Raw genomic sequence first — 72,089 nt, forward strand, 5'->3', positions numbered from 1 at the left:
ACCTAGATACCTAAACCAGACAGAGATACTACGAGAAAAGAAAATTACAGACCAATATCGCTGATGAATGCAGATGCAAAGATCCTCAACAAAATCCTTGCAAATACGATTCAATGCCTCATTAAGAAGATCATCCACTACATTAAAGTAGGTTTCATCCCAGGAATGCAAGGATGGTTTAACATCCATAAATATATCAACATATGACACAACATCAACAACAAGAAAAATAAAAACCACACGATCATATCAATAGATGCAGAGAAAGCATTTGATAAGGTCCAACACCCATTCTTGATCAAAACTCTCAGCAAGATGGGAATGGAAGGAACCTTCCTCAATATAGTTAAGGCCATCTACCACAAGCCAGTGACAAATAATATCCTCAATGGAGAAAAACTAAAAGCCTACCCTCTAAATTCTGGCACAAGACAAGGCTGTCCTCTCTCACCACTCCTATTCAACATAGCACTGGAAGTACTTGCTATAGCGATTAGACAAGAAAAGGATATCAAAGGAATCCAGATAGGAAAGGAAGAAGTCAAGCTCTCACTGTTTGCAGATGACATGAAACTCTACCTAGAAAACCCTAAAGACTCTGCCAAAAAGCTTCTAGAAACAATAGACTCATATAGCAAGGTGGCAGGCTACAAAATTAATACACAAAAATCAATGGCCTTTCTATACACCAATAGTAATAAGAAAGATATGGACATTAAGAAAACAACCCCATTCACAATAGTGCCACACAAACTCAAATATCTTGGACTCAACTTGACTAAAAATGTGAAGGACCTATACAAAGAAAACTATAAAACTCTGCTCCAAGAAATAAGAGAGGACACGCGGAAATGGAAATGCATACCCTGCTCATGGATTGGCAGGATTAACATCATCAAAATGGCAATATTGCCCAAGGCATTATACAGATTTATTGTGAATCCCTCTAAAGATACCCATGGCATTCTTCAAAGAAGTGGATTTGAAGTTTGGTTCTTTTGAACTTTGGAAATTTGTTTGGAACAATAAACACCCTAGAATAGCTAAAGCAATCATTGGGGAAAATAGTATGGGAGGAATAACTTTCCCCAACTTTAATCTTTACTACAAAGCAATAGTTATCAATACAGCATGGTATTGGAATACGGACAGGCCCTCAGATCAGTGAATTAGGCTTAAATACTCAGAAAATGTTCCCCAGACATATAATCACCTAATTTTTGATAAAGGAGCAGGAAATCCTAAATGGAGCAGGGAAAGCCTCTTCAACAAGTGGTGTTGGCACAACTGGATAGCCACTTGCAAAAAATTGAACTTAGACCCCCAGCTAACAACATGTATGAAGGTAAAATCCAAATGGATTAAAGACCTCAATATCAGACCCAAAACCATATGATATATAGAACTACACATAGGCAAAACACTCCAGGACATTTAGACTACAGGCATATTCAAGGAGAAAACTGCATTCTCCAAGCAAGTGAAAGCAAAGATTAACAGATGGGAATATATTAAGCTGAGAAGCTTCTGCACCTCAAAGGAAATAGTGCCCAGGATTCAAGAGCCACCTACTGAGTGGGAGAAACTATTCATCCAATAACCATTAGCTAAGGGGTTAATCTCCAAAATATACAAGGCACTGACAGAACTTTACAAGAAAAAAACATCTAATCCCATCAAAAAATGGGGAGAAGAAATGAACAGGCACTTTGACAAAGAAGATATACATATGGCCAAAAGACACATGAAAAAATGCTCCACATCACTAATCATCAGGGAGATGCAAATCAAAACATCTATGAGGTACCACCTCACACCACAGAGAATGGCACACATCACAAAGAATAAGAATAAGCAGTGTTGGGCCCGGAGAGATAGCACAGCGGTGTTTGCCTTGCAAGCAGCCAATCCAGGACCTGAGGTGCTTGGTTCAAATCCCGGTGTCCCATATGGTCCCCCGTGCCTGCCAGGAGCTACTTCTGAGCAGACAGCCAGGATTAACCCCTGAGCACCGTCGGGTGTGGCCCAAAAACCAAAAAAAAAAAAAAAAAAAAAAAAGAATAAGCAGTGTTGGCAGGGATGTGGAGAGAAAGGAACTCTTATCCACTGCTGTTGGGAATGCCATCTAGTTCAACCTTTATGGAAAGCAATATGGAGATTCCTCCAAAAACTGGAAATCGAGCTCCCATACGATCCAGCTATACCACTCCTAGGAATATACCCTAGGAACACAAAAATACAATACAAAAACCCCTTCCTTACACCTATATTCATTGCAGCACTATTTACCATAGCAAGACTATGGAAACAACCAAGATGCCCTTCAACAGACGAATGGCTAAAGAAACTGTGGTACATATACACAATGGAATATTATGCAGCTGTCAGGAGAGATGAAGTCATGAAATTTTCCTATACATGGATGTACACAGAATCTATTATGCTGAGTGAAATAAGTCAGAGAGAGAGAAAGAAAAAAATGCAGAATGGTCTCACTCATCTATGGGTTTTAAGAAAAATGAAAGACACTCTTGCAATAATCATTTTCAGACACAAAAGAGAAAAGAGCTGGAAATTACAGCTCACCTAAGGAAGCTCACCACAAAGAGTGAAGAGTTTAGTTAGAGAAATAACTACATTTTGAACTGTCCTAATAATGAGAATGTATGAGGTAAATGGCAAGCCTGTCTAGAGTACAGGCGGGGGTTGGGTGGGGAGGAGGGAGATTTGGGACATTGGTGATGGGAATGTTGCACTGGTGATGATTGGTGTTCTTTACATGACTGAAACCCAAACACAATCATGTATGTAATCAAGGTGTTTAAATAAATTTAAAAAAAAGAAAGCAGAAAAAATATTTTAAAAATTATTAAATGAATAAGTTAGGTTTTGAGGGCTAAATTCTCTTCCAGGAGCTTATAAATTATGAAGAGTTGAGTTTAACTAGTATCTGGCAAGTTATAAGAGGTTCAATTCTTAAACCTTACATTGGTAATACACTAGGTTGGGATACCATTGGAAGGAGAAACTGGTTAATGCAATGTGTCTGATAAATAAAAGTCAGTTTCTGATGGAATTTGGTAACTGATTCATATAAAGAAGTGAGTATGGACTAGGGATAATTAAGACCCAATTCAAGGCAAATATTAAAGCATCTGAGGTACTGTAGGATCAAGCTAATGTATTCACAAATTTAGAATATTCAGAGCAGCATGGTTTCAGGACTACTTTGAAGCAAGGGGCAGGAAACTAGATGTGGAATTGTATTAAGGAAAGTTTATTAACTTTGGAGCATTCTTTGAGTTAGATGTCTGGCAAGGCATCTAGGAAATGGTGTTTATATGCTACTGAGATGGCTATTGGAAACATAAACAAAGAAAATGCCCAAGCTTAAATGAAGCAGAAATGCAAGAACCAATATAATAACAAGCTAAGTAATAAACCAAAAAAGTTGAGTATGTTGGATATGATAAAGTACCACAGGAAGTCTGCTAATTGCTGCAAGAAGGTCCAGAAAAACTCTGCTGACACAATAAGAATGCCTCTGGTGAGAAGAGCACCTGCATCACCGGGACACTTGGTAGTGGCCATCCTCCACAACATGAATTGCAGGATCCATTCAAAATGAAAATATGAAGCTCCAAACTTAAAACAGAAGTTCAAGGAAATGTGGAGATAACTCAGAGTTTCAATATGCATTATTTCCAAGAAGGAGACACTAGATTCAACCCTCAGCACTTTATGGTTCCCAAGAACTACTGTAAACAGCCCCTATCTATAATGCAGTCGAGGATGTGAGGAAAAAGAGGGGGCTTTGGTAGAGGGAAACTGACACGGGTGGTGCTCCCACCAGGTACTGGAAACTTGTATACCTGAAACTCAACTATTGATAACTTTGTAAATCTCTGTACCTAAATAAAAAATAATTTATAATTAATAATAATAAGATAATGAATTCTAAAGCTTCAACAGTAGATCATCAAGCAAAATACAAGACCCTTCTAAATGCAATCAATCTCCATGGAACTGCACCGGATATTATGAAGCAATCATGAGACGAACAGATGGCAAAACTTCTGGTTGCAGAACAAGCTTCCCTCATTACAATGGGAATGATGGAAGCTTAACATGTCAAGATGATCAGGAAATTGAGAAAACTCCCTTTTACAAAAAACCCTCTACTCTTTGCCCAAATTTTAAATACGATCCTATTCTCAGAGTCAAAAGGCATAGACATAAATTTCCTTTAAATAAAAATTCTTAAACATGCCATTATTTATATTTGACAGCAAATTCACACAGTAGTCTTCAAAGAGGTCTAATGCCCATTTGTTTAAGTAATAAGGGACTGACCAGACATTTAAAAAATTGTCATGTTTTCTTTGACCCAAGACACCAAAAGTTTCATGAGATTTCCATTTGGAAAATGCAAAGATTAATAATAAATAGATTAATGGAGTTCTAACCTGAGTTCATCTTACAGCTCATTCACTGAGTTCATGAATCCACCACAGGACATTTCTAAAAAAATTCCAAACATCTGACTGAAATTAACACACTTGGTGATTGACAAAATCATGTTTTTTGATTTGCAGTGTAAGAGTTAGTCATAAAGAAAGCAGCTAAAAGTCAGCTTTCAGACTGATTCCTTTTTGATAAAGATTTTAGTTTGGGCCAAAGCAAATATATATCTGGGAAAGAATACATCTGTGCCATTTCCACTAATATAGGGAATTTGGCCTCCTTGTTTGCCCACCTTAATATTCTAACAGGTTCCTCAAAAAATGCAAGTGGATTTTTGCTCCAATCCAGTGGGCCAGTTAGGGTCACTTTCATCCTCCTAGTGCATTGAAGACTTAGTATATTTCCCCCAGCTGGTGATTGGGAAAGAATGGGTCCCAGGCTAATTACCAACCGTAGGCACTTTATTTCATTTTAACAATATTTATATGACAAGAGGAATACGTGCAGGGTGGCTAGGCCATGGGCATAGCAAATGTATACCCAGTGAAAAGTGAGCTACTAGAAAGAAGATAAGCATAAATATAGGGGCTTAGAAATGTTTTGGGAACAACACAGTGGGCAATAAAAGTGATTGATAGGTATCTCTTCTTTAACCAGTACTCTCTGCAAGGAAGATGGGATGGCCCAGAATCAAGCCTGAGAATAACTCCTAATAATGGGGCAATGGTACCCCTAATTGTGCTGTCCTTCCCCATCTTTAGAGAAGTAACTCTGAAGCTATTGCCTCAAAGAGAATCCCTGAAAGAGTTATAGAGTCTCTATGGAGTGCCATCTGCCAGGTGGTGCAGGAACAGTGACACTAGGGGGATCTAACAGATTTTGAGAGAAAATAAATCACCTCAACTGAACAAAATATTAGTGCAATTACAACTACTGTGCTCGGGGCCGGAGAGATAGCATGGAGGTAAGGCATTTGCCTTTCATGCAGAAGGTCGATGGTTCAAATCCCGGCATCCCATATGGTCCCCTGTGCCTGCCAGGAGTGATTTCTGAGCATAGAGCCAGGAATAACCCCTGAGCACTGCTGGGTGTAACCCAAAAACAAAAAACAAAAACAAAAAACAACTACTGTGCTAAACATGATACCTTTAATTCTAAGCTAGCATAATTTCTTGCACAGCATATATGGCCATTGCATGCAGCCAATTCTAGCATTGTCCCCAGAATCTTATGGCTTTGTAAGCACAATGGGGAGCAATTCAAGCTAAGAGCTGAGCCCAAACACTGCTGGCTGTGGCCAAAAACATAATTCACCATTAACCTGGAAACTCTGCATTGCCTTCCCTTCCTATCACAAAGAGAATGAGAGCATTTTGCATTCACACAGAACAAAACATGTCTACATTTATGGTCTGGCCTCAGGGCGGCATTAACTTTCACTGTTGCATTATATGATGGGACATACAGAACATCACTTTGGTCCACACATTGAAAGTAATATATTTATGAAATGCTATGAACAGGATCTAGCAAATGACATAGAGGATTCTGTAACCTTGTCTAAGAGTATAGGCACTAAATGCACTGTCTTGGAAGCAATAATGACAGCTGAGGTCCACAGTTGATGTTTCCAGGAATTTAGGATACACCAGACCATCTCTATCTAAAAAATAACTTATTACACATGGATCCTTCTAAATCAAAGAAATACTGCATTAAGAGCATTTTTAATCTTTACATGTAGGACATTTCCCCATCTGGAAATATTATTTTCATATATAGAGGTGTCAAGGAAGAATAGTGATTATGTGAGAAATCAAGAACAGCTCCAGTTTGTGGAACTGTGTTTATATATATATATTTATATATTTATATATATATATTTATATATTTATATATATACACATACATACATATATAATCACAGAAATATGATTATAGACAGTTATCACATGGCCAATTCATTTCAAAAAAGTACATGTTTGGAGGTCACTGATGCTTACAGCATTTGCCATTTTTACATACTGGTATGAAGCATTATAATGTTCATGTCTGAGGTGGAAGCAGAGTACAGTGAGTAGGGCACTTTCTTTGCATGCAGCTGACTTGGATTTAGTCTGCAGTATCCTAACTGGTCACCCAAGCACCACTAGGAGTAATTCCTGAGTACCACTGGATGCGAGAAAAAAAACAAAAACAAAAACAAAAAATATCAGTGTCTTCTGTCCCTTTTTCATGGATTATGAACAAGAACACTTCTCAGCCTATATGCATCACAGTAGTTTCAAATTAAATCATTTCTTGATTCCCAATTTCTCCTGTATAATCTCTGAAATAAAGTTGTTTGATACAGTACCTATAGGCTGCTAGATTTCATCTTATAACCATAGCTCTCCCATTTGACCAGAGAACGGTGTGTCTTTCACTTTACCTGAGCACTACAGTGCCTTGCCACATAGTGTATCAGCATCTCAGGTACTGAGCATGTGGAAACACATGGCTCTGGAGGGCCATTCTTTTAAGTACAAATTAAGAAGCTCTGAAGTAACACTCATGATAAGGATCCCTGCTGCAGCTAACTAGCTAACTAGTTTTCTGAGTATATAATTAGGTAATCGTCCTAGAATAAGCATTCTAAATTGAGATGGCTTGCACAGGGATGCAAGTTAACAAATTTATTTGAATAAAAAAATTAAATCATAATCTTTTCTGATGAAAAATAAATCTAATTTGGCTTAATGATTTGATCAGATGAACTGGCTTTGTACTCAATATGTTTCATAAGCATAATTAGCTCAACTCACAGTTTCTAATTTTGATAAAAAATATACTTAAAAGCCTTATGCAATATGTTGGAAATACAATGTGTTGCAAACTATACCCTTTGTAACTAATTATGACTCTGACATGTGCACTTCAAAATGTGGAGGCACAAACCTTTTAAATATGCTTTTAGGGAGTACATGAGCAGCAACAGTTGGAAGATGCTATTTCAGATCATATAGTAGAGCACATTTTATTTAGACGTGGAAAGCATATAGTTATTTGGCACAATTTTCTTTATAGAAAAAAATTAGATTTTAAATGACCTGCAACCAATGTATAATGAAGCTAGGTTCAGATCAGAGCCCATGCCTCCTGGTCCCTGAGGAATGATTCTAATGAATACACCTAGATTTCTACCCTTACTCCCACCCCTGCTGGGCCCTCAAGGAGCCCCTTAATGCAAAAAGCAGACATTAGTTTTTTAAGTGAACACTTTTTGTCAAAATAGAAATACCAAAAATGGCAGAATCTGTTCCATTGCTTACCCATAATAGACTTTAGACATAGCACCAATGGAAGAAATGGGAGGACATTTTTAGTTAATAATGGTTTAACACGACTCATAAAAATACTTGATTGGGCATAAGTTATTTCACAACCCAGGCCAGGCAGTGAACTGGAAGGTCCATTTGACTGACCCCCACACACACACCACACACACACACACACACACACACACACACACACACACACACACACACACACACACATAGTGGAGATATCTTCTGAAATATGCTTTCTGAACTTCCCCAACTCCTCTTCCTCTGCTGTCAGGCTTGAGTTTGAATCTGACACTGACAGTTGCCCAAGATATTGCCCTTTCAGATTTAATTTGTGTAATACTTTAGGGGAAACCCCTCACAGAGGTACCAGAATTAAGTTTCCTGAATACATCTGATGGTGATTTGATTGCACAGTTGGTGAAATTATACCCCTCAGGGATAGTCTTAACTTTCCTATAACATAGTTCATGCTCTGCCTAATTTTCAAATGTTTTGCTTTGTTGACATTTTTTATGCCTAATCATTTTTTTCTGCATCACATAACTGAAGATGTTTACTGCTTTGGGCTAGAAGAATGGAGGTATAAAATATATCCCTGGGTGCAATTGAAGGAAAGCATTCGAGTTCATACCATCCTACTGATTTTCATTTGCAATAATTTATAGAGCTAACTAGATTAAAATCGAAAGCTATATGTTAATACTGAAGGCATTGTCCATGTTAATTTGGCATACAATTAGAATGGAACTTTAATAAGCAAAGTTCAAGAACCAAGAAGGTTCACAATAAAAATCATTGAAGGAAGTTCAGTCACTGCTGATTTTGGATGGATGGCATTAATTTATGAGCAATCAATACTCTTTTAATTGGAATTTTGCTGTCTCTGTGTATAGACAACACAGGCTATTAGGGCAAATGATCGGTTCCTTTTTTCTTTTAGAGTTTACAGCAGAGAATTGGAGATCAGATCTTGGATCAGAGTCTTAATTCCATTCAAAAGTGTCAATGAGCTATGAAACAAAACCCAAGAAACTGTTCTATTTACACCTAAAACTCCAAATCTAAGGAGACATTCCCTTCCTCCATGTATAAAAATACTCCCCCATCCTCACTAACTACTACTATTAGCACCCTTATTTTAGAAAAAGCAAAGCCATACACTTTAAGGATATAATTGATTTTCTGCTTGGGAAATTAGATCCTAGAAAAATCTATAACCCTAAATGAGAGTCCCAGTTTCCATCCAGATTAAATCACTTCTCACCATTGTGACTTTGCTGAACTTCAAATGTATCACCTACAGTTTGAGGATAACTATCTTTCCTTCCTCCAGATGATGTGGCAGAGAGCCTTTACAGCCTAAGTCAGTCTCATGGCTCTCGCTCATGACTTATCACTGCTGGATGAAAATTTCTTTGTTATTTAAAACAAAACAAAAAGTCCCTAATATTTGAAGAGAGCCGCAGTCTCGTGGGCAGTTGTGGGTGTACCTATTTGAGACCCTAGACCCACCCATTTCTGGGAGGGGTCTTGGGAACCGGATAGTAGGTGTAACTTTACCTGCAAGCCCCTCCCATTCCTGGGAGGGGTCTGGAAAAAGGTAGATAAGGCTTGGACCAAGGGAATTCGGCCCTTTTGGCTTTTTGGGCCTTTTGGCTCTTTGCCCTGTTTGCGCTGCTGTGCGCTTTGGCTTCTGGGTTTCTGTGTTCTGGTCTTTGACCAGCATGGAGCCCAAAGGGAAGATGGCTAACAGGAAATAAGATGCAGGGCTAGCAAAATATTGCTGTGCTTGAAAGGTTATGAATAGGCCACACACACGTGGTGGCTAGGGCTTGAATAAAGATGATTCTTCCTGACGCCTGACTGTGAGTGAGTGATTTCACCTGGGCCTGGGACTCGCCGGCTGCATGGAGGTTGCAGAGCCACGTGAACTGGAATGGCACGGAGAGAAATCCACCACCATCCAGCCCCATCGTTAATTATTTAATACTACAGGCAGTGCTTCCTAATCTCATTCAGACCATCTTTATTTTTTTTCTCTCTCTCTCTCTCTAAAACTTGAACCCATTGATCCCATCATTTCCAGGAAAAAGCCATTGGTCTTTCAGGTGGTTTTGTGGAACAAGACCAAATTTCACACAAAAATAATCACAGGTGGGAGGATGCCTGCAAAATTAAAGAGGTGGAAGTAGATGTTTGAGTGAAATTGTCCCCCTAACAAAAGCTCCCCAATTATGGGATAATCCTTCTAAAATAGTTTAGGTTTTAGAATGCAAAGGTTTTGCAGAGGTACAGCCAGGAAAAAATAATATGGCAGAAAATGATATAAAATTAAAATATCTCTCTGGCTGCAAAAAAATGTGCCAAACAAGCAGAGAATAAGATGGTTAAGGGTCTTTTGATGTAGAGACAGCATGGGCAAAAATAGAATAGGAAACTGTCTGGACTTTATAGTTTAAGGGCCTTTTGATACCTATATAAAAAGCACCAGCCTCTGAACTTTATGTACAAACTGGATCTTGAAATAATTAATGATTGTCCTCCAAGTCTCTGTCATCAATGACTTAACTGTTGGGAGCCAGAGGGGTGGGAGGATGCTATATTAAAGAAATGTCCCAATGGTCTGCCTAGAAGACTGAAAGCTTGGAAGGTTCCATGTGTCTGTCTTTCTCCTTATGAGTTTGTTTGTCTCACTCTCTGCAACCATTCCCTGCTGGGCAGGGATCAAAGGTGTCAATAGAATAGGCTTTAAACAGCTGTTGCTCTCTGGAGTGGCTGACAAAGCCATCAGACCTGAGCCACCTTTTTATTCTTAATATTTATCTTTATTTAATCTTCATGATTACAAACATGATTGTAGTTGGGTTTCAGTCATAAAAGGAGCACCCCCCTTCCCAGTGTAACATTCCCACCACCAATGCCCTCCATCTCCTTCCTCCCCCACCCCCTGCCTATATTCAAGACAGGCATTCTACTTCTCTTACACATTAACATTGTCATGGTAGCTGTTAGTGTAGTTATTTCTTTAACTACACTCACCACTTTTTGTGGTGATTTTTATATAGTAAGCCGGTCCTTCCAACCCTCATCTCTATTGTCTCTGGCTGTTATTGCAAAAATGTTTTTTATTTTTCTTAAAATCCATAGATGAGTGAGACTATTCTGTGTTTCTTTCTCCCTCTGACTTACTGCACTCAGCATGATAGTTTCCATGTCCATCCATGTATAGGAAAATTTCATGACTTTATCTCTCCTGATGGCTGCATAATATTCCATTGTGTATATGTTTCTTTTGCCATGCATCTGTTGAAGGGCACCTGGGTTGTTTCCAGAGTCTGGCTATTGTAAATAGTGCTGCAATTAATATAGGTATGAGGAAGGCATTTTTGTATTGTGTTTTTGCACTCCTAAGATATATTCCTAAGAGTGGTATAGCATATGGCAGCTCAATTTCCAGATTTTTGAGGAATTTCCATATTTTTTTTCATGAAGGCTAGACTAGAGGGCATTCCCACAAACAATGAAGGAGAGTTCCTTTCTCCCCACATTTCCGCCAGCACTGATTGTTCTTGTTCTTTGGGATGTGTGCCAGCCTTTGTAGCATGAGATGCTACATCATTGTTGTTTTGATTTGCAACTCCCTGATGATTAGTCTGCGGAGCATTTTTTCATATGCCTTTTGGCCATTTTTATTTCTTCTTTGAGAAATTGTTCATTTCTTCTTTCCATTTTTTTTTCATGGGGTTTGGATGTTTTATTCTTGTTAAGTTCTGTCACTCCCTTGTATATCTTCGATATTAGCCACTTATCTGATGGGTATTGGGTGAATAGTTTCTCTCATTCTGTGGATGGCTTTTGTATCATAGGTACTATTTCCTTTGAGGGGCAGAAGCTACTCAGTTTAATATAGTTCCATCTGTTTCTGCTTCCACTTGTTTGGAGAGTGCTGTTTCCTCCTTGAAGGTGCCTTTAGTCTCAATGTCATGGAGTATCTTACCTACGTGTTGTTCTATATACCTTATAGTTTCGGGTCTGATATCAAGACTTTTTTATTTTTAAGTATAATCTCTCATTTCTCACACTAAGGTCTAAGGAGAGATGTGGGTGAGGGAACATCTCTTAAAAAGATAAGTAAGCAAAATTCAGAGAACCTTGAAAATGAGGGAGCAAACTAACTGTCAGAAAAAGAAACTGGGAGCATGTTATGCCCAAATGCATCATCTATTCTGACAGGCAAATTTTACAATGAGTCAAACCTTGACAATTCTCCTCCTAGCGTTTTACTTCTTTTTTTTTTTAAAGTGCTTCCCTAGCAACCCCTTACTATGGTGCAGAAACCACACACAGTTGCAGGTGTATATTGTGTTATTTCCTTCTCTGGAAGAATGATTATTCAGATGAATGGTGCAGGTAGAGAGTGGGGAAGCATGGAAAAGAAGTGTCTCCCCCTCCCTCTGCCCACCCAGATGAGTTCCCAAGCATTGAGGTAAACAAGCACATTTTCTCAGGCTCAGCTTCCATCATGTACCTTTTTCTAACTCTGAAATTGAGAAGATAAAATGTTAGGTTATGGGGCCAGAGAAATTGCACAGCAGGGAAAGCATTTGACTTGTATGCAGCCACATGGATTCAATCCCCAGCATCCCATATGGTCCTCAGAGCCTGCCAGGAGTAAACCCTGAGCACCACCAGGCATGCTCCCAAACAAAACAAAACAAAAAGTTAGGATATTTTCTAGTGGGGGCATTTGTTTGATATCTTTGATTGTAAGTAAGTCAGCAAACCAATGTCAATTCACTACAAGATGTTGATATATTTCATTCACATCAGAAAAAACCAGTTAAGATCCTGACTGGGGCTGGAGAGGTGGCTCTAGAAGTAAGGTGTCAAATGATCTTGCAAGCGTTAGCCAAGGAAGGACCACGGTTCCATCCACCAGGGTCCCATATGATCCCCCCAAGCCAGGGGCAATTTCTGAGTGCTTAGCCAGGAGTAACCCCTGAGCATCAAATGGGTGTGGCTCAAAAAACAAACAAACAAACAAAAAAAGATCCTGGCCATGTTCTACACAGTAATATTTGTTGTACTTTAATTGTGGGAGTGGGAGAGAATAAAGAAAAAGGTTAAAAAGAAATAAAAATTTCATTACAAATGTTGGCAAAGCCAACTATATGAGACCTGAATTGTGTAAACACACACAGACAGAAGTGTAGCAAAGATTAGACTACCATAAAACAAGGAAACCAATCCTTAAAATCTATCCTTTTTAGCAGATAAAGAAACAGAGCTCTGGAATCTTTTGATAAATATTTACTTACTCGGACTCTCTGTAGTGTGATCTAGAGGTTAAAACAACAGAAAGTTTGCCGTAGGTATGGCTGAAATACTACAGGCAGACACTAATTTCATTCCCAGTATTCTAGCAGTAATAAAAGATATATTCCTCCACTGACCTAAGAGTTTCTATTTAAAGCTCCAAACCACCTCCACTGTCTTGACCCAGAGGTGGTTTGAAAGTTGAACCAGAATTTCCCCACAGAAAAATATCAGTCTTTGAACTTCTTAAACAAGCTCACACTTTAGCTCTCACGGCATGTCCTTTCTTAAAAGGACAAGTGTTCCTCTGGTGTCTTTTCTCCATCAATTCCAATCAGGTATAGCTTTGCTCCAAATTCCAAGTCTTAGCAGCAAGGATGAAATGTTGATTGTAATGACCAATGAATATTGCAGATCAAGATGATGACTTTAGCATCTCCTGAATTCCCCTCCTCCCATGCACACTCCAATGTAGAGACTGTATCTGACAGAAATTTAGAAACTAACTTAGTGACTTCTAGACCTCAGAACGTTGAGAAAATGAAATCTGGCAGGAAAGTCGAAGACTTATTCTCACCATCAGCCCCACTCCAACATAACTTCTTACATTTAGGTGAAAAGTCCCCAGCTTCCACTTTCTTTGTTCTGGGGTACGTGCAAACACCACAGTAGTTTCCCCAAGAGGGAGCAGAAAAGAGTAAACCTTCCAGATTTTTCCTAGAAGGGATTGGATGGCAGCTTGACAAACTCCTTCCTCTGAAAGTCCATCTTCTAATTAGCACACAGGCCTCTGGGCTGCCTATGATTCTCCAATACTCAGAATGAGCTGGTTTGCTCTTCCTCTGCCTTCCCGCTCTGGCTCACTGCCACACTAACTCCAAATCTCCAGTGACTCCCTAGACCGAGCTTGTCCACATAGCTAGTGCTTCAACTTTTTCTGGAGGAATAGTCTTAGGATGAGGGGCGGCTAGAAGTTTTGTACCGTCAGTGGGTCAGTGCTTTCATTGATCCAGGTTTGATTCCTCCTCTGTATGATTCTCCGTCCCTCACCAAACACACATACAGACACAAGCGCGTGAGTACACACTTATGCACACACACCTCAGAATGATTTACTCTGTGACGGTAACAGAGCTCGTGAGAAAGTGTTTTTAAACGGGTGTGAAAGCTTCCCGCCTTCCATAGCTCAATGAAAGGAGGAGGAACAACACATATAACAAAGTTAGTGAATGTTAGACCATCAGGAAGAAGGGAGTCTATTCTTTAGCAAAGGAAGAGATAGAACTCTGGCATATTTTAATAAGTTTTTACTTCACAGTGAACATAATAAACATTTATTTCTTAAATATTTATGTATAGCTATTTATGTGCAACTCTATCCCTGAAAGGTTGCACAATATCCCAACAGTGCCTAAGAGCCTTGCTCTCAATCAGTTTTCTCTGTAAAGACAAGGCAACTGGAATCTCTGTCCAGCTATCACTTCACACTTATTATGATTTATACTATCAGAGAAAAATACTTAATAAGAAATAAAAAAATACTTGATAAGAAGACAGAGGAGCCGGAGAGATAGCACACAGGCGTTTGCCTTGCAAGCAGCCGACCCAGGACCTAAGGTGGTTGGTTAGAATCCCAACGTCCCATATGGTCCCCAGTGCCTGCCAGGAGCTATTTCTCAGCAGATAGCAAGTTACTATCCCTGAGCACTGCCGGGTGTGGCCCAAAAACAAAAAAACAAAAACAAAAACAAAAGAAAAGAAGATAGAATATAAAGGGAAATGTATGCACTACTGGTGGGGATACAAATTGGTGCAACCCCTGTAGAAAACAATACAAAGTTTATTCAGGAAATTACATAAAGATCACTCCATGATCCAGCATCCTTACTTTTGGGGTTACATCCAAAGGAAATAAAATTATTATCTCAAAGAGAGAGCTCTATTCACTATAACTAGCCAAAATATAAAAGCAGCCTCTGATGAAAGAATAAAGAGTATGTGATCGCATATATTTAATGCACATATATAAACACAGTGAAAAATTATTTAACCTTTAAAAAATAGAAGGCACATTCTCTACCTTGGGAGTCATCAGATCTCAACCTGAAATGTATAATTCCTTTTTTTTTTTTTTTGAGAAGATTCATTTTCCATCTTGGAGATTCATCTGCATCACAACCTGAAATTCTCTCTTCCTCTCTGTGTATCTCTCTTTCTTCTCTCCCTATCTCCTATGTCTCCCAACAAAAATATTTTTTAAAAGAGGAAATACTTTATTGTAACAACATAAACTACAGAGCATTTGCTAAGTGAAATAAACCAGTCAAAGAAATACACAACTGATTATATCATTTGAATTGTAAACTAAAAGGACATTTCATTTATAAAATTGTCCTAGGTGTTGAAAGTAGAAAGAAGTAGAGTGAAGCTTGTAAAAATAGATAAATTTGGGCAATAAATAGCATAGCTGGTAGGATTCTTGTCTTGCCTGCAACCTGATCAGCATTTAATCTCTGGTATCTCTTATGGTTCCCTGAACATCACAGGAGTCATTTCTGACAAAGCCAAGAGTGACCCCTGAGCATTGCCAAGTGTGACCCAAAAAGTGCATAAATTTTAAGATGTATGCAAAAGTCTGAATATCCAATGCGTAGCATGGTGATTATAATAGCTGTTAATATTGCATTATAGCATGCTGAATAGTTCTAAAACTAGAACGTGATTTCCTTCAAAGAATATGTAAAAATATAAGCAGATGGATGCATCCATTAAGTCTGTGGTAGAAAACCTTCTCTAATGTAGATGTACATAAACGCTTCATAGTATATATCGTTTTTTATTTAAAATATTATTTTTAAATTTATTTCTCTTTATTTAAACATCTTGATTACAAATATGAATGTGATTATGTTTCAGTCATGTAAAGAACCCCCTCCCTTCACCAGTGCAACATTCTCACCACCAATGTCCCAAATCTCCCTACATCCCAACCCACACCCACCTGTACTGCAGACAGACTTTCCAGTTACCTCATTCATTCACATGATTATGGTAGTTCTCTGTGTAGTTATTTCTATAATTGCACTCACCACTCTTCGTGGTGAGCTTCATGAACTGAACTGGAAGTTCCAGCCCTCCTCTCATAGTCTCTGAGGATTGTTACAAAAATGACGTTTATTTTTCTTAAAAACCATAGATGAGTGAGACTATTCTGCATCTCTCTCTCTCTCTCACTCTGCATCTGACTTATTTCACTCAGCATGATAGATTTCATGTACATTCATGTATAGGAAAATTTCATGACTTAACGTCTCCTGATGGCTGCATAATATTCCATTGTGTTTATGTACCACAGTTTCTTTAGCCATTCATCTGGTGAAGGGCATTTTGGTTGTTTCCAGAGTCTGGCTATTGTGAATAGTACTGCAATAAACATAGGTGTGAGGAAGGGGTTTTTGTGTTGTATTCTTGTGTTTTTAGGGTATATCCCTAGGAGTGGAATAGCTGGGTCAAATGGGAGCTCAATTTCCAGATTTTGGAGGAATCTCCATATCGCTTTCCATAGAGGTTGGACTAGAAGGCATTCCCACCAGCAGTGGATAAGAGTTCCTTTCTCTCAACATCCCCGCCAGCACTGATTGTTCTCATTCTTTGTGATGTGTGCCAATCTCTGTGGTGTGAGATGGTATCTCATCGTTGTTTTGTTTTTCATCTTCCTGATGAGGAGCAATTTTTCATGTGCCTTTTGGCCATTTATATTTCTTTTTTATCAAAGTGTCTATTCATCTTTTCTCCCCATTTTTTGATGGGATTAGATGTTTTTTTCTTGTAAAGTTGTCAGTGCCCTGTATATTTTGGAGATTAGCCCCTTATCTGATGGGTGTTGGGTGATTAGTTTCTCCCACATGGTGGGTGGCTCTTGTATGCTGGGCACTATTTCTTTTGAGGTGCAGAAGCTTCTCAGCTTAATGTATTCCCATCTGTTGATCTCTGCTTCCACTTGTTTGGAAAGTGCAGTTTCCTTCTTGAAGACGCCTTTACTCTCAATGCCATGGAGTGTTTTACCGACGTGTTGTTCTATATGGTATCAGGTCTGATATCAAGGTCTTTAACCATTTGGATTTTACCTTCATACATGATGTTAACTGGTGGTCTATGTTCGCTTTTTTGAAAGTGGCTAACCAGTTCTGACAGCACCACTTGCTGAAGAGGTTTTGCCTGCTCCACTTAGGATTTCTTACTTCTTTGTCAAAAATTAGGGGAACATTGTCTGAGAACTCAAGCCTATTCCACTGACCTGAGGGTCTGTCTTTATTCCAATACCATACTGTTTTGATAACTATTGCTTTGTAGTACAGTTTAAAGTTGGGGAAAGACACTCTTTTTCACTGCTGGTGGGAATGCTGTCTAGTACAACCTTTATGAAAAGCGATATGGAGATTTCTTCACAAACTGGAAATTGAGCTTCCATATGATCCAGCTATACCACTCCTAGGAATATACCCAAGGAACACAAAAATACAATACAAAAATCTCTTCCTTACTCCTATATTCATTGCAATGCTATTTACAATAGCCAGACTCTGGAAACAACCAAGATGCCCTTCAACAGATGAGTGGCTAAAGAAACTGTGGTACATATACACAATGGAATACTATGCAGCTGTCAGGAGAGATGAAGTCATGAAATTTTCCTATACATGGATGTACATGGAATTTATTATGCTGAGTGAAGTAAGTCAGAGGGAGAGAGAAAGACGCAGAATGGTATCATTCATCTATGGGCTTTAAGAAAAATGAAAGACATTTTTAACAGTATCCCAGAGACAAGAGATATGAGGGCTGGTAGGTGCAGCTCAGGACATGAAGCTCATCACATAGAGTGATGAGTGCAGTTGGAGAGATGACTACACTGAAAACTATCATAACAATGTGAATGAATGAGGGAAGTAGAAAGCCTGTCTTGAGTACAGGTGTAGGGGGGTGGGGAGGAGGGAGATCTGGGCAATTTGTGGTGGGAATGTTGCTCTGGTGAAGGGGGGTGTTTTTTACATGACTGTAATCATACAACTATAATCATGTTTGTAATCACGGTGTTTAAATAAAGATAATTATAAAAAAAAGTTCTTACATAACACTCAAATTACTCAAAATAAAAAACTATTTACATATGAATGTCTACAATATATAAATAATATTGTTAATGTTTCTCTCACACAAATAAGTCAATGTTTTTGTTTTTGCGTGTTGAGCAAACAAAATGGGTAGAATATATTAAAACACAGCTAGCGCCTCTTAATAAAGGATATACATAAAAAAATAAATAAAGTTGGGGAAAGTAATGCCTCCCATTTTCTTTTTCCCCAGGAGAGCTTTAGCTATTCGAGGGTGTTTATTGTTCCAGATGAATTTCATAAGTGTTTGATCCACTTCTTTGAAGAATGTCATGGGTATATTTAAGGAGATCACATTAAATCTGTATAATGTTTTGGGGAAGTATTGCCATTTTAATGATGTTAATTCTGCCAATCCATGAGCACGGTATGTGTTTCCATTTCCATGTGTTCTCTTAATTCTTGGAGCAGGGCTTTATAGTTTTCTTTGTATAGACCCTTCACGTCTTTGGTCAAGTTGACTCCAAGATATTTGAGTTTGTGTGGCACTAATGTGAATGGGATTGTCTTCTTGATGTCCATCTCTTCCTTATCATTATTGGTGTATAAAAAGGCCATTGATTTCTGTGTGTTAATTTTGTAGCCTGCCACCTTGCTATATGAGTCTATTATTTCTAGAAGCTTTTTGGTAGATTCCTGGGGTTTTCTAAGTAGAGTATCATGTCATCTGCAAACAATGAGAGCTTGACTTTTTCCTTCCCTATCTGGATTCCTTTGATATCTATTTCTTGCCTGATCTCTACAGCAAGCACTTCCAGGACCATGTTGAAGAGGAGTGGTGAGAGTGGACAGCCTTGTCTTGTACCAGAATTTAGAGGAAAGTCTTTTAGTTTTTTTCCATTGAGGATAATATTTGCCATTGGCTTGTGGTAGATGGCTTCAATTAGATTGAGAAAGGTTCCTTTTATTCCCATCTTGCTGAGAGTTTTGATCAAGAATTGGTGTTGGACCATTTTATATGCTTTCTCTGCATCTACTGATATGATCATTTGATTTTTCTTTTTCTTTTTGTTGATGTTGTGTATGATGTTGATAGATTTATGGATGTTAAACCGTCCTTGCATTCCTCAGATAAAACCTACTTGGTCATACTGTATGATCTTCTTGATGATGCATTGGATCCTATTTGCCAGGATTTTGTTGAAGATCTTTGCATGTGTATTCATCAGGGATATTGGTCTGTAATTTTCTTTTTTGGCAGCATCTCTGTCTGGTTTTGGTATCAAGGTGGTGTTGGCTTCATAAAAGCTGTTTGGGAGTGTTCCCATTTTTTCAATTTCATGGAGAAGCTTGGCTAGGATTGGTAGTAGCTCCTCTTGAAAGATTTGAAAAAATTCATTAGGAAATCCATTGGGCCTGGGCTTTTCTTTTTGGGCAGATGTTTGATTACAGTTTCAATTTTCTCAGTAGTGATAGGGGTGTTTATATATGCTACATCCTCCTTACTTAATTGTGGAAGGTTATAAGTGTCCAAGAATTTTTCCATTTCTTCTAGGTTCTCATTTTTAGTAGCATAAAGTTTCTCAAAGTAGTCTCTGATTACCCTTTGGATCTCTGCAGTATCTGTCTTAATCTCCCCCTTTTCATTTTTAATACGGGTTATCAGGTTTTTCACTCTCTTTCTTTGTAACTTTTGCCAATGGTCTATCAATCTTGTTTATTTTTTCAAAGAACCCACTTCTGCTTTTGTTATCTTTCAGATTGTTTTTTGGTTTTCCACTTCATTGATTTCTGCTTTCAGCTTTGCTATTTCCTTCTGTCTCCCTATTTTTGGTTCCTTTTGTTGGTCATTTTTTAATTTTATGAGCTGCGTCATTAAGTTATTCAGGTATGCCCCTTCTTCCATCCTGACGTGTGCTTGTAGAGCTATAAATTTTCCTCTCAGGGCCGCTTTTGTTGTGTCTAGATTCTGGCAATTTGTGTCTTCATTGCCATTTTTTTCCAAGAAAGTTTTGATTTCCTATTTGATTTCATCTCAGACCCATTGATTGTTCAGTAGCAGGATGTTTAATTTTCAATTGTTAAAGTTTTTCTTTTGTGTGCCTTTGTAGTTCACATCTAATTTCAGAGCCTTGTGGTCAGCAAAGGTAGCCTGCAAGATTTCTATCCTCTTGATTTTATGGAGGTATGTTTTATGTGTCACACGTAGTCTATCCTGGAGAATGATCCATGTACAATGGAGAAGAATGTGTATCCAGGTTTTTTGGGATGGAGTGTCCTATATATATCTACTAGTCCTCTTTCTTCCATTATTCTTTTCAGGGCTAGTATGTTTTTGTTGGGTTTCAGTCTGGTTGACCTATCAAGTGTTGATAGGGCCGTGTTGAGGTCTCCCCCAATTATTGTGCTGTTATTCATGTCTTCTTTCACAGTTGTCAGTAAGTGTATTAGATAATTTGCTGGTCTCTCATTGGGTGTGTATATGTTTAATATTCTGATTTCTTCCTGTTGCACATATCCCCTGATTAGTACATAGTGTCCATCTTTGTCCCTTACCACTTTTCTGAGTATATAATCACCCCAGCTTTTTTAAGGGTGTTGTTTACTTGGATGATTTTCCTCCAGCCTTTGATTTTGAGTCTATGTTTGTTCTGACTATTCAGGTGTGTTTCCTCTAGGCAGCAGAAGGTTGAATTCATCTTTTTGACCATTTTGCCATTCTGTGTTTTTTAATTGATGAATTTAGTCCATTGACATTGAGGGAGATGATTGTCATAGGACTTAATGTCATCTTTGCAGATAAGTTTGCTGTGTTTGTTGGTTTCTCTTGTCTTAGACTAGACCTGTCAGTTTTTTCTTTATGGCTGGTTTTTCATCTGTGAAGTTTCTGAGCTGCTGTTTATCTATGAAGCTTTGTATCCTTCCTTCAAACCTGAATGTGTGTTGGGCTGGGTGCAATATTCTTGGTGAGGCATTCATTTTATTCAGTCTTGTCACAATATCTCCACTGTTTTCTGATCTTGAGAGTTCTTGTGACATGTCTGCGGTAAGTCTTAGGGATGTTCCTTTGAATGTAATTTCCCTTTTTGATTTTGCTGCTTTCAATATTCTTTCTCTATCTGTGGAATTTGTCTTTGTAACAAGGATGTGTCTTGGGTTGTTTTTTTTTTGGGGGGGGGGTTCTTTTAGCTGGTACTCTTCGGGCATGCAGGATTTGATTGCATGTAGTATTTAACTCCGGGAGTATCTCTTTGATGATGTCTTTGACAATTGATTCTTCCTGTAGATCTCCTACCTGGGCCTCCAATGATTCTTATGTTGCTGCTGTTGAGTTTATCAAAGACTTCTATTTTCATCTGTTCGCATTCCTTGAGCACTTTTTCCATTGTCTGATCATTTGACCTAAGTTTTTTTTCCTGTTTCTTCTGCTGTGTTAAGTTTTTTTGCATCTCATCTTCCAGTACTTTAATTCTGTTTTCAGCTGCTGTTACTCTGCTGTTGAGGCCATCCACTGAGGTTTTCAATTGAGCTACTGTGTTTTTCAGATCTGCTATTTCAGTTTGAAGTTTTCTGATTTCTGTCTTTGTGTTCTGTTCAGATCGATCTATGCTTTCTTCGAATTCTACAAACATCTTCCATATTTCTATTTTAAGCTCCTTATCCGAAAGGTTATTCAGATGGTTGGAATTTTTTTAGGTCACCCAAGCTATCGTCTTCATTCTCTGTGCATGGTGTTTGCCTGTGATTTTTCCCCATTGTCACTCTAGTAGTGTGGTTTTTACTGTGTGTTGTGGTGGGGTTTATTGGTTAGAAGAGTGTGCGGCTGTGAAGCAAAGCAGAGCACTCTTCTGGGGCCTCTAGGTGACAGTTTTTGGGGGTTCACTTCCCAGGGCTCTGAGGAGAGCTTCAAGAATTCAGGAAAGACAGAGAAGCACAGGACAGGGCTCCCTTCAGGTCCTCAGTTTCCTCAGAAGAACCATACTACACATCTTAAGTATTTCATTATTTTATATGTGAATTATATTTCAACAAAACTAAAAAATGGGGGCTGGAGTGATAGGACAGTGGTAGAGCATTTGCCTTGCATTCAGTCGATCTATGATGGACCTTTGTTGGATCCCCCGTCATTCCCCAAGCTTGGTCCCCCAAGCCAGGAGCGATTTTTGAGTGCATAGCCAGGATTAACCCCTGAGCATCACAGGGTGTGGCCCCACAAAAAAAAAACTTAAAAAATAATGTTTTTGCTATATGCAAGACATTGAAAATCTGTGTACCTGTGTAAAATTTAGAACATGAAATTGATCCTTGGGAAAATTTCTATTTAAAACAAGTAGGATGCTTAATTAATTATTTTAATTGGATATAAAAAATAATATCAATGGAAAAGTATAAAAAATATCAGAACAAAGATTATTTTCCTGGAGAGAATGATAAAAAATACTTTAAATTTATACTTATAAGCTAGATATCAAAAGAAAGATAATATTTAGAAATTTAAATCAGAAGAAGGCACAACAGAACCATCGAGCTTATAAGGCAGAGAACAATTGAGAATTAATTCAGAATAAGGATAGCAAGCAGGTTCATCTAGCTGGAACATATATCTTGTGAAAGCAATTGAGAAAGATTAAAGGTTGAGTGATAACTAATATATCTTGAGTAAAATTGATAAAAAAAAAAAGCACAGAATTTTAGATGACAGTTCTAACAATGACCCTGGGTCAAACAGAGTATGTAGAGAGAAAGGAACCAAATACATTTGTGTAAGCGAGTGGTCATAAAGGGATAGAGTGGTATATAGTTGTAATGGTAATGAGAAGAGGAGAGTGAAAGGAAAACAGTTCAGACAGGAACTGACTCCATTCACTGGATCAAAGAAGGTCATGGGAAGACAGGATGGCTACTGGCATGAGTAAGTGAACCAGTGACAATCAATGCTATTGGGATAGTTGCTTTTGGCAAGTGTCATCAGGAGACTGAAAACTGCGTTGGGGTTGAGTTTGTTTTGGTTGGGTTGGGTTGGGTTGGTTTTGGTTTGGTTTGGTTTGGTTTGAATTAGTTTGGTTTGATTTGGTTTGGTTTGGTTTGGATTAGATTGAATTGGATTGATTTGGTTTGATATTGTTTGGTTAGTTTGGTTTCGTTTGGCTTGACTTGCACCTACATATATGAGCAGTCACACACATGGAGTTATCATGGATCAAGAAAGGCATAGACATGACAGATTCACAGTTTGGTTTCAGCAAGAAATAAAGCAGCTTTTGTGCCAGGGGTCTAGTCCAAAAGTGCTTAGAAGGTCACAGAAAGAGGACTGGCATTCTCTATTACTTAGTGGGAAAGAGCATTGATTCAACTCTTTGGAAAGCATTTTGTTAAAAATAATAATAAATTTGATTAAAATGGCATAAAGTTTGAGCTTAATGAGTCAGAGGAAGAGGGATAGACAAGATAATTGCACTCATTTGTGGAATATTAAAAAGATATTTTGTTAATAATGTCCAGAGACAATAGAAAGGAGATCCAGGAGGACCATTCCATGGTAGAAAGTTTGTCACAAAGAGCAAGGGAATGTCGTTAGGGTAGAGAAAGGATCACTATGACAATGTTTGTTGGACATGATTACTCTGGACAAGAACTGGATGCTGAAAAGAGATAAAATGATATGTAACAATATTGCAAACAATGGTATCTAAAATGAGAAAATAAAGAAGGGAGAGAGAGTGAAAGAAAGAGAAAGAGAAAGAGAATGTCTGCCTGTAAGCCAGGCAGAGGAAAGAGTAGAAAAGGGGGTCGAGCAGAGAGGACCGGAAATGTGCACTGGTGAAGGGTGTTGTACACTATATGACTGAAACTCAATAGTGAACAACTTTATAACTGAGGAAAAAATAACAGTCTAATGAAAAATCTTGTAAACCACAGTGTTTAAAAAAAGAATTTTTTTAAATCAAAAAAAGGAACAAACAAAATGTCAGCAATTAGTGCTGAAACAAAATGAATGGAATTAAGTGAAACATTGAATAAAGATATGATTAAAGTACTTTTTAAAAAATGATATAAAATGAGAAACATACTATTTCACTTGTTGGAACAAAGCCTACGTAAATGACTTAAACATACAAGCTGCCGTTAGATATTCATCACTTGAGTTATTAAAATAATTCCAGATAAAATAATTAAAATAATTGGAGTAAATGTTTTCTGTTTTATTGGATTCATGGTTCCTTGAATGTAACCACTTATTTAAACTTAGCAAACACTCATGTGGGATCTGTATATTTCCATATATGTAAAAATAAAAATAAATATAACTATATTTTCATTTTGTAAAAATAAAAAACTAATAACATAATCAATAATATTTTTTCTAAAAATTGAAAATGCCAACTACCAAATTAACCAAAAGGGCCAACATGGGAAAATGTTATTCCTATTCAAGTATGGCTTTAATCATGAATATTTTTAATCATATAGAAAATGTTAGGATTCTAATTTTAAAAAAATACAAAATGCAATTGTGGATATAATCAGAAGAATATTAAATATGTATAAAGGAGAAGACTGAAAGTTAATGTATCTATATGTTACCATTGTCATGGCAGAATTCTAAGTTATACTTAGCTTCGTTTCCTATTTCCATCTTTTTTTTAACCAGATGCAATGAACCCTATTGCGACAACTTTCTTAAGTGTTTTCTTATTTATTTTTTTGCAGTTCTTTTTTTAAATATATAAATAAATTACTTAATTGAATCACCATGATATACACAGCTAAAAAGTTGTTCATAGTGGTATTTCAGTCATACAATGTACAACATCCTTCACCAATACAAATTTCCTGCAACCAATGTCACCAGATCCCTCCCAAGTCCAAATCTGGGGTGACATTCTCTCTCTCTCTCTCTTTCTCTTTCTCTCTCTCTCTCTCTCTCTCTCTCTCTCTCTGTGTCTCTCTCTCTGTTTCTCTCTGTCTCTCTGTCTCTGTCTCTCTCTGTCTCTGTCTCTGTCTCTCTCTCTCTCTCTCTCTCTCTCTGTCTCATTTCTTCTAAACACCATTTTTCTCTTAGATAGTACAGTGCAGCTCCCAATCACTGCCAAGACCTTCTCCACACTGCTTTTAAGAAAATTACCCAGGGCCGGTGAGGTAGCGCTAGAGGTAAGGTGTCTGCCTTGCAAGCGTTAGCCAAGGAAGGACCACGGTTCGATTCCCTGGCGTCTCATATAGTCCCCCCAAGCCAGGGGCAACTTCTGCACGCTTAGCCAGGAGTAACCCCTGAGCATCAAACGGGTGTGGCCGAAAAAAAAAAAGAAAGAAAAAGAAAATTACCCACCCTAGATAGTTTCATTTCTAATCCCTAAGAACAAAAAAAAAAATTCAACATGAAACCCATGTGAATATATTCCAATATCCCCTTCCAATAAGCAAGTAAATAAGCAAAGGCAGAAAAACAATGGAAAGAACTTTGCCAAGGAGACTAGAAAAAATGAGGGTTTTCTAGAAATAAAAGAGCAATAGTAATTAAAGTGACAATGCATCCCCAAAGAGCTTAGGAATACCTTTCAACAGACAAGTAAAACACCCCAAAATAGCTCTTTTTCCCAGCAGAACTCCAGAATAACACCACTGTCAGAGGAAGGAGAGGCTGGGGGGAAGGAGTGTGAAGTGTTTCAGGTAATTAACAGGAGAGTGGCACAGTTAAAGTAGCAAATCCTCTGCTCTGTTATCCCAAACTCAAGAACACAACTCTACACACACACACACACACACACACACACACACACACACACACAGCCTGGTCTATTAGTCCCCTGACTAGCTATGAGACTCTATACCCCACTTTACTACTCTCCAACTGTACTCTGGCCAGAGGTGATGAAAATTCACATCAGTGGCTGAAATTCAGGAAGTCTCATCTGGGCTAAAAAAAGAAAAGAACCTCATTCCCAAAGTAATGAGCTATTTGATCTTCCACAAATAAGAGCAATTTAAGAAATCTACTGCACTGTGTAATTTAAAGTCCAAAACAAACACTCTAAACTCAATACTAACCTATTATGGGGAGGGGGGGGAAGCTTCACTAAGAAAATTTTTATATTAGGAAAAAATAGGTATAAATATTGATTAGGAAAGGACAAACTATTATTATAAAATTATTACTTGTTTTCTCTTACAGCATACAATCATTTTATTGATAAAACTGAACTGAGAATTGAAGTATGATATAAGACCAACATACGAGAATTCCTAATAGTTTTTATTACACCTGAAATAATCAACTGGAATTATTTTTATGGGTTTTGTTGTTGTGGGGGGGTAGATTGTGCTCAATTACTCCAGGCTGGACCCAGAGCAATAGTACAGTGGATGGGGTGCTTGCCTTGCAAACAACTGACCTGAGTTTGATCCTGACATCCCATATGGTCCCCACCAGGACTGACCCCCAAACACAGAGCCAAGAATAATCCCTGAGTATCCCTGAATGTACACTAAAACAAACAAACAAACAAAATAATAAAAAACTTATTGTTGTCTCGATGCTCAAATATCAATCTTGTCAGGCTCTTGGTACCATATGGAGTGCAGGGCATCAAATCCAGGTTAGCTGCATGCAAGGCAAAGACTCTACTCACTGTACTATCTCTCCAGCTTAAATATTCTATCACGATAATAAAGAATGGCATATTTATAGTTAATATAACAAAAATGTATAAATAATTGATAAAGAAAACCCTAGAAACTTAAAAAAAGCTATATGTCAATAGAAGGGTAACATATTTTTGAGTTAACTTTATTTTAGAAAATATTAAATCTTTCCCTTTTCTTTTGTTTCTTTTTGTTTGTTTTTGTTTTTGGGTCACACCTGGTGGTGCTCAGGGCTTATTCCTGGGTTTGTGCTCAGAAATTACTCCTGGCAGGCTCAGGGGACCATATGGGATGCTGGGATTCGAACCGCCGTCCATCCTGGATGGGCTGCTTGCAAGGCAAATGCCCTCCCGCTGTTCTAAATCTTTCCCTTTTGGAAATGAGTTACATTCAAGGCAAGTGATCTACCACTTTAGCCACATCACTGGTCCTTGAAGGCACTTTTTGATGTATGGTTTCCAGGCCTTAGCAAAGTTGTACTTGCATACCTAGGAAATTTACCTCCAATATTATATGGAGACTAGGAAAACTCACCATGCTCATACAGAAAACAGTTCACTGCAGCATGAGAAAGTAAATGTATCTCCAATCACAAAAGATGGTAAATGACGGTAAATGCAGCATCATGCATAAAACTAGGAAGATCATTCTGCAGTAGAAAATTAGGTACTGTCATTAAAATCACAAATATAAGTTAGCAAAAGTAGAAAAGTCTTATGCCTATGTATATTCAAGAAAAGAACAAACAGTAAAGTATCAAAGCTTTAAATATAAATTATTTCTTAGAAGATAAGGATTGGTAGAAAGTCAAGACAAAATGTCACTTTTCTTATCTATTTTTTCATTTTATTTTATTTTAATGCACATATGTGGAGTCTATAAAAACAACTCATTAAATATAAGGGTTAATACACTGGTGGCTAGAGGCTACTTAATCAAGATAAAAGAACTAATATGGTCATTTAAAGCCAAGCTATATTTGACAGCAGTATGGATCTAGTTCCCTAGAGTTTTCCATAAATGTGTGAACTTACTCAAACTAGGTAGGCTAAAGGAGTTACTTCTTAGAGCAATTGTTTCTCTATTCATAATCAGATTATTTTTCCTCCCAGTCTAAGACATCATACACTATGGCCAACCATTGCCTTACATAATGATGCTTTGCTCTGTCATTCTTCCACCATCTATATCCAACCTTTCTTTAGCTGATAGCAGATTTCCTTTTATTGCATAAAGACTAATTAGGGCTGGACATGTGACTTGGATAATAGGACATATGCTTGTTATGCTAAATCTTGGTACTGTATGTGGCTCACATCACAGAACTGCAGAGTGAAGCCAAGGGGGTCTTCAGAACACCCCCACAATAATAGCAAAATCATAATAGTAATAATAATGCACTTATTATCAGTGGAGCTGACATAATATACAAGAACTTGTATAGCTTACCATTTGTATAATAACTTTGAACAAAGGAGAAAAAAATCCTTGAAAAGTATACACATCAAAGAAAGCAGAAAACAAAAGGGACTTGCACCAATCATTTTCTGAATTCTTGAGATTACAGAGGGAAGAAAACTATCTGAAATGAGAAAATAGTGTGAGGATAGATAAGCAATTAAAGAGGAAATAATAACTATTGCTGATGAACTTGGGTCAGCAGAGTTCGCCAAAGATAAAAATGCAAATGCATAGCACCAAAAGCATAGAAAGGCTTGCAATATTCCAAAAATAAATGGCAACAGTCAAAGAAACAGTAGTCAAAAAACTAGTGTCAAGCAAAGTGATAGGAAAAAATGGGTAAGAAAGAACAGTTGAAATCCTGAGGGCTGATAATTATGATCAGAATAAAAAGCTCCCCTGGAATTTTCTTGACAGACATCAAAAGAATCAGATGGCAATTTTTAATCTGCCATGAATTAGAGATCAGTATCTGGTCCTACTTTGGCCCATTTGCTAATTGCAAAGGTAGTCTGGCTCCTTAGGTGTAACAGTCCCTAATTCAGTTCCAAGACAACTGTCACTATCAAATTTATGATTTGCAAGTGCCCATATAAAATGGCCTTGTATTTGTGCACAATTGTCCCACATTCTTGAAATCATCTATATTTTTGTCATGCTAATAATATAAAATTTATGTAAATAAAGTTTTGGAGGGAAGAAATAATGACAAGAAGGCAAATTCTGTGCTCATTTAGTAATGACATAAGCATCATAGGTCTGACTACAGTGCAGAAATCATTCTTCACTTTGCTGAAAGGGATATGGTTGCCTCAGATGGGGAATACATAGACATAGAGGGTCAAATGGAAAGGGATACCTAAGTCTGAGGATTGAAAGGATTTTTCTGCGTTCTAGGAAAAAAAAAACTTCTTCAAGTATCAAAATGAGACTCCCAGGACAGAGAGATATAGTAAAAAAGTCAAGGCAGAGATTTTGCATGAAGCCAACACCAGTTCAATTTGTAATACCACATGGTTCCCTGATCATCACTGCATGCAGTCCTGAAAACCAGGGTGGCCCGAATAATCTCCAGTACCACAGGGTTCTGGTAGCACTGTATGCTCAACACTTTGCATTGAACCACTTGGAGAGACTTGCAGGCCAGCTGAGTATCCCCAAAAATATGACACATTTTGTTTAAAAGTCACACTGGTCAGTTCACTTACCTTAAGAATAGTTGAACCTAAACATACACAAACACAAACACACAGACACACAAAAATACACACTTGGGGGGTACAGGACCAGAACAACTGGAGCATATGCTTTTCCTACAGAACCAGATTTGATCCCCAACAGCTCATGCTTCCCCAATACTTGCTGCTATAGCATCCCCTGAGCACTCTGAGTTTAACAAAACCCCATTTGGGGAATAAAATATTACTTGATATATTCTCATCAAACCACTGATAAATAAATGTAAAATAATTTTAATGTTTAAATAATCAAAATAAAGAAAAATGTTATGGTATAGAACTATTTGTAGCTTGCACTAAACTGACTAGAATATAGAAATCTAAAAAATATGCAAAATGACTAACATTGAAATGCATTAGCAGTAGTATAGTTAGAAAAATAGGCAGTGATAGGAAATTATCAGAGAAATGTGCAAATAAGATGATTTCGTAATTTTAATATAGAATTTAATATAGAGACTTCATTTATTTCTACATTCCAAGTTTCCTGCTAATATTTTGCTTCTGTGTGAAAAACTTGTGTTAGGAATTTGTTATCAATAATATAAGGTTGACTTAACATTAGAAAAAATAATGAGTCATGACATATTAATAAATTGAAAATAGTAAGTATATTCATCTCTATAGACACGAGACAAATATTTTATATACTTAAATAACCACTTGTGATGAAAGTGTTTTAATCAAACCAGAAATACAACAATAACTCTGAAACCAAATAAAAAGGCATCTTTAAAAAAAACTTAGACATAAAATTGCTAAAAACTAGATTCATAAATTGAAATATGGAAAACTTATTAAATAAAGTTATTCTCCTCAAGTTGATTTATAGATTCAGCATAATCCAAAAATCCCAAGTTATTTATTTTCCTAAATTAAAAGTGGATTTTATCATTTTGCTCTGTCTGCCTCTTATCTCTATATCTTTCTACAAATAAAGAAAAAAAAAAGTAATGGGACCCAGGGCCAAGTGGTCTCAGGAGCACAGAGTTAAAAAAAAAAAAGTCAGATATAAATGCCCAAGCCATCCATAGTCAAAGACAGTAGAATCAAGATACCCAAATTATAACAAGCTAAACACAAAATGGACCTGTTACACTATAGTCCATGGAGTTAATGGGGGTGTGTGGGAGATAGGGCTGCATGCTGGGAATTATTCTGGAAGGAAGTCAACACTGGTGGTGGGAATGGTCCTAATTCATTGTCACTATATGCCTGAAATACAACTGTGAAAGATTTGTAATTCACAATGATCTCAATAAAATTTAAAAATAAAAAGTAGATTCTAAAATGTATATAGAAATGCAAAGCGTCTAGAATAGTCAGAAGAAAAAAATAGTTGACAGGCTTTTGTGATGGAGCAAAATAAAGTTGTATATATAATATAAAGCTTATCTGAAATACAAACTAATATCAAGTTACTTAGCACTATATGATTCAATAGGACAAAAATAGTGAGTCAAGCAATATAGATTTATCATATACACCTAGTTCATTCATCAACAAAGTTCCTATTTGATATATCCTATCAAAGTTAACCTTTTTGTAAAAACTCAACTAGAAAATTAGATATTTACAAATAAAAACAAAAGTGAATTTCAATTCTTTTTTTTTTAATTCTGTACAAAAAGGATAACAGTCCTAAGGGTAAGAATTAAAACTTTAGGAGTAAGAAATGGCTGGCTGTGGGGGTTGCCAGGCAGAGTGCTGATTGCTCTACCTGCAGAGTCTCCGCCCTGCTGTGATTCTTCTGAGGAAACTGAGGACCTGAAGGGGAGACCTGTCCTGTGCTTCTCTGTCTTTCCTGAATTCTTGAAGCTCTCCTCAGAGTCCTGGGAAGAGAAGCACAAAAATACTGCATTATGAAGCTGCCCAGCAAGCGAGTGAAAACTATGCCTGCCCAGTGGGGCCCAACTGTGAAAAACTGTGAGTGCTGCCTGTGTGTGTCTGTCTACTATCCTGTTGCGTGAACCTCTTGGAAGTGGGCCAAAAAGAGGTTGCAGCAGAGCATTTGGCTCTGCTTCGCTAAGCGGCCATGCGCTCTTTCTAAGAAAAGAACACCATCGCAACAAGAAGAAAAAAATCACACTAAGAACTGTGCTGGATCACAGAAGCAAGCATTTCTCTCCGGACTGCATTTTCTGCTGCGTGCTCAGGCCTAAGATTTGATCCTGTGTGAGGCTTCATCCACGAAGGACTCCCCTCCCTTAGAGGCAAGTCGGCCCATGTAGAAAGGGCGGAGCCAGAGGAGTGTGCTGCCTGCATCATAAAGCCAATGAATATCACCACAACACAATACAAGTATGACAATGGGGAAACAACGCAGGCCAGCATCAGACATAGAGAATGAAGATGACAATTCTGATGACCAGATAATGACCAACCAACTAATCAACCTCTCAGATAAGTATGTTAGACTAGCAATATGGAAGATACTCAACAAACAAAAAGAAACCATGGATCAAGTTGAAAAAAACACTAATAATAACCAAGAATATATGAAGACATAAATAACAAAACTCCAAAATGAAATAACATGTCAACTAACAGGCCTGAAAAACTCAGTAAACGAAGTGAATGACAAAATAGATAAGCTCTGAGACAAGGTATCAGAAGCTGAGAATAGACTTGGTGCTGTGGAAGATGAGATACATAACAATTCCATACAGCAGGAGAGATTGAAAAAAAAACTTAAAGCAAATGAACAGACAGTGGAAAAATTAGTCAAAGAATGGGAACAGATGAAAATAGAAGTCTATGATAAGATCAACAGAAACAACTTAAGAATCATTGTAGTCCCAGAGACCCAGGAAGAAAATTTCCAGGAAGAATCAATGGTCAAGAACATCATTAAAGAGAAACTCCCACAGCTAAAGAATATATGTGATCAAATCCTGCATGCTTGAAGAGTACCAACCAAAAGAGACCCCAGAAAAAATACCCCAAGACACATCACAATGACGAATCCCACAGATAGAGACAGAATTCTGAAAATAGCAAGATCAAAAAGAGAAATTACATTCAAGGGAGCATCCTGGAGATTTACAGCAGACCTGTCACCAGAAACACTCAAGGACAGAAAGCAGTGGTGGGATATTGTGACAAGACTGAATAAAATTAATGCTTCACCTAGAATACTGTACCGAGCAAAACTCACTTTCTGGTTTGACGGAAGAATACATGGTTTCACAGACAAAAAACAGCTCAGAAACTTTACAGACTCAAAACCAGTCTTAAGAAAAAAACTGAAAGACCTAATTTAAGACAAGACTAACCAAAAGACACACCAAATTTTGATATAAAGATGGCATTAAATCCCAGGACAATTCTTTCTCTCAACATCAATGGTCTAAATGCACCAGTTAAGAGACACAGAGTAGCGAAATGGATCAAAAAACTCAATCCAACCTTCTGCTGCCTACAAGAAATGCAACTGAATAGCAGAACAAACATAGACTCAAAATAAAAGGCTGCAAAAAAAATTATCCAAGCAAACAACACCCATAAAAAGCTGAAGTGGCCATACTAATATCAGATAATGCAAACTTTATACTCAGGAAGGTTGTAAGGGACAAAGATGGACATTTTATATTAATCAAAGGGGAATGTAGAGCAGGAAGAAATCTCTCTCTTAAACATATATGCACCGAATGAGGGGCCAGCGAAATATTTAATACAACTGTTGACAAAGCTAAAAAATAATATCAATAACAACACAATAATTCTGGGGGAACTCAACACGGCTTTGTCAACACTGGATAGGTCAACCACACTGAAAACCAAAAAGAATATATTAGATCTGAAAATAGAAATGGAAGAAAGAGGCCTAGTGGATATATATAGGACACTCCATCCCCAGAAACTTGGATACATATTCTTCTCCAATGTACATGGGACATTCTCCAGGATAGACTACATGCTCGCACATAAAAAATACCTCCATAATATCAAGCAGATAGAAATTTTGCAGACTACCTTCGCTGAGCACAACACTCTGAAATTATTTGTGAATTCCAAAGGGACACAGAAGAAAAACTTTAACACCTCAAAAATAAACAGCTTCATACTAAATAACCAGTGGGTCCAAGATGAAATCAAGGAGGAAATCAAAAGATTCCTGAAACATATGACAATAAAGACACAAACTATCAGAACTTATGGAACACAGCAAAAGCAGTACTGAGAGGAAAATTTATAACTTTGCAAGCACACATCAGGAAGGAAAAAGGAGCTTACCTGAGTAGCTTAATGACACAGCTAATAGAACTAGAAAGTGCTCAACAAAAGGACCGAAAAATAGGGAGACAGAAGGAAATAACAAAGCTGAGAGCAGAAATCAATGAAGTGGAAACCCTAAAAACAGTCCGAAAGATCAACGAAAGCAGAAGTTGGTTCTTTGAAAAAATAAACAAGATTGATAGCCTACTGGCAAACCTAAAAAAGAAAGAGAGAGAGAGAGAGAGAGAGAGAGAGAGAGAGAAACTTGATAACTCGTATTAGGAATGAAAAAGGAGAGATCACTACTGATACGACAGAGATTCAAAGGGTAATCAGAAACTACTTTGAGAAATTCTACGCCACTAAAAATGAGAACCTGGAAGAAATGGATAAATTCTTGGACTCTTATAATCTTCCATGGTTGAAGGAAGAGGATGTAGCATATCTAACACCCACATCACCATTGATGAAATTAAAACGGTAATCAAATATCTGCCCAAAAACAAAAGCCCAGGCCCAGATGGATTCACTAATGAATTCTTTCAAACTTTGCAAGAGGAACTACTACCAATTTTGGCAAGACTCTTTCATGAAATTGAACAAACGGAAACACTTCCAAATAGCTTTTATGAAGCCAACATCACCCTGATACCTAAACCAGACAGAGATGCTACGAAAAAAGAAAAGTACAGACCAATATCGCTGATGAATGCAGATGCAAAGATCCTCAACAAAATCCTGGCAAATAGGATTCAATACCTCATTAGAAGATCATCCACTATGATCAAGTAGGTTTCATCTGAGGAATCCAGGATGGTTTAATATCCGTAAATCTATCAACATAATACACAACATAACAACAAGAAAAATAAAAACCACATGATCATATCAATAGATGCAGAGAAAGCATTTGATAAGGTCCAACACCCATTCTTGATCAAAACTCTCAGCAAGATGGGAATGGAAGGAACCTTTCTCAATATAGTTAAGGACATCGACCACAAGCCAGTGGCAAATATTATCCTCAATGGAGAAAAACAAAAAGCCTTCCCTCTAAATTCTGGCACAAGACAAGGCTGTCCTCTCTCATCACTCCTATTCAAGATAGCACTGGCAGTACTTGCTATAGTGATTAGGCAAGAAAAGATATCAAGGGAATCCAGATAGGAAAGGAAGAAGTCAAGCTCTCACTGTTTGCAGATGACATGATACTCTACCTAGAAAACCGTAAAGACTCTGCCAAAAAGCTTCTAGAAAAAATAGACTCATATAGCAAGGTAGCAGGCTACAAAATTAACACACAAAACTCAATGGCCTTTCTATACACCAATAGTAATAAGGAAGAAATGGACATTAAGAAAACAACCCCATTCACAATAGTGCCACACAAACTCAAATATCTTGGAATCAACTTGACTAAAAATGTGAAGGACCTATACAAAGAAAACTATAAAACTCTGCTCCAAGAAATAAGAGAGGACACGCGGAAATGGAAACACATACCCTGCTCATGGACTGGCATGAGCAGTCCATCATGATGATGATTAACATCATCAAAATGGCAATACTCCCCAAGGCATTATACAGATTTAATGCTATCCCTCTAAAGATACCCATGACATTCTTCAAAGAAGTGGATCAGGCACTTTTGAAATTTTTTGGAACAATAAACACCCTAGAATAGCTAAAGCAATCATTGGGAAAAAGAATATGGGAGGAATTACTTTCCCCAACTTTAAAATGTACTACAAAGCAACAGTTATCAAAACAGCATGGTATTGGAATAAGGACAGGCCCTCAGATCAGTGGAATAGGCTTGAATACTCAGAAAATGTTCCCCAGACATACAATCAACTAATTTTTGATAAAGGAGCAGGAAATCCTAAATGGAGCAGGGAAAGCCTCTTCAACAAGTGGTGTTGTCACAACTGGATAGCCATTTGCAAAAAATTGAACTTAGACCTCCAGCTAACATCATGTACTAAGGTAAAATCCAAATGGATTAAATACCTCAATATCAAACCCAAAACCAGAAGATATATAGAACAACACATAGGCAAAACACTCCAGGACATTGAGACTACAGGCATCTTCAAGGAGGAAACTGCACTCTCCAAGGAAGTGAAAGCAGAAATTAATAGATGGGAATATATTAAGCTGAGAAGCTTCTGCACCTCAAAAGAAATAGCACCCAGGATACAAGAGCCACACACTGAGTAGAGAAATTATTCACCCAATACCTATCAGATAAGGGGCTAATCTCCAAAATATACAAGGCACTGACAGAACTTTACAAGAAAAAATCATCTAACCCCATCAAAAATCGGGGAGAAGAAATGAACAGACACTTTGACAAAGAAGAAATACAAGTGGCCATAAGATACATGAAAAAATGCTCTACATCACTAATCATCAGGGAGATGCAAATCAAAACAACGATGAGATACCACCTCACACCACAGAGAATGGCACTCATTGCAAAGAATGAGAATAAACAGTGTTGGCAGGGATGTGGAGAGAAAGGAACTCCTATCCACTGCTGGTGGGAATGCTGTCTAGTTCAACCTTTATGGAAAGCGATATGTAGATTCCTCCAGAAACTGGAAATCAATCTCCCATACGATCCAGCTATACCACTCCTAGGAATATACCCTAGGAACACAAAAATACAATACAAAAACCCCTTTCTTACACCTATATTCATTGCAGCACTATTTACCATAGCAAGACTCTGGAAACAATCCAGATGCCCTTCAACAGACAAACGGCTAAAGAAACTGTGGTACATATACACAATGGAATATTATGCAGCTGTCAGGAGAGATGAAGTCATGAAATTTTCCTATACATGGATGTACATGGAATCTATTATGCTGAGTGAAATAAGTCAGAGAGAGAGAGAGAAAAACGCAGAATGGTCTCACTCATCTATGGGTTTTAAGAAAAATGAAAGACATTCTTGCAATAATAATTTTCAAACACAAAAGAGAAAAGAGCTGGAAATTACAGCTCACCTCAGGAAGCTCACCACAAAGAGTGATGAGTTTAGTAGAGAAATAACTACATTTTGAACTGTCCTAATATTGAGAATGTATGAGGGAAATGGAGAGCCTGTGTAGAGTACAGGCGGGGGTCAGGTGGGGAGGAGGGAGATTTGGGACATTGGTGATGGGAATGTTGCTCTGGTGATAGGTCGTGTTCTTTACATGACTGAAACCCAAACACAATCATGTATGTAATCAAGCTGTTCAAATAAAAAAAAGAATTAAAACTTTAAGAACAATTGATATAACAGAAGTCATGGCACTTCCCTTGCATGTGGCTACCCGTTTGAACCCCCAAAGCAAATATAGTAACTAGGAGTGAACATTGAGACAGAGAGATGGTACTCTTAAGAAACATCAGGACTGGACCTCAAATTCAAAAATAAAGAAAGCAATAAAATAAAATATTTTAAATAAATAAATAATAAAATAAATAAATAAAATGAAATAAAATAAATAAATAAAATAAAATAAAAATATTTTAAATTTAATATTTTAAAACTTCTGTGAAAATAGAAATTTTGGTTCTTTTAGTTATATTATTAAAAAATATTAACCAGAAACACAAAAAATTAAATTAACTTTAAATAGTAAAAGTTTGTTTTGCAAATGATGCTATTAAAAAAAGTCAACTGGTAGGTTAAAGTAAAATATTTGCAATCATATAGTTGAAAAGGATATGCTCTTAGAATAGAGAAAAAGTTCTTATGGTCAATAAGCAAGCAATTTAACAAAATTTAGAAAAATATTTAACCAGTTCAATAAGATGAATATGTAAAGACATATTAGACAAGACAACTCTACTATCACTCCAGTTCCATCTAAGAAGCTTTTTATTGAGATTGTAGAGATAACACCAAAGGCAAAATAAACTATCTGGTACCTCACAAAGTCCCCAGACCTCAGCAAGGAATGATCCTTGTCTTAGAGTTAGAAATAAGCCCTGAGAAAATTCAGGAGAGGCCCCAAACCAGACCAAAATTAAAAGTTTTATTTTATTTTTAAAGTTATTATAAAGCTGAAAATTCCTTAACAAATTTTCAAAAGCAAATAAATAATGAGACGTTTTAAAGATTGTTAATGTATTAAATCAATAAGAATAGAGTTGGATTTTCCTATAGGCATATAAATAGCAATAAAAACATCACATTAAAAATTACTCACATATGAGAGGTACACATATATCACTATAAAAATAACTGCTAAATCATTCCTGAGGAGTTATTGATCATGTTTATACTAAAAGTCCTTTTATTTTCTCTAATTTGTGCTATAAATTTATTGCAATCTTAACCGATAGAATTGATTCCAAATATAATGATAAATATCCAGTTCAATTTTGGATATGATAAACATGCTATTTCAAGTCATTGGAGAAGAGGTACATTAATAAATAAAAACTTTCAAATGTTTTGGAAATATAAGCTTATATAATAACACTTTGCATTTTATGTAACATTGAATTCTATTTGCACCAAAGATTTATATACTAAAAATAGAACATAAAATTTGGAGGAAGTATGAGCATTTTATTAACAAAGAGTTCAGAAGATCCAAGCTTACATAAAATTCAGGAAGTTAAAAGTAATAAATTTGACAACATAAAACCTTTTAACTATGTGTAATGCAAAAAAAAAAAAAAAGAAGAAACACTAAATTCAACTTAAGTGATAAAACTAAATTTAGTGACAAACTGGTAAATAGCAAATTGATAGCACAAAAGAAAAAAATCAATTTCCTAAAATTGAAATTACTCAGGGATGGGGATTAAATTTTAGTGGTAGAACAAATGTCTTATATATCCATGGCTTTGGGTTCAATCCCCAGCATCACATGCATACACAATTTAAAATATCTATACATGTTATTAAAAAAGAGAAAAACAACTAATTAAAAATTGGCAAAGAACAAATAAAATGTAAAAGAAGCACAAGAGGACAATATAAAAGAGGAAAATAATATTATAAAAGGAGTGAGGCTTTTTTTTTTCAGATAGGCAAGAAGGCAATACTGTATTAACAATTTGCCACATTTATGGCAACCTCAGTAAAAACTAGGATACAGAGCTTGGTAACTGTGGGGTAGGGACTGTCTTGTGTGAGAATAATGATTCCATTAAGTAGCATTTTGTCTCTTACCTCACTTAAATGCAGCAATAAAGCCCCTTCAGACAGAACCAAGGAATTCCAGGTTCAGAAAAGCATAAAGGAAGAAACATCAGTAGACAGTTTCCTTTTGTTTGTTAGTTTGTTTGTTTTTGAGCCACACCCAGCAGCACTCAGAGTTAGTACAGTGCCTGAGAATTTGCCTTTGTAACCTGTTCCTACATAGGGTTGGTGTTTCTAATTCCAGGTTATGAAACATGCTTGGAGAACTTCCTGTCTAGTCTAATGAACCTTCTTGGTTCTTCTTGACTTTTGTTTCAGTGGTAAACTGAAATCAAAGTAATATTGATCAGAATTCTATTTTCTTGACCAATCTGCAAAGTCAGAGCTCCCACTCTCCCACTTTGTAGGTCTGAGTTTACCAAATTGTAAATACTTGGATAATCACATATTTTCTTTTTGTGCAAGTCAGAGAATAAAGATTCCCTTTGAATTTGGCAGTTGATGTCCAAAATTTTAGTAATTTAAACAATATACTCCAGAATATATCCTATAAAAAAATCTATCTAAGGAGATATAGCACAACAGGTCGAATGGTTGCCTTCCATGTGGGCAACCTGGGTCAATCTCTAGCATCCCATATGGCACAATGAATTTGCCAGGAATAATTTCTGAGTACAGAGCCAAGAGTAACCCCTGAGAACCGCCAGGAGTGCCCCTCCCCCATAAATATAAACAAAAATTCTCTGTTCCTATCATCTATGCCCAAAGATTGTTTAGATAAAGTCTTTATTAAAGCATAGTGATAGTAGCTAAAAGCTATGAATATCAAAAAATCCACTTAATATTCCCCTCACTGATACCCAAAGATTGTTTGGATACAAATCTTTATTAAAGCATAGTAATAATAGCTAAAAGCTGTGAATATCTGAAATGTCAGTCCATTAGAAATTGTTTAAATAAATTGTTATACATTTAAGGGAATAATTCATAACAATTAGGATGGATGTAGTAGATTTATCATCTTGAAATGGAAATAGGTTGGCAATATAAAATTAAATTGCAAAAGATAAATTTCAAGATAGCACAACTATGATGTACTTTTTGATGACTATGCATAGACTCTGTACGTGTGTATGGGCAAACAGGCTTCTGAAAAGTTGCTAATAGACTTAGCCTAGGGAAAGGGGACAGGCTCCTCAAAGGAAGTGACAATACATGGCCAGGGAAATGCAAATATGAATTAAAAGACACTTACTTTGAAATTTTCTGTTTCAATTATTTTACAATAAGCCTATATGCCTTGTTTCATTTTTTTTTTTTTTTGTGGTTTTTGGGTCACACCCGGCAGTGCTCAGGGGTTATTCCTGGCTCCAGGCTCAGAAATTGCTCCTGGCAGGCACGGGGGACCATATGGGACGCCGGGATTCGAACCGATGACCTCCTGCATGAAAGGCAAACGCTTTACCTCCATGCTATCTCTCCGGCCCCCTTGTTTCATTTTTTTAAGGCTTCTTATTTTTAAAAGCAAAGCAAAAGCAACCAAATTAACATCTCTAATACAGCGATGCATTATTAATTAGAGATGGTTTGTCTGGGTTTCTAGTTGAGAGCAATGTTTTTTTGCCTAGTTTCTAATCACTGTGTATAATTGTAAACAAGATAATATTTCATGTAAAAGATAAAATTAAGATAGTCAATGGTGCTAGAGAGATAATACAGTGGGTAAATTTTGGTTATGAAGACATCCAAGAAATAAACAAGTTTAGCTAGAGAGTTGATAGTCCAAGGAGAGTAGCAGAAAGAGGTGACCTAAGAACTCTTAATTACCAGACCACTGGCACCCCAAGTAACACCCTGAGATTGGGGTTCCTGTAATCACTTTTTAAATATAATTTTTATTTTAATTATAGTGGCCTACATATCATTGACAATAATATTTAGGTACATATTAACATAAAATCAGGGGAATTTCCATCACTTTTTTAACTACTACCTCTCCCAGAGGAAGGCAATCCTCCAAGATTTTACCTTAGATTCCTCTTAGTATTTTGAAATGTAACAACACCACCCCTAGGCTTGATTAGCATTAAATAGGAATTTACCTGTTATTTTCCCTTCTTCCCATGTTTATTGTTACTGAACAATAAATATCCTGCCTAGACGACAGACATTTCAGGCTTTTTCAGTTCACAAGGCTGGGAGGACCCTGGTTCTATACTTTTCTCTATTATGTCTGTCTTGTTTTCTTTTTGGGTTCTTGGGCCACCCCGCAGTGCTCAGGGATTATTTTCTGGCTCTGCATCAGAAATCACTGTTGGCATACTCAGAAGACCATATAGGATGCTGGAGATTGACTCTGGATCAGCTGCAAACACTGAGGCTGGACTCCAGCAAGTAAGGCTCTTGCTTTACATGTGGCAGACCCAGATTCCATCCCCAGCACATTATCGAATTCTTTGAGCCTCATCAAACGTGATAGCTGAGCTCAGAGGCAGGAGTGAGCCATGAGTAACATTGGATGTGGCCACAAAACAAACAATAAAAAAAGACAATCAACAGATAAATTATTCCCCACAGAGGAAAATGGACACTAGTTCTGTATACCTTCTATGGCCTCTCACTTGTCCCCATTTTAACTCTTGCTTTATATTCCCCAAGAAAAAATGAATAACAAGCTAAATCAATAATGAAAGTGATTATGTTCTAGCTGAATTTTATCTCTTAGATAATAAATACATTGTTTCAATAAGTATAAATCGAGTTGCTGTAATTCCTGCCCACTTCATTTTGCTACCATGATAGTATATGATGCCAATATATAAGTACAGTAAATGATAATGCATGTCAATATATTGGTCAGAAATATAAGGTACCTAAGAGTATAAGGGGATACCTGAAATTAGCATTGCTTCAGAAAAAATCAGGAATTACCAACTTATAGAGGGAAATTAATAAATTCTATTTTGTCCTGTAGTCAGGCAGGTAGGTCAAGCTGGCATTTTGATATGCAAACCTACTGCTTTAAGGTATAAGGCCAGCTCTCAAGGGAGAGGAAGCAGGAGTAGAGGTACAATTCAATCTTAAACTTCTCTTTAGTGTCATGATTGCTTAAGCCATGAGATAAATATTTATGTGCCCTGGATTTTTTTAATTCCAAAAAGCCATAATATAGCCATATTTCACATTATTCTTAAACAAAAAAAAAATAAACTGAAATCTAGAAGAACAAAGAACCACACAATTTTGCATTACCCAAAAGACTATAGAAGAGGCTCTAAAATAATCTCTCCATTAATCCAGGAAGAGATTCTGATAGTCTCTAGAAAGTGACATCATTGGGTAAAAAACTGAAACAGGGGAGAGAGTTGCAAAAATATTAGCTTGGGTAAGAGATTGCCTTGCATGAGCTAACCGAGGTTTGATACCTGGCACCCCCACATGATCCCCTAAGCATGCCAGGAGTGAATCTGAGTGCATAGCTGGGAGTAAATAAATCCTGAATATAGCCATGTGTGTTCCAAAAATACAGAAAAAGAAAACTGTGAAACTTGACACCAATACCCAAGCACTCCCAAATGTTATGCATCAAAATATAATAGCTAAAAAGTTTCCTGACATATTTGAACTATCTTTCTCAGGGCCAAACCATTGTGTGCTAAATGTCATACTTCAAGTGCCAATGGACATAACATTTGGCATATTCTCAACTGATTTCTGTCAATCACTTATAACCTTTCTCTTCTTAAACTGCCTTATGTGTTTTTCTTAGTTATCTTAAGACAGGCTCAAAATCTTCTTACTTGCATATTATCTTCACAATTGTATACAGAGAACTAAGCTGGAATTGGAAAAGCACTGGGTAAATAGTTGAACTACAAATGAGAATCAGAGAATTACATCAAAGCCAGAAGACTTTTTAATAATCCCACTTCAACTCTGTATTTCTAGCCTTTTTGATATAACTCAAGATGCTTTTCAGCAATTATCAAGTGAATCACTCAAATATCTTTGCATATAAACACGGAGAAAAACACTTAATAGATTGGGGGGAGGAAAATTGCACTGCAGAAAGGTTTTTTTTTAACAATTTACCTTTTTTCTTTGTTTAAACATCTTGATTACAAATATGATTGTTTCAGTCATGTAAAGAAAACCCCCCTTCACCAATGCAACATTCCCACCACCAAAGTCCCAAAACTCCCTCCATCCCACCAACCCCCACCTGTAATATAGACAGGTTTTCCAGTTTCCTCATTCATTCACATGATTATGGTAGTTCTCAGTGTAGTTATTTTCTATAACTGCACTCACCACTCTTTGTGGTGAGCTTCATGAAGTGACCTGGAAGTTACAGCCCTCCTCTCATTGTCTCTAAGGATTCTTGCAAAAATGAATTTTATTTTTCTTAAAAGCCATAGATGAGTGAGACTGTTCTGTGTCTCTCTTTCTCCCTCTGTCTTATTTCACTCAGCATGATAGACTTCATGTACATCCATGTATGGGAAAATTTCATGACTTCATCTCTCCTGATGGCTGCATAATATTTCATTGTGTATATATACCACAGTTTCTTTAGCCATTCGTCTGGTGAAGGGCATCTTGGTTGTTTCCAGAGCCTGGCTATTGTAAATAGTGCTACAATAAATATAGGTGTGAGGAAGGGGTTTTTGTATTGTATTCTTGTGTTCCTAGGGTATATCCCTAGGAGTGGAATAGCTGAGTGAAATAAGTCAGAGAGAGAGAGAGAAAGACGCAGAATGGTCTCACTCATCTATAGGTTTTAAGAAAAATGAAAGACATTCTTGCAATAATAGCTTTCAGACACAAAAGTGAAAAGAGCTGGAAGTTATAGCTCACCTCATGAAGCTCACCACAAACAGGGATGAGTTTAGTTAGAGAAATAACTACGTTTTAAACTATCCTAATAATGAGAATATACGAGGGAAATAGAAAGCCTGTCTAGAGTACAGGCAGGGGTTGGGTGGGGAGGAGGGAGATTTGGGACATTGGTGATGGGAATGTTGCACTGGTAATGGGTGGTGTTCTTTACATGACTGAAACCCAAGCGCAATCATGTATGTAATAAAGTTGTTTAAATAAAGAAAAAGAAGATGATGTCCTCAGACAATCAGATTAGTTATTGCAGTTCATGGATCTAAACTCAAATATTTCTGTCATCCTGTGGAACATGACATATTCTTTTATAACCCTGCTAAAAATTGTTCAGCAATATTTATGATTTCTTTACAGTTTTAAGTAGTTACATCTTCACCCAAAGCCAAGGAGGAAGCTTGCAGACTTTTCCTCTGATGAGGAATGGTTAAAATATTAAAGAACCTGGTATTCCACCACACTGTCCCAATTTCACTGCTTTTGTTGTCATATAATTAGAGCTCCTGTGAAATGACCACAGTCATTCAATTTTAAAATCTATGAACAATGAATACTATAGTCAGTGAATTCAGCACTCAGGTCATTTTTCTTTTCTAAATTGTTGCTATGTCTGCAATGCAGTGCAAGGAGAACAACAATGACTGTATATAATAAAAAAAAAAAAACAACTTCCTCACACCTATATTCATTGCAGCACTATTTATAATAGACAGACCCTTGAAACAACCAAGATGCCCTTCAACAGATGAATGGCTAAAAAAAACTGTAGTACATATACACAATGGAACATTATGCAGCCCTCAGGAGAGATGAAGTCATGAAATTTTCCTATACGTGGATATACATGGAATATATTATGCTGAGTAAAATAAGCCAGAGGGAGAGAGATAGACGCAGAATATTCTCACTCATCTATGGGTTTTAAGAAAAATAAAAGACATTTTTGCAAAAATTCTCAGAGACAAAAGAGGAGGGGTGGAAAGTCCTGCTCATAACATGAAGCTCACCACAAAGGGTGATGAGTACTGTTGGAGAAAGAACTACAGTGAGAACTATCCTAATAATATAAATGAGGAAAGTAGAAAGCCTGTCTAGAGTACAGGTGGAGGTTGGGGTGGGAAGAAGGGAGATTTGTGATATTGGTGATGGGAATGTTTTACAGGTGAAGGTGGGGTATTATTTAAATGACTAAAACCCAACTTCAATCGTGTTTGTAGTCATGGTGTTTAAATAAAGATATTAAAAATTTAAAAAAATTAAAAAAGAGTACCTTTCTCTCCACATCCCCACCAGAACTGATTGTTCTCATTCTTTGTGATTTGTGCCAATCTCCATGGTGTGAGATGGTATCTCCCTGATTTGTATCTCCCTGATGATCAGTGATGAGGAGCATTTTTTCATGGGCCTTTTGGCCATTTGTATTTCTTTTTTATCAAAGCGTCTGTTCATTTCTTCTCCCCATTTTTGATGGGATTAGATGTTTTTTTCTTGTAAATTCTGTCAGAGCCCTGTATATTTTGAGGATTAGCCCCTTATCTGATGGGTATTGGGTAAATACTTTCTCCCACTCAGTGGGTGGCTCTTGTATCCTGGGCACTATTTCTTTTGAGGTGCAGAAGCTTCTCAGCTTAATGTATTCCCATTTGTTGATCTCTGCTTCCACTTGTTTGGAAAGCGCAGTTTCCTCCTAGAAGATGTCTTTAGTCTCAATGTCATGGAGTGATTTACCAATGTGTTGTTCTATATATCTATGGTATCAAGTCTGCTATCAAGGTCTTTAATCCATTGGATTTTACCTTCGTACATGATGTTAACTGGGGGTCTATGTTCTCTATTTTGCAAGGGGCTAACCAGTTCTGACAGCATCACTTGCTGAAGAGGTTTTGCCTGCTCCACTTAGGATTTCTTGCTTCTTTGTCAAAAATTAGATGATTGTATGTCTGGGGAACATTGTCTGAGAACTCAAGCCTATTCCACTGATCTGAGGGCTTCTCTTTATTCCAAAACCATGTTGTTTTGGTAATTATTGCTTTGTAGTATAGTTTAAAGTTGGGGAAAGTAATGCCTCCCATTTTCCTTTTCCCTAGGAGTGCTTTAGCTATTCGAGGGTGTTTATTTTTCCAGATGAACTTCATAGTGTTTGATCTACTTCTTTGAAAAAATTTTATGGGTATCTTTACAGGGATCACATTAAATCTGTACAATTCTTTGGAGAGTATTGCCATTTTAATGATGTTATTCCTGCCAATTCATGAGCAGGGTATGTGTTTCCATTTCCATGTGTCCTCCCTTTTTTCTTGGAACAGGGCTTTATAGGTTTTTTTTGTATAGGTCCTCCATGTCTTTGGTCAAGTTGACTCCAAGATATTTGAGTTTTTGTGGGACTAATGTGAATGAGATTGCCTTCTTATGTCCATCTCTTCCCTACTATTATTGGTGTATAAAAAGGCCATTGGTTTCTGTATGTTAATTTTGTAGCCTGACACCTTGCTATATGAGTTTATTGTTTCTAGAAGCTTTTTGGTAGAGTCTTTAGGGTTTTCTAAGTAGAGTATCATGTCATCTGCAAACAATGAGAGATTGTATTTTTTCTTTCCTATCTGGATTCCTTTGATATCTTTTTCTTGCCTGATCTCTATAGCAAGCACTTCCAAGACCATGTTTAAGAGGAGTGGTGAGAGCAGACAGCCTTGTCTTGTATCAGAATTTAGAGAAAAGGCTTTTAGTTTTTCTCCATTGAGGATAATATTTGCCATTGGCTTGTTGTAGATGGCTTTAACTAGTTTGAGAAAGGTTCCTTTCATTCCCATCTTGCTGAGAGTTTTTATCAAGAATTGGTGTTGGACCTTATCAAATGCTTTCTCTGCATCTATTGATATGATCATGTGATTTTTATTTTTCTTGTTGTTGATGTTGTGTATGATGTTGATAGATTTACAGATGTTAAACCATCCTTGCATTCCTGGAATAAAACTTACTTGGTCGTAATGTATGATCTTCTTGATGATGCATTGGATCCTATTTGCCAGGATTTTGTTGAAGATCTTTGCATCTGCATTCATCAGGAATATTGGTCTGTAATTTTCTTTTTTGGCAGCATCTCTGTCTGTTTTTTGTATCAAGGCAATGTTGGCTTCATAAAAGCTTTTTGGGAGTGTTCCCATTTTTTCAATCTCATGGAAGAGCTTGGCTAGGATTGGTAGTTGCTCTTCTTGAAAGGTTTGAAAGCATTCATTAGTAAATCCATCTATTTCTGGGCTTTTCTTTCTGGGCAGCTGTTTGATTACAGTTTCAACTTCCTCAATAGTGATGGGGGTGTTTTGATATGCTACATACTCCTTATTTAACTGTGGAAGGTTATAAGTGTCCAAGAATTTATCCATTTCTTCTAGGTTTTCATGATTAGTAGCATAAAGTGTCTCAAAGTAGTCTTTGATTACCCTTTGGATCTCTGCAGTATCTGTCGTGATCTCCCCCTTTTCATTTCTAATATGGGTTATCAGGTTTCTCTCTCTTTCTTTGTGAGTTTTGCCAATGGTCTATCAATCTTTTCTATTTTTTCAAAGAACCAACTTCTGATTTCGTTGACCTTTCGGATTGTTTTTTGGGTTTCCACTTCGCTAATTTCTGCTCTCAGCTTTGTTATTTCCTTCTGTCTCCCTATTTTGGGGTCCTTTTTTGAGCACCTTCTAATTTTATGAGCTGTCATTAACCTATTCATGTAGGCTCCTTCTTCCTTCCTGATGTGCGTTTGCAAAGCTGTAAATTTTTTTCTCAGGACCGTTTTTGCTGTGTCCCATAGATTCTTACAGTTTGTGTCTTTATTATTTGTTTCCAGGAAAGTTTTGATTTCTCTTCGATTTTATCTCGGACCCACTGTTCGTTCAGTAGCAGGCTGTTTAATTTCTAATTATAAAAGTTTTTCTTCTGTATGCTTTTGTAGTTCACATCTAATTTCAGAGCCTTGTGGTCAGCAAAGGTAGCCTGCAATATTTCTATCCTCTTAATTTTATGAAGGTATGTTTTATGTGTCAGCATGTAGTCTATCCTGAAGAATGACCCATATACATTGGAGAAGAATGTATCCAGGTTTTTTTGGGTGGAATGTTCTATGTATATCTGCTAGTCCTCTTTCTTCCATTACTCTTTTCAGGGCTAGTATGTTTTTTTGTTGTTTTTTTTTTTTTGGTTTCAGTCTGGTTGACATATCAAGTGTTGACAGGGCCGTGTTGAGCTCTCCCACAATTATTGTGTTATTATTGATGTCTTCTTTCAGATTTGTCAGTAATTGTATTAGATAATTTTCTGGTTAATCATTGGGCACATATATGTTTAATAGTCTGATTTCTTCCTGTTGCACATATTCCTTGATTAGTACATAGTGTCCATCTTTGTCCCTTACAACTTTTCTGAGTATAAATTTGGTGTCATCAGATACTAATATGGCCACCTCAGCTTTTTTTAAATATAATTTTATTTTGATTATAGTGGCTTACATATTGTTGACAATAATATTTTAGGTACATATCAATATAATATCAGAGGGATTCCCATCACCGAATTATCCTCCCTACACCTCTGTTCCCATTCTCCCTCCTATATCTTCCTCTCTCAGCCCCGGGCTGCTAGAGTATGTAGTCCCCTCTGAGCCTAGTTTACTACTTAGTGGTCCTACACCTGTTTTTTTCTTGGTACCTCCCTTGTTTTCTCCTCTAACTGGGAGGAGTTACTAGATAGTTCCAGTTATGTGGTTTTGTTTGAAGAAGAGAAAAGTGATAAACTGGGATAAAAATCAAATATGCCGAAAATGGGCGGAGTCCTTCTAGAGGCTCTCATCATTGGTTTGAGAGGCAAAAGGGAAAAAGAAGGTAAAACACCTCAACAGTACAAAAAGTAGTGTCAAATAAAATATCCAGTGAGCACTCCAACAATAAAGATAAGAACCACATAAAAGCCATGATCTTGAGATTAAAAAAAAAACATGGCAGAGCACCTAAGGAAAAAGAAGAAAAGAAAAGTAAATAAATATAAATGGAGACAACAACTTCAATAACCATACCAAAATGAAGAAATTGGCAAAACCTAAATCGATATAAAAAGAAAAAAAATTGTTTTGTGCTTTTTTTTTTCCCCTCCTGCATGAGCACAGTAAATATTGGGGTTATTCAAAAAGAAATTCCCTTGGCCTAAGAGGTACAGGGTCTCTCCACCCTCGAAGTATATTGTCATGGGATTAATTATAGACTCCGTTCAGGTTCATTTACTCTCCCCTTGTTGCTTTCAAGGTGTTTGGAAGACTTCTGCTTCGTCCTGGATGATAAAATTAGATCTCTGTATCTAGAGATCTCGGTATCTGCACAGGTCAAGGGGTGGAACTTGTGATGAAGCCTTTCTTTGTGGTTGTAGAAGTTCTGTTCTTCAGTGTCATTTTAATCCGTCTTCTGTGTTTGGTGGTCTTGGTCTTTGTGCTGATCTTAGGATGGAGCCTATGATAGCATCTTTCGTTGTGTTTCCAGAAGACACATTCCATTGCAATTGTCTTAGACGGATCTTTGGAACTGGAGCTCATGGTTGTTGTGCAGGTCGTAGCTCAAACCCTAGACTAGGGCTTTTTTATTGGTCATAGGATACATATAGTCTGGTCATGGTTTTATCAGCCAGTCATCTGTAAACCGCAATCTTGGCTTTTGGATTGACCAAAGGGTGACAAGTCTTCTGGTTTTGTCTTATTGTCAGCTGGAAGGGGGTAGGATATCCTGCTCTTAGGTCAAATTGTTCCCAATTTCCTTGTTGTCAGGATATCATATTAGAGCTGGCACTTGTTGGTGTCTGAACAGTATTGAGGATGTTCCAGTTGGTATTTGTTTCCTGTACCTGTCATGAAGAACTGTGTCATTTCTATGTATGGGATTCAAGGATCAAGGCTGGATGGATGGTGTCTAATCACCTGGGGTCTAAGTTGGGTCTACGTGCCATATTTTCAAGGTGGGAGTTGTCCCTGTATTGTAAACAAGTATGAGTTCTTATCCCTAGTAGATAAGAGCTCGCTTTTATATGTAAGATTTCCCCTTCTTTTAGTGTGTCTTTGCAGGGGGGAAATGGTGCTACATTATATTGCCAGTGCATTTGGGGTTGGAAAAAGAAGAAAATGGAAACAGGTCACACACTCAAAAAAGATAAAAATAGAAATAAAAATATATGTGCCAATATATATATATATATATATGGAACAAAGATTTTTTTTAAAAAATGGAACTACAAAGTAATTAAAGGAACAAAATGATGCAAGAGAGTATCTTACATTTGGGTAAAAGCAGGTAAAGAGGTAGTGCAGTACAGGTCTTATACTTATGATGGAACTATAGGTTTCCCCATTGTCTTTTGAGATTTTCTTGTGGTGTGTGGGTTTCCAGGCAACTTTTTATCCCACACCCTGACCTTCTTGAGATTGGCAAAAGCTTTGCAGCAGGGAGGTCTTGGGAAGAGTTCTTGCTTTGGGGATACTTTTAGAGCTAAATCCAGTTTCAAGTAACAGTCCCCGTTAGGAAGAGTTGCTAAGGAGGGCCACGCAGCAAGAGTCAGCAGTGGAGTTGGTTGCCTTTTCTTGCTGGGGATGACCACCCTAGCTTTTTTAAGAATGTTGTTTGATTGGATGATTTTTCTCCAGCCTTTGATTTGGAGTCTATGTTTTTTCTGTCTATTCAGGTGTGTTTCTTATAGGCAGCAGAAGGTTGGATTCATCTTTTTGACCCATTTTGCCACTCTGTGTCTTTTAGTTGGTGAATTTAGTCCATTGACATTGAGGGAAATGATTGTCATAGGATTTAATGTCATCTTTGTAGATAAGCTTGCTGTGTTTGTTGGTCTCTCTTCTCTTAAAGTAGACCTTTCAGTTTTTCCTTTAAGGCTGGTTTTTTTTTTTTATCTGTGAAGTTTCTGAACTGTTGTTTATCCATGAAGCTATGTATCCTTCCTTCAAACCTGAACGTGAATCAGGCTGGGTGCAAATATTCTTGGTGAGGCATCCATTTCATTCAGTCTTGTCACAATATCCCACCACTGTCTTCTGGCCTTGAGAGTTTCTTGTGACATGTCTGCTGTAAGTCTTAGGGATGCTCCTTTTAATGTAATTTCTCTTTTTGATCTTGCTGCTTTCAGTATTCTAATTCTATCTGTGGCAATTGTCATCATAATGAGGATGTGTTTTGGGGTGTTTTTCTTTGGGTCTCTTTTATCTGGTACTCTTCTGGCATGCAGAATTTGATTTCATGTAGTCTTTAACTCTGGGAGTATCTCTTTGATGATGTCTTTGACAGTTGATTCTTTCTGGAGATCTCCTACCTGGGCTGCTGGGACTCCAATGATTTTTATGTTGTTTCTGTTTAGTTTATCAAAAACTTCTATTTTCATCTGTTCACATTCCTTGGGTACTTTTTCCATTGCCTGTTCGTTTGTCTTAAGGTTCTTTTCCAATTTCTTCTGCTGTGTTGAGTTTTTCTGCATCTCATCTTCCAGCACGTCAATTCAGTCCTCAGCTGCTGTTACCCTGCTGGTGAGGCCATCCACTGAGATTTTCAGTTGAGCTTCCATGTTTTTCACATCTGATATTTCAGTTTGGAGCTTTCTGATTTCCGTCTTTGTATTCTGTTCAGATCTATAAGCTTTCTTTGAGTTCTACAAACATCTTCCATATTTCTATTCTCAACTCCATATTTGAGAGGTTAATCAGATGGTTTGGATTTTTTAGGTCATCTGCACTATCGTCTTCATTCTCTGTGCTTGGTGTTTGCCTGCAAGGTTTTCCCATTGTCACGCTTGTAGTGTGATTTTTTTTCTGCGTGTTGTGGTGGGGTTCATTGGTTAGAAAGAGTGTGTGACGCCGAAGTGAAGCAGAGTGGCTGTGCTCCTCTGGAGCCTCTGGGAGAGCTATTTTTCTGGGCCCTTTTCAACCCACTCCCAAGAGGATTAGGAAGGAGCCAGGCAACACTTACAGTTTCTCACAGTCGGGAACCACTGGGTGGGCGTAGATACTCCCAGCCTGACATCACAAACAGGGGACTTGCGTTTCTGCAGAATACTGCGGATAGCCAGTTTTCATGGTTGGACACAGTTCCTTGGCATTCTGGCCCTTTGATGAGCCTCTGGGAGAGTTATATTTCTGGGCCCTTTTCTGCCCACTCCAAAGTTTCAGGAGACAGGACAGTGTAAAAACATGCACAGGCAACACTTACAGTTTCTCACAGTCAGGAACCACTGGGCGGGCATAGATATTTCCTGCACTGCAGAAAAGCTTAAGTGCTTTACCAAATATTGCAAAATGAGTCCAAATTTGTGCAGAAGATAATTGCAATCCCTGATCTGTTCACTAGTCTTGCTGAAAATTTGCCTTTGTCTGTTTTAACTACACTGTGTAATCTATAAACAGCCAAATAATATCATCTTTTTCCCTGTGTGTGTTGGGGATTGTCCGAAAAAAACACTATGCTAAGTAGTTTTTATTCTCCTGCCTATATAATTAACGAATGTCATTATTAACATTCCAGATCTAAAATGTCTTCCATGGCCTTTGGAATGTCACTGCCACAGAAGCTCACCATGGTGATAGACACCACTTTATTCCCTTGTTCACCTTCGAATGTTTGGTTAGATTTGACAGTGGTCAGTCTCAGCACATTAGAGGGCATAAGGAAACAAACTGGGGTGTTTATTTCCCACATCCCTCCCTGCCCTGTTCCAGTATGACTGACTTTATTCCTCTATCAAATACTATCATCCTCATCCTTGCAGTATCAGTCCTTGTAAGTCTTTATTTTCTTCCTTTCTTTGCCAGGCCTGGGAGTGTACAGGGAGAGGGAGAGTCAGCATCTTTGATATCCACTTAATCTTTTGTAAATAATCTCTTCATTAAAATTTTTAAGCACAAGAAATACAAATGCTATTTATAACAAGGAGGTTTTTAAATATAGAAGAACCTAAAAACTTTATGATTAGGAAAGTTGTGGCATCTTGTAAGTAAACTAGAGTATGCATTGAGGCATTGCTAGCTTAGAATAGAAAAGACAACAAGCAAGCAAGATATTTTTAGAAGTTGGGCAGCCTGCCAACTGCATATGAGAAGTGGAAGGAAATCAGAAAACTTGAAGATGACTTTTAGGTTTAGGACAAGATGTGTTTCTTTACCAAAAAATTTAACAATGCAATAATATGATTTGTGATATTTATTTTTAATAATTTATTTACGATCACATGATTTACAATACTCTGAAAAGTAGGGTTGATCATTCAAGCATTTCAGCACTGCACCTTCTACCAGAGTGTCCCCTATCCTCCAACCTTATCTAGCCACTGTCCTTCCATTTTTTTTACACCCTCGATTTCCACCCTCCTCTCTGGTAACCTTACTACTGAAAACCAATTCTCAATTTCTGCTGACTTTGAGCATTTATTGATTCCTTTCTATGTGTTTTTGTATACCATATATGAGAGAAGCAACTCCTTTGGACTAATTTCACTCAGATTGATACTTTGCAGGTCCATCCATGTAGCAACAAATTTTATGATTTTAACCTAATTTAATAGCTGAGGAGGGTCCTATAACCTATGTGTATTTTAGATTCTTCATCCTATCAACTGTTCTTGGACATTGAGTTGTTTAGATCTTGACTAATGGGGTAGTGCTGTAATGAACACAGTAGAACAAATGTCTTTGCTGAATAGTTCTTGATCTCTTGGAATAGATGCCAAAAGTAATATTGCTGAGTTATAGTAAGCTCAATAGGTGTTTTGAGAAATGCCTATATTATTGCCAAAATAATTAAAATTTATAATGAGCAACAAAATTCTTCAAGTAAGCAAAGCAATCAGATCTTCTCTGTCCCTAACTTCAAATTAAACTATGAAAATATAGTAATCAAACCAGTGTGATACTGAAAGAGGACATACATTTGGATCAATTAAATAGAATCAGCAGTCCAGAGACAGAGCTGGTATGTGAACAGGCAATCCTTAACAAAAAAGCAAAAAGTATAAAGTGAAACAAGAAAAGCCTCTTCAACAAATCTATTGTTAGAAGATTAGTTAGTTAGTAGCATGCAAAAAAAAATTCAGAGCCCTATCTTGTACATAAAGTCAAATTAAAAATGTATTAAAGACTTTGATACCAGGCATAAATTCAAAATTATATTGAGGAAAATATGTAAAATTCATGACATTGAATGTAGAGGCATTTTTAATGATTCAATGTTGTTATCCAAGTAAATGGAAGCAAAGATAAAGAAATGGGAATAAAACACACTAAGAAGCTTTTCTACTGCAAAAAAATGATGGCGCAAATAAAAACACATTCCATAGACTAGAAGAAAATATTTGTCCACCATTTATTGGATAAAGGATCAATATCCAACATCTATAAATCGCTGGTAGAATGTTAAAAATTTTTTCAAAAATGTGAGAAAAAGATAAACAGAAACTTCCACAAAGAAGGTCTACATAAAATATTACTGTGAAAGAGATGTAAGGCACTATGATTAAAATAAAAATTATATATATAAAAGAAGGCCTACAGATGACCAAAAGGCATATAAAAATAAAATCTCTACAACACGTGTCATCAGGAAAATGCAGATCAAAACAATAATAAAGTATCATTTCACACTAGTGAGACTGTCACACATCAGAAAAACCAGAAACAACCAGTGATGCTGTAAATGTTGAGGAATAAAGGACTTTTATTCACTGTGGTTGGATTTCCCAACAGGTCCAATTTTGGGGGAAAACAATAGGGACACTTCTCAAAGAAAAACTAGAAACATTTTTTTTTTATTTTTTTTAATTATGAGAAAAAAAGATGCAAATAAAGAGGACAAGGTAAAGTTACAGTGGAAGGACAATCACCAATAAACAGAATTCTCAGAAATCCCCTTGCTGATATCTGAACTTTGAACTTTCAGCCGAAGGACATTAAGAAAAATAAAACTAAATCCATGTACTTTGTCCCACAAAGTACCCAGATTGTAATACATAATATTTCTTAGCAGCACACAAAGAAATCTAAAGCCATAAAACTTATGTAACTCCCTAAACATTGAAGGCAAAATACTTTTTTACATTTCCATGCACATGCATATTAGTTTAAGTTAACCTCAAAAGTTTAAGTGGGTTGTTTTTCTTAAGGATTAGAGTCAAAGGAGCACAGTAAAAACGGTGTTAGAGTGGCAATTACTGTTTGCACAGGCCCACCAAAATATGAGGGACATGGAAAGGAAAAGCCTTGGCCTAAATACAAGGAAACCCTACCCCTGAAGTTTCCTGGCATAAGACCAACTCTAGGCTCCAGGCAAACTAGTTTGTCCAATCCAAGTCATTGTCTGTAGTGCCATTACACTTTTATTTTTTACACAGTCTCTGTTGTTGGTATCATGTTTCTGTATTAAAGATCCTGGAATCTGCATATCCTACTTTGCAGTCAGAATGGTGTTGGAGCATCCTCTCATTTTACCTCACAATTAAAGGGCAATGAAGAGAGCCCTGTCTTGTAAACAGGTCATTGTTGTTGTCAAGTCTTCTTAGTGTTAAGGGAAGTCTCTTTTGAGCAGGTCAATGTCAAAGCAGTGGTAGGGTCTTCCCTGGTAGAGGATTGATTCTAGATATTGTTATAAAAAACCTTGAATGTTTCGTAGATCGCTTCCCTGGTTCAGGGGTGAGTGGAGGATGCCCATTCTTCTGAGACCTGTGCCTGATCATTAGATCGACGTTCAGGGTGTAAAGTCCCATTGCACTACAAGATTAGTGTGTTTAAATCTCTATTAGGTAAGAAATTATTTGTATGTATAGTATTTTCCCATTTTAATGTGCCTATGCAAACAAGGAACAATGCCACGTGGCATTATCGGCGCATATGGAAGTTTGTAAGAACAAGTCCAACAATCCCCCATGACATGGTTCAATCATAAGCATTAAACTGAGGGACTCTTTCACCAAAATTCCTTATTGAACAGCTCACAAAGAGAAGACAAGATAAAAAGTGGGTAGAGTCTTCACTGTAAAAGAATACTTAGTAAGAGTTATAGCTGTCAAAGAAAATACACACAAAATATTCAAAAGACATATGTGTCCATTTTATGTCTTTTGAAATAGTTGGAGGTTGTTAAATCAAATGTACAACTTTGGTCTGTGATTAGGACTGTGCAGTTAAAAAGAGTAAATTTGGGGTACTGATGGTTGGGGGTGAGAGAGTTAAGGAGTAAAAATGAGCTTTGTAGGGGTATGCAAAAGGGCAGAATCTGTTAGAGCAGGAGGTCGGTCTTGGTGCCTAACCAGTTAAGAACTGAAGGTTAATTAAGGGGAAGATAACGAATCTGGATTGGGAGATGAGGGAGAAGGGGCTCTGGTATGGGGGATGGGTAATATATTAGAGGGGCTATATACATTGTATAGATGAATTGTTTATGGATTAGACTTGGCATTCAAAGAGGACCACTGTATACGAAGTCACATCTACATATACACTGATTTTAGAGACCTATTTGAATGTTATCCTCCAAATCTAGGGCTTTCCATTTTTTTTCCTAGAAACAATCAAGGATTAAGAACATTTTTGGGTGAAGTTAAAAAGTATATATGTCGTGGCGCGCTTTTGAAAATAAATACTAGTAAGAAAAGAACCTCTGAATGGGGTCCAGTATGCATACGACAGGAGTTTGTTTCCCCAACCCTCCCCCCAGGGCCCAATTTAACAAGCCTGGCCCTGAAGACCAGTATGATGAGGGGGAATCTCAGACCCCTAGAATAAGTGGTCAGCCCAGGGGGCCTATGGCTAGCTGTCCTGCCCAGAGCCCCCAACATACCAGTGGAAGACACCCAGAAGTCCTGGCATGTGGAGTCTTCTGAGTGCAGCTCCTGCCTCTGTAGTTTGTGTATGCATAGGGGAGGGGTTAGAAATATATTTTTAATTAAAGATAAATTTGAGTAAAGTTTTGTTTTTGTATTTGAATTCAGTAGGAAGCCTATAGTCACCTGCAGGAAGATCTGTGACCTGATTATGAGTATCTTCTCAAGAACACTCCTGATGTGACACAGATGTACATAACTGCCACAGATATTCCCGAGGCTGTAAAGCCATGCAAAGGCATATGGAATAGTAGAGAAGATCAAGTATCTTCAGGGGTTCATCTTCCTAGAGGCATTGAAGACTATATCTTTTGACAATCTGGACACTGAAATTATCCTTCAGTCTAAACATGCTTGAATGATCTCAATGTCAGGGACAATAAGAACATGCCATATCATAGCATCCATCTAAATGGTGAAAAAGTGGTGCTATTGTTTCTTTCTCCCTAGGGCTCTGCTGCTCACTTGTGCTTCAAATTTCCATCAATTATAGAAGCACAAGTGCAAATGAAGGTTTCTGTAATTTATTATGACTCCTTCTGCATGCTAGAAATCCCGAGAGAAATGCTTGTCTATGCTTATAAGTGGGTACAGCTCAGGTAAAGGTGAAGTCCAAATGGTCATAAAATATCCCCTTTCTGACTCTATCCTAGGTTCCATCCTAGGATCAGTGCAAAGACCAAGACCACCAACCACAGAAGATGGATTAAAATGACACTGAGGGAACAGAACTTCTAGAACCACAAAGAAAGACTTCATCATAAGTCCCACTCCTGGACCTGTGCAGATACTGAGATCTCTAGATACTGAGGTCTTATTTCATCACCCAGGACAAAGCAGAAGTTTTCCAAACACCACGAAAGCACCACCGGTAGAGTAAATGAACCTGAAAGGAGTCTATAGTTAATGGAGAAACCCCAAAGTACTTAGGCCAAGTGAATTCCTTTTCGAATGACCCCAGTATTTACTCTGCCAGTGCAGGAGGAAAAAAAAGGCAAAAAGCACAAAACATTTTTTATTTTTTATATATTTTTTCTTCATTTATTATTATTATTTTTATTTTTATTTACCTATCTACTTTTTGTCGATTTCTTTGTTTTTTTTGTTGTTTTTTTCTCTTTTTTTAATATAATTTTTATTTTGATCATATTGACTTACATATTGTTGACAATATTATTTTAGGCACATATTTACATAAAATCAAGGGGGATTCCCATCACCAAATTGTTCTCTCTACATTTCCATTTTTGTCCTCCCTCTTATTTCCTCTTCCCTCACCCCCAGGGCGGCTAGAATATGTGTTCCCCCTCTGTATCTGAACTACTACTTAGTAGTCTTGCACCTGTTTGGTCTTGATGTCTCCCTTATTTCCCCCTCTAACTGGAGGCAGGACGTTTTGTTGTGGATATTGAAGTTGTTGTCCCCATTTATATTTATATTGTTTTTTTTTCTTCTTTTCTTTTCTTTCTTTAGGTGCTCTGCTATGTTTTTTAACTCAAGACCATGGCTTTTTTTGTGGTGCCTATCGTTATCACTGGAGTACTCACTAGATATTTGACACTTCTTTTTGTACTGTTGGGGTGTTTCACCTTCTTTTTCTCCTTCATCTCTCAAACTGACGATGAGAACCTCTAGAAGAATTCTGCCCATTTCGGCATATTAGACTTTTACCCCGGTTTATTACTTTTATCTTCTTCAAATAAAACCACATAACTTGAACTATATAGTCCTTTCTCCCAGTTAGAGGGGGAAATAAGGGAGGCATGAAGACCAAGACTACTAAGTAGTAAACTAGGTACAGAGGGGACCACATATTCTCGCATCCCTGGGGGTGAGGGAGGAGGATATCGGAGACAGGACGAACACAGAGGTGTAGGGAGGACAAATCGGTGATGGGAACCTCCCTAATTTTATGTAAATATGTACCTATAATATTATTGTCAACAATATGTAAACCACTACAGTCAAAATAAAAATTATATTAAAACATATATCCCCTTTCTTTCTAGATTATTAATACTGTAAGTGCACTTCAGTCTTATCAAAGATGAAAACTAAGCCTTAACCAATTATCATACTCAAATAAAAACAGGCTTAATGGAACTAGTCATTATATCATAAGAAAAAATATTTAGGTTTTTATATAGATCACTCAAAGTCCAAGGAAGCAACAACTTTTATTAAAGTAATTTGACAAAATGTAACTTGCAAAGTGTGCATTGGAAAAGAAATAAATAATCGATGTCAAAAGGTGTGTTTAACAGTTTTGATGCCAATACTTCAAAGTGACTAAAAACCTTATGCATTAACATTTAACAACAATAAGAGAGTAAGTTCAGTATCTTTCCTTGGGTCCCATGGAGTTCATTCTTTCGTTCTCCTCCAGGAAGCCAACCCTACTTACAAAAGCACTGGTATCTTCCTGCCCAATCTGTTCTCCTCTCAAGGTGAACTTCTCACTGAAAAAAATTTTTCTTTCCCATCCCTCTTGATCATTGCAAAAGTTTCCTTAACTTTGAATTTTGAAAAGAGAGATGAGTGCCTCTTCCAGAAGACACTGTAGTTTCTTATGCAAATTTCTCCTCCCTATACCATTGAGTTCTGCATACCAAGAGAAAGGGCAGACTTGAAAAGTCCTTTAAAGGCAGCTTAAATGGAGAATTGTGTTTACATCTTCTATTCTCTCTCAAAATACTGTTAAAATGATGATGAAAATGGTTCATGGGCAAAAAAAGACAGAGATGAAGAGACAATAGCAATATGTTTGGAGGTCAAATATGTAGGCAGAAAAATTATAACAGAAAAAAAAGATTATAAATTATATTCACAGGTCAGGAGTCAAAAGTGCATCTCTCTTTTTTTTGAATAAAATTTATTTTTGGAGTGGCCAGAGCAATAGCACAGCGGTAGGGCATTTGCCTTGCATGTAGCCAATCTGGGACAAACCCGAGTTCAATCTCTGGAATATTATATGGTTCCCCAAGTCTGTCAGGAGCGATTTCTGAGCTCAGAGCCAGGAATAACCCCCGAGCACCAAGGGGTATGGCCCCCCAAAAAAATTGAGGGGGAGAGGTTTGGATTTTGGGCCCTACCTGTCTGTGCTCAGAATTTACTCCTGACTGTGCACTTAGTGATCACTACTGGCAGTGCACATGGACCGTAGCGGGGCCAAGGATCAAACTTGAGTTGACCACATGCAATACAAGCACCCTACTAGTCATACTCTGGTTTTTTTTAATTTCATTAATTAATTTTTATTGAATTGAATCACTAAAATTTAAGTCCCATTGTTAGAATGGAAGTGAAGGTGGGGTAAGGCACCAGAAAATAGTTGATCTAATTGTTTCTTTTAATTCTCACCTACCTAAAAGTAAGCAGTTGAATGGTGGAAATAGCAAAGGAAGAGAAAGTAAGATGTAAAACTAATTTTTTCCCAACTCTAGTTCTCTGTCTAAGCCAACACTCAGAGACAGAGGGAGAGCAGAACTAAAGAGCAACTCACACACATGGTTGTAGATTGGAAAGTGAAGAACCCAATAGTCAAAAAGCAAGGAATACCAACAAAGAAAAGCCAAATAGCACCAGGTAACCTGGCCTGGACTTCAGGGATGAGGGCATTGGGCAACATGTGGATACTTGGGACTTGGACCGCAGTGCATCATGGGAAACTAGAGCTTTATATATCATATCATAGGACACCCAGACATCTTGAAATTCCTAGACATTTATGGACTCTGTGGGACCTGACTACAACCAACACCACAAGCATACCTGTATAGACCATTAGAAAAAAAACATAATATCAAATGCTTATGGTGTCCTGCATGCTAATTTTTTATACAATTCCTAAAGACCAAAAAAAATCTAGCCAGAACATACTACAATGACCATTTTCAATAATGTTAACATTTATTGTTTTGATATATACTGTTCCACACCTTATACCACCGAAATGCCCAAGACCTTCACCCATGTCCATATATAATTTCTTGTAGCTAGTCTCATCTTATACCTGTCTAATTCAGTATTTTCCTCAACCATCCCTCCCTGGTTTGCATTTCCAGTTTTGTAATCCTAAGGCCAAAGGTTTATTAGTTATCATTTGATATCAATAAATCCTCCTGTTTATATACTTCTCATACAAAACATGAGTGAGATTATCTAGTATTTATTTGTCCTCTCAGACTTACTTTGTTTTACATTATTCCCTTCAGTTCATTCCAAGTTACAGTGAACTTCAAGATTCTGTCTCTTCTTTTGGATTAGCAGTTCTCTGTTCTGTACAGATACCATAATTTCTTCAGCTATTCATGTATCATTGGATATTTGGGTGTTTCGATATCCTGGCTATTGTAAAAATGGAACAATATCAAATTTCAAAGAGTCATCTAGCAAAGGAAACATGCTAAAATATAAAGCCACCCTCCTGAGAGAAAATATTTACTCACAATATACTAAAGGGCTAATATCCAGGATATATAAAGTATTTGCAGAGTTTATACCACAAAGGCACAACCAATAAACCCATCAAAAATGCACCAGAGTGATGGCACAGCGATAGGTGTTTGCCTTGCAAGTAGCTGACCCAGGACAGACCATGGTTCAATCTCCTGGCACCCCATATGGTCCTCCACACCAAGAACGATTGCTGAGCACATAGCCAAGAGTAACCACCTGAGCATCATCGGGTGTGGCCCCAAAATAAAAAAGTAATAGAAAAGGAAGAGGAGATGAACAGTCCACAAAGAAGATGTACTGATATCCAATACCTATATGAAGAACTTTATTATTACTTATTATTAGGGAAATAAATACACATCAAAATGACAACAGAGAAAACAGCTAGTATCAAAAAGGTTGAAAATAATCAATGTTGGAAAAAATGTGGTGAAAAAAAACTCTCCTTCACTATAGGTGAGGTTCTTCTCTTGTTTAGTCTCTAGGGAAAACTATGTACATTGTCATTTTTTAAGTAATAATAGAACTTTCATATGAACCAATAATTCCACTCAGGTATCTACTTCCAGATACAAAAATATCCATTGTTTAAGACATGATTTTTGGACAAAAGCAACAGACGCCAAATACCACAAAGCAATTCTCTGAAAATCCCAACTTAAAAACACTTCCAGCTGGGAATTCTATATGAAACCACATTCTTGTCAAAATAGGAGGGCACAAATTAAAAATTTCCAAACATGCAAATTTTCAAAACAAAGTATTTGTAATACATCTTTACTCACAAATCTACCAGAGTTGAAGATTGCCCAAATGAGAGATTTTACAAAGAAAATGAACTGGAAATCTCAAGCCCATTCATTATTCAGGATTGGCACATAATTTTCAGGACTCAGTCAAAATGAATATATAGGGCTTCCTGTTCCAAATGTATTAAGAATTTTAAGAGGGGCCGGAGATATATCACAGCGGTGTTTGCCCTGCAAGCAGCCGATGCAGGACCTAAGGTGGTTGGTTCGAATCCCGGTGTCCCATAAGGTCCCCCGTGCCTGCCAGGAGCTATTTCTGAGCAGATAGCCAGGAGTAACCCCTGAGCACCGCCGGGTGTGACCCAAAAACCAAAAAAAAAAAAAATTTAAGAATGACACATGATAAAACTGAAACAGAGGTCGAGCTGTTCTCATTAAAACTGCACAGGGCACAGAACCCAAGAAGCAAAAGCAAGCCTGTGGTCAATCTAGGAGAGAAAAGAGGAAACTCCCAGAATTCCGTTGAACAAGAAGATCCCAGACAGTATCTGTGCAGTAGTTAACATTCCCTATTGGAGGCAGAAAAGAAAGTAATGCAAGATGGGTAATTTCAAGGAGAAATAATTAAATATAGAGGTTATCACATGCATTTTTATGTATTGAGAGGATATTTCTCTTTTGGGGGAAGACTGCATGCAAGATTAATGATGTGTACAACAGTTAAGACAGCTTTCCATACAAATCAGTTACTAGCTGGTATCATTATTCTGTGATAAACTTGCTGGTAAAAACTGTAATTATAAAGATAGATAAGCAAGAAACTGATCTTCAGGCAATTATAGTTTCTTGGGAGATAAAGATGTGAGTCAAAGTTAATCTTAGTTGAAGAGCTAAACTTTTCTAGAATTCAAAGTAAAAAAAATACGTGTACGTTATATATAGAATAATAAGTAGAAAGGCATGACAAACAAACAATTCTGAGTAAGTATTGAACAACTCAATCTTCTTGGTTGACAACAAGTGCCATATCAGAAAATATTTAAGATTTCTCTCTATCATCCCCTGTAAGCTTCTATTTAAAGACAAATGTGCTAAAGCATATAAATCTAAAATGTATGGTTCCTATAAGGAATATTATTAGGGCCTATAAATTAAGAACATTTGATTTGGGGCATATTGAAGCAGTATATTGAAGTTAAATTGTTGGTTGTAATTAAACTTGTAAAATCTACAAGGAAATTAATAAAAATAGGTAATGGGATTCTTTTTATACCAACTCTCCATGTTATTAGCATATATTGGCATTTCTTTTTTATTTGGATTTTTGGTTTTTCTGGGATACACCTAGCAGTGCTCTAAGCTTACTCCTGACCCTATGCTCAGAAATTATTCCTGACAAGATGCTAGGTACTGAATGTGATGCCAGGGATCAAATCCAGGTCAGCCCTGTACAAGGCAAGTGTACTATATTCTGTACTATGGACCATTGACATTCTCTTATGACTTCAGTGTAGTAATGCAAAGTGCTATGCTCTGAACTGTGTCTATTGCTCTCTCTCTCTCTCTCTCTCTCTCTCTCTCTCTCTCTCTCTCTGATTATTGTGGGTTCAGTTCTTAAAACACCCAAACACTGCCCACGTGGATTAACAAGGCCCAAGCAATAACACATCATTAGGTCCTCACAATGGAAAACTAGCCCCAGGGCCTTCTAACCAACATTTGAGGTATACCCTCCCTACACAGCCACCACCAAAATATATATTCTTGCATTGCTTTTTTTTAATTCGTAAAGTAAATAAAATTTCAAAAGAAAAATATTCACTTAATCTCAAAAGCTGCCAGCCAAATGTCTGCAGCACTGAATTGCACTAGCTACTCTGCTATATGTCTCCCCATAAACATACTACAAAAAGAGCATGAACATGAACATTGTCAGACAAATATTAAAATGAGCTGTTACTCTGTAATTCCCTCTGTCTACTCAACATATTCTGAAAAGTTTGTATTGCAAGTTCTGTGTCTAGGATTGGCAGATAATATAAAGTTATGGCACATTGCCTTGATGTGGTTGGTTAGATAGCCTGCAGTGATTATGATATCCTGAGCACAACCAGGTCTAGTCCAAATACAAACCACGTACAAACACACACACACACACACACACACACACACACACACACGAAAAACAAATAAAACGGCATGCCTTTTCATTTTAATACATGCACAATACTTTATTCTGTGTGTATACAAATTTGCTTTAAAGCTTCTATTACTGAGTTTGTTTCCCATTATTTTCTTTATTGTAAAAAAATTAAGCTGGAGTAACTTGAGGACACATTATTTAATATGCCTGTAATTATCTACCTCCTTAAGATAAATTCCTTAAAGTGGATTGGTTGGGAAACTAGAAAAAAATTACTGAAGTCTCTTCCAAAGTTGTTTTTCTTATCAATTTCAATTTCCACAAATAGCATAAAGTTATGAAAATAACCAATAAGCTCTTAAAAGATCCTTAACATCATTAGCCACCAGGGAAATCCAAGTCCAAGCACAATGACTTCTCACTTTAAACTCACTAGCATGGTTGTAATCAAAGGACTGATAATATAAAGTATATCTGGGGAAGTAGAGAAATTGAAATTTTCACACACTATGGGTGAAATGTAAATTGATGCATTCACTTTGGAAAACAACTGACATTTCCTGAGTTATTATATGACCCAACAAGTCTACATATGCATATACATATACTTATATATACCCGAAAATTTAAGTTATAAATGAAAAAGTATAATTACATACAAGCATTACCATGGCATTATTTAGAATTGCTAGAAGTAGAAACAATTCATGTCCATCAACAGACAAATGAATAAGCAAAAATGGTATAGTCAGATACTGAATGTTATTTCTCTACAAAAAATTGAATTCTAACAATTTGCAATACACACTGATAAAAGCCTAACAAAACAAGGCAGACACAAAGGAGAAATACTGTATTGTTGTGTATGTAAATATTTTAGGGGATTATTATGTTAGTGACCCTACCCTGATCGGTGATTGTGCCCTACCCTGGCATTCTGCCCCCACCCTAGGGTGGTACCTGATTCTGCTTCCACCATTGGGTGGTATCTGATCCCACCATTTTGGGTGGTACCTGATTCTGGGGGATAAAAACAAGGGTCTGTGGAAGGCAAGAGGCTTTTGGCAGGAACTGATGCTGAGGCTTTGGACTTCAGTCTTGTCCACCGAATAAAGCTAATATTTCCACAAGCCTGACTGTCTGCGAGTTGTTTACCCGCCGTTTCACCCCAGAACCGTGGGCTAGACAAGGTGGCAGAGCGTGCTCCGAGCTGGAGAGGAAAGACCTCATCCTCCATCCCTCCATCAGTCAACCTCTTCAGGGGCTGACTTGCAAAACTGTATAACTTTACTTATATTAAATATCTTAGAAAATGTGAACTCACAGATAAATAAAGGAAATCAGAGTTTATCGGTGCCTAGAATACTGGGAAAAGGAATGAAGTGTTGTTACTTAATGTTTACAGAGTATAAAAAGGCATTATGTTACATTGCTACTGTAATTAATAATATTAAATCACGTGTCTTGAAATCATTAAAATGGCAAAAACTTATATTAGCTATATTTTACTATATTTAAAAAATTGATCTTACAAAAGGGGATGGAAGGAATGAGCAAGTGAACTGGTGGTAATATAAAAGCATTGATCAAGGATTTTGGTCATTTTGGTGGTGTATAGGTAAGATAACTGTACATCAAAACTATATGATATACTATTGTAAAACCATGTGTCTCAAATAAAATAAAATTTTGCAAATGGTTTGCTTAGGAGGAGGAGTGGAGTCTGAGAGGAGACATTAGTTCATTGGTAGAGGGATGCTTCCACTGATGTTGAGTTTGGAGTTAGAACATCGAATTCCCAAAACTCTGTAACTAAATCAGTGTCTCAAAAAAACATTAATAAACAAATTCTGAGTTTTAAGGAATAAAGTACACGTGTACTGAGATATGGATTAACCTCTGGAGCATTACATTGACATAATGTCAAAAGGCAATGAATTATATTATTTCATTCCATTTGAAAAGTACAGAATGGGCAAGTCAGTGACAGAATTTAGATTAGCAGTTAATACTAGAGATTGAAGATCATATGGATACAAAAGTGAAACACAACTACTAATAATAGGCACTGTGTTTTTGTTAGGCTGGTTGTTGTTAGTTAATAAAACTATTCTAGACTTATTGTACTGATGATTACCAAACTCCGAATTATCTAAAACTTATTAAAATATACATTATAAATAAGTGGGTCATATGAAATAGTCATACTTGTTTTTATGGGGATTGGGTGATCACACCTGGCAATGCTCATAGTTTAGTACTGGCTCTGTGCTCCAGATCATTCCTAACATGAGTTTAGTTAGAGAAATAACTACATTTTAAACTATCCTAATAATGAGAATGTATGAAGGAAATAGAAAGCCTGCCTAGAGTACAGGCGGGGGTTGGGTGGGGAGGAGGTAGATTTGGGACATTGGTGATGGGAATGTTGCATTATTGATGGGTGGTGGTCTTTACATGACTGAAACCCAAACACAATCATGTATGTAATCAAGGTGTTTAAATAAAAAATATTATAAAAATAGACAAGATATAGAAAAAACCCAAATGCTTAGCTATAGATGAATGGAAGTTATATCTGCACACAATAAAATATTATGCAACTACCAGAAAAAAATATCATTCCTAGCAGGTTTCAGGGGACCATCTAGATAGCCAGAATTGAGCCCAGATCAGCCGTGTGCAGGGTAAGCACCATACCCTCTATGCTATCTCTACAGCCCCCAAATATTTGTTTTTTGAAAAATTGTAAGTTCCTCTGATGATAGATAAGTTAAGTCATCTTTATCATATTTATTGGACATTTGTGTTTCTTAAGTTATATATGACTTACTCATTTTCTTTGGTAGTTTGTTTAGTTTTATTTTAATAACATAAAGATCTATTTGGAGTGTACACTGACAAGAATTTTAAAAGTACTTTATGTTCCTGAAGTCAGAGCAAAGTACAGCAGATGGCATGCCTCAAGCCAAATAAGGCTAGTTCTGAAGATGCTGACAGCCTAATAGGTTAACTTCACTGTATTAGTAACAAGAAAAATAGTGTGAAAGGACAGCACACAGGGATAACTCCTTGATTCTTCAGTACCATAATAGGTTCATTATATAAATAAGATCATGTATAGCCTATCAGACCCATTTACTAAAGAGTGAGGTCAAGTTTTCCAACATTACTCAGCCAATTGAAAATAGTCCAAAAGGCTTGTCCACCGTCAGTGCTCACTAAAGAGCATTGATCACATATGTATGACCAGAATTAGGAAGTTATGATGCTACCCTTAATATACTGTCTGAGTTTTAGAAACCTATAACAGGTTTATATGGATTAACACTAAACAATCTTGACATTAGATAGGCAGTACTATCAAAATTAGAATATCCATTTTCTTTATGACTCACAAGGATGTCATACAAAGAAATTTATATTGATGCAAACAAAAACTCTTTGAGATACCCTACTTTACAAGTATCCCTCTGGGAAATAATGAGGCTCTTGGGATCCTGTATTATACTTGGATTTTTCTGTTTGACCAAAGCTCAGATTCAAGATGTAGCAGTATTAGGTCATATTTCACATAGACTAGAAAATATCAAAATGATGCAGACATTGAACAAACTAGTGAGAATTATACATGGGAATTACATTTGTTAAATATATAGGATTCTATTATATATCTTTATAATTATGATAGTGTCAACCAAGGAAAAAAATTTTTATTTAAAAGGGACCTTAGAGTTTATTTCAACTTTCTCTGTTAGAGATATAGAAATCAATTTGAAGCAGGGGACTGGGGCAACACCCAGAGGTGCTCAAAGATTATTACTGGCTGTGTGCTCAGAAATCGCTCCTGGCAGGCTTGGATAACTATATATGATGCTGGGGATAGACCCTGGAATGGCATGATGCAAGGCAAATGCCCTAACTCTGTGCTACTGAGCTGGCCCCTAGAAATCAATATTTTATTAGTTTTTTTTTTTACTTAGAAAAATATTAGTTATGGGAAGACAGCAATATTTCTTCTAGCTCCATACACTAGATTATGTAGCCCTGCCTCTTCACTCTGAGAAATATAAAGTCATTTTTCAACAGTAAAACCTTAAATTCTGAAGTGAATATTTTCTAGCTCTATGTGCTGCCCGGGAAATAGTTTGTCTCTAATTCCCTTGAGCTATGAAGACTGGAAGGGAATATAATTCTCAATACTGCTCATGTTCTCAAGTCACATGTCCTTGGGTTACTAAAAATTTCTATTCTGTTAAACAAAAAATGAAATGCCAACATGTTATTTTTGATTGACATGGAAAGCAAAGAAGCTGATTTATATCCATTGGCAAAATCTTAGACTGAGGGTGAGAAATTGCAAGTGATAAGATAAACTTGTTATCACCTAGAATGATGCAAATTCCAGTTTTCCTACTGCTTGAGGAGAAGGCTTTCTTCTGTCCTCTAATCCTCCAAAATTAGACCTATAATTTTATTTTTAATTAAGTTCCAAAGTAATTGCATCATAATATGACTCAGTAAGGAAAACTGAAAATAATTCAGAAAACAGTTGCTTATTCTCATTCTCCATTTCATCTATATTTCTTTCACTTGGAATTTGGTTGTTTTAATACAATCTAATTCTATTATAAAATATAATCAATACCTGTTCAAAAAGTTTATGGAGTTTATTTTTTAAGTAGGTAAACTATTTCAAGGGATAAAACTAGTTCAATAATTCTACTAGTTAATCTTATCTAAAACAATAGAAAAAGTTAGTCTAAAGAAATATGCATTTAACCTCTTTTTGTTGATGTTGTTGCTGTTGTTTTGTGGGAGAGAGAGATTGGTTTTAAGTCATTTCCCTTGGTGTTCAGGAGACTATGTGGTGCTCAGAATAGAACCTGGAATTCCTGCAAGCAAAGAATTTACTCCTATCTTTTTGAACTCCTCCTCTGTCCCTTATTTAACCTTTTAAAAATATTTCACTAATATTTTTGCCATCAACTAATCCTGTGCTACTGTACCAGGAAAATGAAGATATACGTACCTAAAGATAAGGAAAATACTTGAAATGGCCAAGGATGCTGCACATTTATGTAGTAATATAAAGTTATGCCTCACTCTGGTTAAAGAACAAACTAGCTAAACTTAGAACTAAATATTTAATATGCGTCATAAATAATGTATACTCATATTTAATATATATTAAATAAGCACTAGAGAATATAATGCAATTGAATCCATTTGAGAGCTCAAAAATAATTCTGTATATATAGTTTAGGTATTGAATTAAACATGTATTCTATATAAAACACATATTCATGTAAAATTTATGTATACATATATATCAAACAAAAAGCTGACACTTTTTCTTCTCTCCATTTAATTAACTGATTTGCTTTTACAATCTTGTAGATGCAAATAAAACTAACAATATGCATTTGAAATGCCTGGAAATAACTGGTAGCTTGATCTTGTTCTTTTAAGTCTTTTTTTTATTGTCCCTCAATTTTCTAAGGGATTAGATTACTCCTAGACCCCCATTTTTACATTCAATTCTTTCCAAACTGATTTTGTTTTACTCTTTAAGTTCATGTCATTGTTTGCTGACAGAGTGAAATGTAATTTACAACGTAATAACCAGAAAACTGAAGAACATTTACCTGGAAACAAGAAAAGCAAGCTGTATAAAAAAAGCAGGATACACTAAAAATAATGGTTTTATCCTTTCAATTATTGCTCATCTTGAGTTTTGATTTTTTTTGTTAAGACAAGTTGGAGGGATAAATTCAATATGAAAGTTAATTTCACCTGTTTTTTTTTTTTTAGTCCATCAAATTTCAGTATACATGGTTCATCACCACTTTAAACTACTATGCCAGGAGAAGCTGCTCTTACATAATTACCTGCCAAGGCTCATAAAGTGAATTTGCATCAGTGGAAATTCATTGGTCTTTTGATACCATAACTCACACTGATATTTTCTGCTCTCATTTTTCACTTATACGGATGCTTGCTTCCTTGGATTTTTTTTTACATCCAGTAGCTCCAAGATTAAAGGATGTTCCTTGGCTGAACAAATGTTAGTAGGTTTTAGACAAAATACTAAATGGTTTTTCTCCTTCTGTATACCACACACACACACACACACACACACACACACACACACATATGCATATATACATATATACATACATGCCTGATTGGGCTTATTTTTCTTCAAGAGAAAATTTTTATTACTAAACTGATACATTTCATTTTTGTACCGATCTAAGGTACCTTTTAAGTTCCTTCAAAGCCTATTTATGTGACATATTGGTGATCAAACTACTTTATCCCAGAATGCCAGAATTTTTTTCAAGATCACAGCTAATGAGTTTGTTTCCAGTCGGGTGTCATGAAGCTTCTGTTCCTGAATGAAATCATGTTTGTCAGTTCTTTTCACAGCAGCACACGTCTCTGTCGGTGCGACCGCTATTCGGGGGACCCATGCTGTGCGATGGGAAACAGCTCATCTCAAGATGCTGCGGCTTCCACTAGATGACTCAGCACAATGTGAAGAAGAATTTTCACACCTGTCAATTCTGCCACATGCCATCTTCTCAAGCGACACACCAATTAGGTTTACATTCTCTAGAGGAAGGCAAGAGTGAGGGGCCGGGCGGTGGCGCTGGAGGTAAAGGTGCCTGCCTTGCCTGCGCTAGCCTAGGACACGGACCGCGGTTCGATCCCCCGGCGTCCCATATGGTCCCCCAAGAAGCCAGGAGCAACTTCTGAGCACATAGCCAGGAGTAACCCCTGAGCATCACAGGGTGTGGCCCAAAAACCAAAAAAAAAAAAAAAAAAAAAAAAAAAAAGAGTGAGAAGAATTTTCTTTCGGCGGTGATCTGACTGTCTTCTCCTACCTCAGAGGAAGATAGCATCCATCTTTACACGTGGCAAAGAAAAAAGCTTGAGACCTGAGGGGAAATTGTCTCTGTGGAGAAAAATTTCTTGCATGTGTAAATTCATCAATGGCTCAGTGCACATGACCACCTCTGTACAGGTGGGTTAAATTTTTTATTCTTCTCAGCACCATTTCCTGGTCATTAAAGGACCTTGGCTAGGTGGCAAGGAAGCCAATGAAACCATGCAATTCAAGGTTGGCCAGGATCAATGTGACAAAGAAATTAGTATATGAGCAGAAATCAGTCCACTTCAGTGCTGCAGAACAAATCACAGCTTATAGTGCTGATTGGAAAAGTGAACCATTTTTCATAAAGTGACAAAGATATTTGCATTTGCCTTTGAAAAAAAAGTCATGCTATATTTTGTAAAACCGAATAGTTTTTAACTATGTGTTTTTGCATTTATTCACCATGTCTACTCCACAATAGATTCATTTGAATGACTAATGTTAAAACATGGGCACAGAAGAATTCTTTTCTCTATAAAGGACTATCTCACTTAGCTCTTGGGTCAGGTCAACCAATTTCTTCCTGGGTTTTTCAACTGTTATTCCTTGTAACATTTTCTCCAATAGTCATGTGAACTTAATTTTCTAGTCAAATCTTCATTAAGAGTCATATTCTTGGAAATTCCAAAGGCAGTGTTATTCTTACCAAGTTAGCACCCAGCATCCCTAAAAACAATGTTGGGCTGTTATGATTTATAAGAAAGGTTTATTTGGTCTTCCTTTTACTGCACAGAAGTCCTAATACCCAGGAAATTAAAAAAAAAGTTTTTGCAATACAAATAAGGTGACTCTAGGAGTGTATCTGAACAGGAGGGCTGATTGCCAGAGAAGCCAGCAAGTGATTACAGCTTTGAAACTTTCAGTCTAATGCTCAAAACTCTGGGGAAGGTAGGAAAGGTCGAAGATTGAACAATTGTCTATGAATGATACGGGTGGGGGAACTTCCGGTCACAGGCTCTGTTAGTTCTGCAAATGAATGTGTCTGGCCCTGAAACAGACATGTTTGCTTCTCAAAGGCTACCCAAAGCGCACATATACCCCCCCCTCTCTCTTTTTAGTTTTCGGATCACATCCAGCAGCACTCAG

Source organism: Suncus etruscus, chromosome 13 (genome assembly GCF_024139225.1).
Source record: "Suncus etruscus isolate mSunEtr1 chromosome 13, mSunEtr1.pri.cur, whole genome shotgun sequence".
Classification (NCBI taxonomy): Eukaryota; Metazoa; Chordata; class Mammalia; order Eulipotyphla; family Soricidae; genus Suncus; species Suncus etruscus.